The sequence below is a fragment of the Choloepus didactylus genome, chromosome 6 (assembly GCF_015220235.1).
Source record: "Choloepus didactylus isolate mChoDid1 chromosome 6, mChoDid1.pri, whole genome shotgun sequence".
NCBI lineage: Eukaryota > Metazoa > Chordata > Mammalia > Pilosa > Megalonychidae > Choloepus > Choloepus didactylus.
The window spans coordinates 125459610-125531698 of record NC_051312.1 but is presented as its reverse complement, the minus strand read 5'-3'; the positions used below and the strand labels follow the sequence as shown (position 1 = coordinate 125531698).

Below are 72089 nucleotides of genomic sequence, written 5' to 3'. Positions count from 1 at the left end.
GGAAGTGTGTTGTTTGATAGCCATATGTCTGATGTTTGTCCAGCTCTCTTTCTATTATTGATTTCTAGTTGAATTTCACTGTGATATGAGAAAATACTTTGTATGATCTATATTCTTTTAAATTTATTAATTTGTGTTTTATGGCCCATAATGTGGTCTATCTTGGTAAATGTTCCAAGTGAGTTTAAGAAAAATGTGTATTCTGCTCTTGTTGGAAGAATTCTATAAACATTAATTAGATCAAGTTGACTGACAGTGCTTATCAGGTCAATTACATTCTTACTGATTTTCTGACTGCTTGATTTATCAATTACTGAAAGGTGGAACTGAAGTTTCAAACTATAAAACTGAATTTGTCAATTTCTCCTTTTATTCTATCATTTTTTGCCCCATGCCTTCTGAGCATACACACTTGAGGTTGTTATTTCTCATTGGAGTGTTGACCCTTTATCATTATGTAATGTCCTCTTTATCCTTGACAATTTTCATTGTTGTAAAGTCTTCTTTGTATGAATTAATATATCTACTTTAGCTTTATTTTGACTAGTGTTCGCATGGTATATCTTTCTCTATCTCTTATTTTTAACCTGTCTTTATAATTAAAGTGGAATTATTGTGGACAACATGTAGTTGGTTTTGTTATTTTATCAACTCTGATAATCTATCTTTAATTGGTTTATTTAGACAATTCACATTTAAAGTGATCTTTGATATAGCTGGGTTAATATCTACCACATTTGTGACTGTTTTCTATTTGTTGCCCATGTTTCTTGCTTCTTCACCCCTAACTTTTCCAGTCTTCTCTGGCTTAAATTGAGCATTGATATGATTTTGGTTTATCTCCTCTCAGCATATCTATTATATTTCTCTTTTTAAAAATTTAGTGATTGTCCTAGAGTTTACAATATGCATTTTTAACTAATCTGGGTCCACCTTCAAATAACAGTATACTGTTTTCTGTGTAGTGCAGGTACCTTATAAAAGAATATTCAAAAACCGTCCATCCTATCCCTTATGACATTGCTGAAATTCATCTTACTTATCAGTATGCTATAATCACCCAATGAATTGTTATTATTATTACTTTAAATACACTGTTATCTTTGAGATCAAATAAGAACAAGAAAAATAAAGTATTTTATTTTACCTTCCTTTATTCCTCCTATAGCACCCTTCCTTTATATTTATGTAAATCCAAGTTTCTGATCCATATGATTTTCCAAACCTCTGAAGAATTTCTTTTAACACTTCCTGCAGGGAAAGTATCTGCAAGAAACTTGTTTGTTTATAGCAGCTTTATTCATAATAGCATATGCCTTGTAATTGATAACTATGTTGGAAGAAACACTTTGAGATTATGCTAATATCCAGTATCTTCTCAAACTTTTGCCCACTGGTTATAGCATCATTGGTGGATGATACATGCAAAAATTATTATTACAGTATTTGTCTAATGGTTATTTTATATTTCCCTACTTTTATCTACTTTTATCATACAGAATTCTTCTGAAAAGAAGAGTTGATCCTTTTACCCTTCTCACTTATTTCTTTAGTTGATTATTTATTTGTATCACTGTAGACTCATTGACATTTTTCTTTATTTTGTTGCTTAAATTGTCCAGCAATTTTGCCTTGTAAGTCTTATACCTTGTTGTACTTCATTTCCATTAAAGCTTACTTTTATTTTTATTTCCTTGTTGTGTTGTACCATATTGAATGCCTTCTCATTTCCACATGGACATGTTTTTCATCTGTTTTCCTTGTGGTTACCATGAGGTTAAAATTTAATATCCTAAATATATAACAATCGCATTTGGTCTGATACCAACTTAACTTTAAGAGCATGCACATATACTTTTCCTATACCCCTCAATCACCCTACCATTTTTTGTACTTTTTACCATGTACATCTTTGTACATTGTATGTCCAAAACAAACACTTATCATTACTTCTTATGCATTTGCATTTTAGCACCTGTCACCTGTAGGAAGTTAGAAGTGGAGTTACATACCAAATAATACAATACAATAATACTGGCATTTATAATTACCCAAGTGATTACTTTTACCACAGGTTTTATCTCTTTATGCTGCTTTGAATCACTCTCTGGTGGCATTCACTTTCAGTCTAATGAACTCCCTTTAGCAATGCTTGTAGGGCAGATCTAGTGATGATGAACTCCCTCAGCTTTTGTTTATCCGGGATTGTCTTAACCTCTCCCTCATTTTTTTTTTTTTGATCTGCTTTTTTTTAAAATTCAGTTTTATTGAGATATATTCAGACACCATATAGTTATCCATGGTGTATAATCAACTGTTCATAGCACCATCATATAGCCGTGCATTCATCACCCCAATCCACCTTTGAACATTTTCCTTATACCAGAAAGAATCAGAATAAGAATAAAAAATAAAAATAAAAAAGAACACCCAAATCATCCCCCCCATCCCTCCCTATTTTTCATTTAGTTTTTGTCCCCATTTATCCACTCATCCATCCATACACTCGACAAAGGGAGTGAGATCCACAAGGCCCCCACAATCACACTGTCACCCCTTGTAATCTACATTGTTACACAATCGTCTTCAAGAATCACAGCTACTGGGCTGGAGTTTGATAGTTTCAGGTTTTACTTCTAGCTACTCCAATACATCAAAACCTAAAAAGTGTTATCTATATAGTGCATAAGAATGTCCACCAGAGTGACCTCTCGACTCCATTTGAAATCTCTCAGCCACTGACGCTTCACTTCACTTCATTTCATACCCCCCTCCTGGTCAAGAAGATGTTCTCAATCCCATGATGCCGGGTCCAGATTCATCCCCAGGAGTCATAACCTGTGTTGCCAGGGAGATTTACACCCCCGTCTCCCTCATTTTTAAGCTTATCTTGCTGGATATAAAATTCTTGGCTGGCAGGTGTTTTCCTTCAGCTCTTTAAGTATTGCAACCCACTGCCTTCTTACTTTCATGGTTTCTGATGAGAAATTGGTACTCAATCTAATTGGGATTCCCCTGTACATAACATGTTGCTTTTCTCTTACAGCTTTCAGAACTCTCTTCTTGTCCTTTGCTTTCAATAGTGTGATCAATATATGATGAGGTGTACTTTTTTCATGTTTATCCTATTTGGTGTTCTCTTGGCTTCTTGGATATGCATATTCATGTCTTTTGCTATGTTTAGGAAGTTCTCTGTCATTATTTCTTTGACTATTCCTTCTCCCCTTTCTCACTTTCTTCTCCTTCTGGTATTCCCATAATGCATATATTGGTGCACTTGATGGTGTCCCATAGCTGTCTTAGGCTATTTTCACTTTTAATATTTCTTTCTGTTCCTCAGCTGACTCATTTCATGTGTCTTGTCTTCAAGTACACTGATTCTTTCTTCTGCCAGCTCCATTCTGCTCTTGAAACACTCCTGGGTATTTTTCATTTCATTTATTGTGGTCTTCAACTCCAGTATTCTGATTGGTTCCTTTTTAATATTTTTATGTCTTTACTTAGACTCTAATATTGCTCATTCATTGTTTTCCTGATATCCTGCAGTTCTTTCTCTGTGCTTTCCTTCAACTCCTTGAGCATTTTGAGGATCATTTTTTAAAAGGTTTGGCTGGTATGTACACATATTCATCTTCTTCATTGGTGTTTTATGTATTTTTATCCTATTCCTTTGAAAGGGCCATCATTTCCTTTTTCATTGTCTGTCTTGTACTCTTTTGTTGTACATTGTACATTTTAATATTTTAAAATGTTAACTCTGGGACTTATTCCCTGAGATGGCTGTTTCTTGGTTGGTGATAAGGCAGATTTTCTTGAGCTTCAGCCCTTTTATCAGGAAGGTCTTTCCAAAATGAATGCAGCATGCAGAGTTTTTTGCTGTGTTTCTGGGCTTTTGTCTTGTCCTAGGCTTTTGCTTATTAGTTGTTTTGGAGTTCCCCTGTTTACAGGACTTTGGTTGTGCCTGTGCCCTTTGTTTTCCAGGAGACAGACCTTCCTCTCCGTGGTGTTTGAAACCAGCAGGTCTTTGTCCCAGACTGTCTGCTTGTAGAATTTTTCACTCCTTTCATTGTTGCAAGCTCCTTTTGCCTGGAGGGCAAATTCTGGAAAGAGTGTCATTGTGGAAAGCACTTTCCCAAATCAGTCTTTCTTAGCCAAAATAGGGTCAGGCAACCATGAAAGGGGCACAGACCAACTCCAAAGTGCCCTGGGTAGGGGATCAGGAAGGGCCCTAAAAGCTCCTCTGGAAGCTCCCCAGTGCTTAGCTTTCTTGGTCTGCCCAGCAAATGCAGCCCTTCAGCTAACTCTCCCTTGATGCCCTGAGGTAAAGCTTTGTATTTAAATCTCCACCACCCTGCCTATTCAGAGAGAGTCGGAACAATGGCTGCCAACACTTTTGTCAGAGCTAGATTGAAACAATAGCTGCCCTCAGAGCCAGGTCCCCAGCAATTCAAATATCCTAATCAAAATGCCATGATCAGTGATTGCCATTCCCACTCCTTTTCTTGGGGAAGAGGATTTTTATGTTTCTTTCTGTAACGAGCAAGCTAGCCTACGATTGGATCCCAAGGTGGCCTGCTGTGAGAGTGAGAGATGGATGTTGGAGAGAGCAATTTACTCTCCTTTACCAAAGTTTATCAGCCTCTTCCTCCTGCTCTGCCTGGATGTTGTACAGTGTCCTTCTGGCCACTGGAGTTTCAAAATAGTTGTTTCAGACAGTTCCTGGATGCTAAATAGTTGTTTTGGTGGAAGGACTGTGTCCTGGAGCTCCCTACTCCACTATCTTCCCTAGCAGTCTCTTGACTCCCTATACATCTTTAAGTCTTTCCTTATGTTCTGACATCACAAGATGTTTTAAGTTCATCTTATATTTTTCCTGTCCCAGACATGAACAGCTAATTTGCAAAAAAAGATTTTTAAATGGCCCTCAAACTCACTCATAATTATAATATGTAAGTTATAACACACTTAGACGACATTTTCAACTTCTTTGAGTCAACAAAATTAAAAATTATGACAACACATTCTGCTGGCAATACTGTGGAGAAACAGGTACTCATACATTGCTGTTGAGAATACAAATTGGATCAACGTTTCTATAGAGAAATCTGACAATACCTACCAAAACTACTTATGCACTTCTACTCTAAAGATACACCTCAAACAATGCAAGCTTATCATTGCAACATTATTTGGAAACAACCTAAATGGCCAGGCATAGAAGAGTAGCTGAATAACATGATAGATACCCAATGGAGAATGAGGGAACTGTCAAAAAGAATGAGGTAGACCTCTATGAATAGATTTGGAGTAATTTCTAGGACACATAATTAAGTGAAAAATGTAAAGCGCAAAAGAGTATGTTTATTATGCTACTTTTCAATAAGAAATAAGGATATATAAGAAAATAGACATTCATCCAGTCATTTGTGCATAAGAAATACAGTAAGGATAAACCAGATACTAAAGAGAATGGAAACACATAGGAATAGATGAGAAAGGAATGGAAAGGAGTGGGGAATGAGAATGGGTAAATGGGGAGGGGGTGATAAGTCTTGAGCTGTAACTTTTTGTATAGCTTTCACTTTTAGAACCATAGTAACATTTCTTATAACCCCAGAAAATAAATAATTAAAATTAACCAGGCTGTAGGGGGAACCCAAAATGTTGGGATAATAACCAATTAACCCAACTGTATTACAAATTGCAATACTGTATTACAAGTGAATAATATAACCACACTGAAGGGTATAGGGGAGAAAAGAACTAACCTAAGTAATTTTGGAAAACAATATTTTGATTGGATATTGTAAAGGTAAAGAAAAAAGAAATATACAGAGATACTGTAGTTTAGCACATTGTAAATGTCTGCTTCCTCATTGTCTCCCTCATAAACTATAAGCTGCTTGAGTTCAGAGGCTGTCTTCATCTTCCTATCTCCAAGCCTTTGCACAGACCATAGCACATCACTGACTCTCAATAGATGTTAGATGAATGCATAATTTAATTATTATCCACAATTTATCTGAATCTTACTCTATTCATTAAAAAGTTTACTCTAACACTTACATGGAGTATATGCTTTAGGTGGAGCACGAATGGAAGTCTTATTTAATCATCTGAAAAAATAAAAATGATAGCCAATTTAACAATCCATATAATACCCAGCAATTACTCCTCATCCATCGCTTAGGCAACCAACTGTGAATGGAGCATTGATCAATTACTGCTATTGAAAAAACAACTCCAAATTGCGGGAAGACATATCGCCAAGGCAGAGATAGGTGTGGAGATATCGGTTAGCATTGGCATCTAGAAGTACATTTTTACATATACATATTAATATATAAAGACATAAATTCATTACCGTTATTGGGAACATATTTTGTTCCACATTCTTCCTTCCTTCAACAAAACAATTATTGATGGTCTATAGGTGTGGCAGTTTGGATATATTATGTCCCCTAAGAAAAAGCCATGATCTTTTAATCCAATCTTGTGCGATATTGGGGTTAGGCTGTTTCCATGGAGATGTGACCCACCCAAATGTGAACAACACCTTTGGTTAGAGTGTGACTGCTGATTGAATGTTTCCGTAGAGGTGTGGCCCCACCCATTTAGATTGGGTCTTTATTAGTTCACTGGAGTCTTATAAAGGAGCTTACAAACAGAAGGACCTCAGAGATGCAGCAGGTGGCCCTTGAAAACTGACACTGACATTTTGGAGAACGCCATTTTGAAATGCAGCCTGGGAGCAAGCAGACACCTGCCATGTGCCTTCCCAGTTAACAGAGGTTTTCCGGGTGCCAATGGCCTTTCTCCAGTGAAGGTGCCTTATTGTTGATGCCTTACCTTGGACATTTTATGGCCTTAAGACTATAACTTTGTAACCACATAAACCCCCTTTATAAAAGCTAATCCATTTCTGGTGTTTTGCAAAACAGCAGCATTAGCAAACTGGAACAATAGGGTACCAGGTACTGTGCTAAATGATACTGACAGATGATGAACATAGAACAGCCATTGTGAAACTTTAGCATTCCTAGAATTCCTTTCATCAATACCTTATGTCCCCACTCTTTTGACACCAAGAACAATGCTTTCTTATCTGGAATCCTTGCCTGATTCTCCTAAAAGAAAGGCTGAGTTTCCCTGGAACTGCATAACTCTTATAGCAACAATCATGGGTGTTCTAGTTTGTTAATGCTGCTGGAATGCAAAACACCAGAAATGGATTGGCTTTTATGAAAAGGGGTTTATTTGGTTATACAGTTATAGTCTTAAGGCCATAAAGTGTCCAAGGTAATGCATCAACAATAGGGTGGGTACCTTCACTGAAGGATGGCCAATGGTGTCCGGAAAACCTCTGTTAGCTGGGAAGGCACGTGGCTTGTGTCTGCTCCAAGTTCTGGTTTCAAAATGGCTTTTTCCCAGGATGTTCCTATCTAGGCCTCAGTTCCTCTTCAAAATGTCACTCTCAGTTGCTCTTGGGGTATTTGTCCTCCCTTAGCTTCTACCCATTGAGAGTCTGCTTTCAACAGCCATCTTCAAACCGTCTCTCATCTGCAGCTCCTCTTTCAGCTCCTGTGCATTCTTCAAAATGTCCCTCTTGGCTGTAGCAAGCTCACTCCTTCTGTCTGAGCTTATATAGTGCTCCAGTAAACTAATCAAGGCCCACGCTGAATGGATGGAGCCACACCTCCATGGAAACTATCCAATTAGAGTCATCACCCACATTTGGGTGGGTCACATCTCCATGGAAACACTCAAAGAATTACAATCTAAACAACACTGATACATCTGCCCACACAAGATTGCATCAAAGATAATGGCATTTTGGGGGACATAATACATCCATACTGGCACAATGGGTGTTAATAATTATCAAATCATCTCTCTACTCCACTTGACTATGAGCTTCCAGAGGACAGAAGTGTCTTTCAGTTTTCTTCTCCCACTGTTCACACAGTGCTCGGTGAAAGGAAGACACTGAATAAATATTTCTTGAATAAATAAATGAGCAAATGATTACCTGGTATTAAGTAGGTACCACTAAAAAGCACACATATCACCATCAAAGTCTATGAAATAGTGTCCCACTACTTTGAAGATGATTTTAAAAGAGACACATTTCATCTCAAAGGGAAAACGATGCCATTTTAACCCTTTGAAGCTGAAGCTTTAACACGTTGTTGATTTTTTAAAACATTTTTCCTCAGATTTTTTCCTGGCTTTTCTGCTGTTAACTTCCATATTTGGTGGTCTTCAAGCTACTAAAGCCTGATATCCCATTATTATCCCATTGATAACTGTACCATTGGTTTATACATCATTTTAATTGCCCTCTTCAAGGTAAATTAATGTCCCTCAGGAAAGAGCAAAAAAATAACATGTTTACCAAACATATGATAGAATCTGTTTCTATAGGAGGTCTATAGTACAAATGGATTAGGAGTAAACAATTCATTCCAGAAATTTAAATACTAAATACTTGGGGAGAAAAAAAATACAATTTAAACTCCACAATTGAATCTTGACTTTTCAACATTTAGATAGGTTAGATATCAATGCCAGGCAGACTAGATGACAATTTTCCAACTAGAATTATTTGCAAGATTAAAAAAACATGAAGAATGGGTAATATCTTTGGAAAACTGGTTTCAAAATGTTAAATAAATTGTGTTTGAAGAAGGTACTGTGTGCTTTTAGATTAATATCACTTAATAGAATATGGCCACTTGTGACAAGGATCTCTAGGGATTAGAGAAACCTTTAACTATAGGGCCTTGTTTAAATCTGAGTCCAGTTAGGGATATCTAAATTCTTCAGAAGCCTATTTAGCTGAATAGCCCTAGAGAAGAACAAGGAAAGTAACAATTGAGTTAGAAAACACATTTAGATTTTCAGTTAATCTTAGTAGATTAAAGATATGTATTTATCTCCACTTTCCTCCCCAAACTACACTAAAGTGACTATAAAGGAATTTAAAAAAATTCAAAACCCAAAATCTTAAAGCAAATAGCAAAAGATGTCAGATGAGAGAAGACACCTTTTCAGAAAGACTGTCCCTGACCACCTTGTATTAAACAGCAGTGCTAATCCCCACTCCTTAGTTACGTTACCCTATTTCTCTTCATAAAATTTAATATATTATAAAATCATATTATATATTTGTGTCTTTATTATCCATGTTCCTTTACTATAATTTAACTTCAGGAGGGCATGGGGTTTTATTGGATTTTTCCCCATTCTATATTCCTAGCAATTAAAATAGTGCTTGACATAGAGTAGACATGCAATAACAATTTGTTGAAAAAATAAATGAAAAATGTCAACACATATTTGGAAGAAGGAAAGTAGATAGAAGAATGGAAGCTAATTTACCAAAATGGTGAAACTAAAACCTAAGTGCATGCAGTGAAAGATTCTGATAAAATGCATGTGTATTCCTACTGAAGAATCCCAGGCAATCAAGATATGGGTATTTCGGAGGGAAGAGATGAGGGATTAGAAAATAATATTTGAGAATTTGAATAAGGACAAATTAGACATGTAGATCCTCCTTCTCGTCTCAATTATGTTAATAGTTATATTAAATATTCATGGAATAAAGGCACAGTTTGACAGAATGGATTTTCAGAAAGCAAGATACAACTATATGCTATCTACAAGAGACACGCTTTTAATATAAAGACATAGATAGGCTGAAAACAAATGGATGGAAAAATAGATCCCACGCCAGGCATAAGCCTAAGAGGACTGGTATAGCTATATTAAAATCAGACAAAATAAATTTCAAGACAGAGTGTTACCAGAGATAAAGAGACATTTCATAATGAAACAAAGAATACATAACAATTATAAATTTGTATGAGACTAATAAAAGAGCATTAATATGTAAGAAGCAATAATTCAGAGAATCAAAGAAAAATAAAAATTTAAGATTTATCTCTTTATCTTTAGGTTTTAGAAAGATTCACTATGATGTGTTAAGATTTAGTTTTCTTATTTTTCTTGCTTAGGATTAACTGAGTTTCTTGAATCTACAAATTTATGTGTTTCATGACACTGGAGATATTTGCAACCACTATTACTTAAAATAATTTTCTGCCTCATTATCTCTTCCTTTTCCTTTAGAGACTCTGATTATACATATGTTTGACTTTTCTGTATTATCCTGGCTCTGTTTAAATTTAAAAAACTGTTTTCAATCTTTTCTCCTCTGTTCTTCAAACTGGATAATTTTTACTGATTTGTCTTCAAGTTTATTGACTTTTTCTTCTGTCTTCTCCATTCTGTTGTTAAGCCTATCCAGTAAATATTTTATTTCAGATATTCTTCATTTTTGTTCTAAAATTTCTATTTAGCTCTTTTTTAAAGTGTCTATTTCTTTTTCATTTATTATGAGCATGTTTTTCTTTACTTCATTGAGTATAGTTATGATAGCTGTTTTCAAGTCCTTATCTGCTGTTTCTAAGTCATCTTGGGTACGGCCTATGTTGATTGCATTTTTTCTTGGGAAAAAAGTCACATTTTCCTAGTCCTTAAAATGTCAAGTAATTTTGGATTGTATGCTGGCCATAATGAATGCTATATTGTAAAAACTCTGGATTCTACAATATTCCTGTGAACAGTGTTGCTATTTTTGTTTTAGCAGGTGATTAACCTGGTTGGACTCAAACTGAAAACTGTCTCTTGTAGTGGGAGTTTAAATTCCAGTTAAGTCCTTTTATCCTTAGTTGGTGCTTTGAGTTTACTCTGTGCATAAGTGGTTCAGAGGTCACAATTCTGGTATTTGAGAAGAATTTGTATAAATAATTCGAGGCTTCATCTTTCTCATACTCTCCTCACCAGGGCTCTTCTCTCACTTTTCCAGTGGCTCATGACTGCCCTAAATGCTGTTTTCTGGTTCTTCAGGCCAGAAAAATTGTGATTTTTCTATCAGAATCTAGCTTTATCAGTTCTGGCTGCAGGCTTCCCTCTGCTAAAAGATGTTAAAACAGAAAAATCACCTGTAATGCCCTTCTTCCAAGTTTTGCCTCCACCCCAGAATTTGCCTGCCTTAATCCATTCAGAGCCATTGGTTAGTTAGTTTTGTCCAGAGTTTATATAGCTGTTAACTAAAGATCAGTCTTTTAAGTGGTTAATAAGCCATGTTGGAAACAGAATTTTGCCTCCATCATTTTAAATTAATTATGTTAAATGCTCAGAGCAATCCTATTACTAGGTATACACTAGGAGGAACTGAAGGCTAGGACATGCACAGATATTTGTACACCAGTGTTTAAGTGGTATTATTCACCATTGCCAAGAGATGGAAACAGCCCAAAGGTCAATCAATGGACAAGCAAATAAACATATTGTAGTATATACATATGATGGAATATTACACAGCTGTTAAGACAGAATGAAGTCATGACAGATGCAACAACATGGATGAAGCTTTAGGACATTATATTGAGTGAAATTATCCAGAAACAAAAGGACAAATACTGTATGGTCTCACTAATATGAACTAACTATAATGAGGAAACTCTGAGAGTTAAAGTTAAGAACACAGGTAATCAGGAGGTAGAAAGGGGGTAGAAATTGGGCATTTGATGCTGAAGGAGTAGAGTGTTCAACAGGATTGATTGTAAAGATCCAGAAATGGATAGCACAATACTGTATGATGATAGTACAATACTGTAAGTATGCTGAACAAAGATAACTGTGAGTACCGTTGAAAGAGGAAGGTTAGGGCATATACAACACCAGAAGGAAAGATAGAGGATAAAAACTGGGACTGTATAACTTAGCGAAACCTAGAGTTGACAATGATGGTGATTAAATGTACAAATATAAGAAAGTATTCACATGAGGGAGAACAAGTGAATATCAACATTGCAAGGTGTTGAAAATGGGATGGTATATGGAGAAAACACAATCAATGCACACTGGGGTCTATAGTTAACAGTAACATTGTAATATGCTTCCATTAATTGTAACAAAGGCAATATATCAAAGCTAAATGTCAATAAGAGGGAGATAAAAGGAAGGAGTATGTGGTTCTTGTTGTTTTTCCTTCTTTTAAAATTTCTATTCTTTTATTTTTTTTTTCCTCTTCAGCTTTCTTTGCAGAAGAAATGGAAATGTTCTCATATAGATTATGGTGGTAAATGCATAACTACATGATTATACCAGGAGCTATTGTTTGTTCACTTACGATGGATTGTATGATGTGTGAATAAAAGTGTGGAAGAAATAAACAGAAAGATACAAGTGCTGGAGAACATGTGGAGAGAGAGATATACCTATTCACTGTTGGTAGGAAAGTAGAATGGTGCAGCCCCTCAGAGAGGAGTGTGGTGGTTCCACAGGAGACTAAGTATAGGGTTGCTATATGATTCTGCAATCCCATTATTTGGTATATAATTGGAAGAACTGAAAGCAGGGATATGAATAGGCCTGTGCACACTGGTGTTTATGGCATCAGTATTCAAGATTTGCAATTGATGGAGGTGGCCTAATGGTACATTGATGGGTGAATGGAAGGGCAAACTGTGGTGTATAATACAGTGGAATACTCAGTGGCTGCAAGAAGAAATGAAGTTGTGAGGCATGCAACTAGGTAGATGAACCTTGAGGACATCATGTTGAGTTAAATAAGCCAGAAAGGAAAGGACACATAAGGCATCACTAATACAAACTAACTATAATGAGCAAATGCTGAGAATTGAATTCAAGAGCATAGGTTATCAGGGGACAGAATGTGGGCAGAGATTGGGCAATCGATGATGCAGGAGTACAGAATGTTCAAAAGGCTTATTGTAAAGATTCCTAGATTGTAAGCTCTTACAGCAGTCACATCTATTCTGAGTTTTAACTGTTATTTAAAAAATGTTTATTTGGTACAAAATTCATATTCTCTGTAGCACACTGTCTAATTTAACCTGTATGGTCAGTTTATTTAAATAATTACATAGACTCTAGAATAGGTAATGAGATCTTGTTATTATGTACAGGTTAATGTAATATGCTGATATATCCCAGAGTATTTGGGGCAGAAAATTAAAAATATATATACAAAGGCCCCTTGAGGGACTAGGGAAAATGTGGAAATATTAAACTTCTCCACCTGGGGAATTCCTGATATTCTTGCAAGCATTAGGGGTTCCCAATTTCATAAGTCATGCCCTGGATCTCGGGGCTTGCCCTTATGAAACTTATTCCTGCAAAGGAGATGCTATACTTACTTATAATTATGCCTAAGAGTCATCCCAGAGAATCTCTTTTGTTGCTCAGATGTGGCCTCTCTCTCTCAGCCAACTCTGCAAATTAACTCACTACTCTCTCCCCTACATGGGCCATGACTCCCAGGGGTGTAAGTCTCCCTGGCAATGTGAGCCATGACTCCTATGGATGAGTCTGGCCCTGGCATTGTGGGACTGAGAAAGCCTTCTTGACAAAAAGGGGAAAATAAATTAAAATAAAGTTTTAGTGGCTAAGAGATTTCAAATAGAGTCAAGAGGTAATTATGGAAGCTATTCTTGTGCATTGTATAGATATTTCTTTTTAGTTTCTAGTGTATTGGAATAGCTAGAAGGAAATACCTACTTGAATCTGTTGAACTGTAATCCAGTAGACTTGATACTTGATGATTGTATAATTCTATAGCTTTTATTGTATGACTGTGTGATTGTGAAAATTTTGTGACTGACGACCCCTTTATCCAGTGTATAGGCAGATGAGTAATAAAATAAAGACAAAAAAATATATAAATAATAAGGGGGGGTGGTAAGGGGTATGGGATATTTTGGGTGTTCTTTCATATTTTTGGTTTTTTCTTTATTTTGGAATAATGAAATGTTCTAAAATTGACTGGTGATGAATGCACAACTATATGATGATACTGTGAGCCATTGATTATATACTTTGGATGGATTATATGGAATGTGAATATATCTCAATAAAATTGCATTAAAAAAAAAAAAAAAAGTCCAGGCAGTTTCAGCAGGAAGGATGACTTCATACTGGAATCAAGACAAGCTTCATTCTTTAGCAGAGCTACTGGAGATGGCAGGATTTATAAGATAGGGCTTTGTTTATTAAGATTAAGACTCAGGTTCAGGAAAACAAGGCAGAAGCTCAGCCAGATCAGAAAAAGGGCATTAAGTACAGGCCAGATAAAAGGCAAATATGAATAGATACTGAGTCACAGTATGTTGATGACAGCTTCTGTCTTGGGTGGCAGTGGAAACCCAGAATCTTAGGTAGAGAAACGTGTTCTGAAAGACATCAAATAACCACAATTCTGGAAGCAGAGGGGTTAGATGCAGGAGCTAACTCCTTCCATTGTTATAAAACAGGTTCACACAGGTATTTATTAAATATCCTATAACCCTATAGCATCATCTCCTTAAAGAAGAGAATGTATCATGCTTTGTATAAGGCAATATAGAGCATACTTTGTATTCTTTAGAGCAGTACTTATCAAACCATAATGTACAATCACTTGGGGATCTTCTTAAAGGGCAAATTTTGATTCAGTGCATCTGGTGTGGGACCTGAAATTCCACATGTCTAACAAGCTCCTTCATGATACTGATGCTGCTGGTCTGTGGACCACTCTTTGAATAGCAAGGCCATATACAATCTCAGTAATAGAATTAAAGCCCTCAATTTGATCTGCTTCTTGACCTCAAAACAATATAGTTTCTCAATATTCTAATATGCCACCCTTATAAGATTCCAAAGAGGCTCCTGCATGGCACAACACCAGCATAACAATCTGAGATGTTATGCCTGGCTAGTCATATCCTCAGCCCACATTCAGCACTGTGCTTCTCCCTCCTCACCATCCTTGTATTCTCCTCCTATGCTTAGTCATTCCTTCCCCATTCCCTGGATTGTACTTTTTGCAAGTTAGGGATTGTATCTCTTCCACCTAGCTCAAGGCCCTTTATACACAGGAGGTGGAAAACGAATGTTTGCGCTATAAACAAATGTAGATATTTATATACATTTATATATTTTTATGTAATTCTGTAATAATATCCAAGAGAAGATGAACTAAATATCCAAGAGAAGATAAACTAAGGCTTTTCAATAATTTTACAAAAATTTCCCCACCACACACCCAAAGAAAATTTTTGGCATCCCCCTCCCTACATACACACAGTATATTTCACTACCTTCAATATACCAAAAACCACCACACCCTATTAGTGACTGCAAAGTGCACCATGTATATGTCAGATATGATGCTACTAAAGAGTCACAGAAAAGCCCTGAAAGTTAACTTTTATATGAAAAGCATTAAACTAAATAAATATTATTTTAATTTTAATTTATTCATTTTAATGGACTTTGAGTTATCTTCTCTGCTGTGGCAACATAATTCTGTTTCTCTGGGAATTTAATTGGGATAAAAGTTGGATAATAACTTTTACCCAGGAAAGGAGCGCTTTAGATGGGCTAGACTCTGTGAGGAGGTCACCTTATTTAATTTTTCTACAGGCCTTTCTTTCCTAAGTCAAGTCCCTTTGGGAGCCTAAAAAAAATTTCTTCTCATAGCTCTAGAGGAACTATTTGGATGACAAAGATAGAGGGAAATTAGTCACTGAAGAACTAAGGGACAATGCCCAATGGGAAGGTGGAGCCCACTGCTCTGGCTTCCACAAGAATTCTCACAGACAATTATCCTGGGCTATACCACACAATAATCAAACTGAGAGGAGCTAGAAGAGACTATCAAAGGTAAATATACTAATAATAACAATAAAAATAATTCAATAACTTACCTCAGGACAGTATTTCATAAAGTCCTTTAGTAAGTGTGTTTTCTCACTTAATTTAAACAATGACCCTTTGAGGGACTCAGGGCAGGTATTTTGAACCATTTTTATAAATATGGAAACTGAGTTTCGTGCTCAGGATTACACAACTGGTAAGTGGTAAAGCCAAGCCTCACATTCAGGATTCCTGATCCTTAATCAAGTATTCACCATTACACCTTTTTCTCACTCTGTGTTAGCCATCAGTAAAGGGAGAGTAGCTATAGACATTAATAGGAATATTACCAGAAAATGATTTTTCAGAACAAGCATGGAGTGGGTTAAGTTTTTAGTTCCTGGACCCAAAACATGTTGCTATGCAACATAGACAGTCTTTCTAAGAACAGGCTGGTGAGCTTCTCATAAAGCCACAAACTGCTTTCCCACCCCAAGTCTTTCTAGAAGCAGGTATGCTGCCCAAATGAGACCTGAGACAAATTCAGAATCCTCAAGCTTGGCAGGAACGTATGGGAGGTGCAAGAAGGGAAGAAGCTTATACAAGTCTTCCTTGGTAATAGCTTGTGACCTCTATGTCCAGCAAGAAATCACATCCTTGGAGGTTTGGGTGTGGGGAACAAACTATTGATGCACTTTGTTTTACCAGTTGATCAAGAGGCCAGATAAGCATTAGTGGATTTTTTTTTTTTTTTTTTTTTTTTTTGCAATTACCATAGCAGAAATGACCACAGAACTCTATTAACAATATACAATACACTTTATGGAAATAGAGGAGTGTAGTAGTTGCTGTAGAGGCCCCATTTAGAGCTATGTTATTAAGCAATACACCTACCCCCCAGCTGCTGGGAGCGTTGGCTGCTAGCATTTCACAGCTGTACCGTTCTGCTGAGAATTGACTCCAACAAATGAGAGCCACTACCTCCTCTGGAAATACGGGGAAGTCTGTGCCATCTCTCTAGAGGTGGATCACATACTACAGGAAGTGACTGAAAAGGGCTGAAAAAAAAAAAGGCTGCCCCTAGCCTCAAGCTGAGTCTAGATTCAGCTGAATCTACCTCTTTGCTTGGCTACTTTCTCCATCCTACTTCCTTCATTCCCTTACAGGTTTCACCTTAGTGCTCTCCTGCACTAATTATTTGCACAAGAATCCCCATGTCTAAGGCAACTAAGACAAGGAGCCATGTGTTAATCCAAAGGGATCATATTTAATCCCCCAAATCTCCATTTATTAGGTAGCAGGAAAATAGGATGTGCAGATTTGTGTTTTTATCCAAATATATTTTTCTTTCTTAAAAATACAGCATAATGCCCTATTTTATGCCTTGGAGCATATTATGGCATAGCATACCTTAGGGCATAATAGTAATGAGAGCCAAAAATTTATCAGAAATGTATAATGTGCTAGTCTCTAAGGAGGGCTTTAATATTATGGCATTTAATTTTCCAACAACCCTCTAAGGTAGGTTCAATTATTATCATTCCCATTTTATAGATAAAGGAACTATGACCTAAAGAGGTTAAGTACTCTTTCCCAAGTTTACATAGATAGCAGAATCAGAACTAGGATTTGAACTTAGTTCTACATGACCCAAGAGACCAGCTCTTCACTACCACATTTTACTGCCTCTCTATACCAGGCCAGATTTATGCAAAATGATTGATGAAGCAACCAAACATTTGGAAAGTTCTTCACAAACTGTCTATATGACTATTCACTTACATAAATCATGAAATTCTACATTAATCTTATTAATTGTAATGTTGCAAGCCCTTCGTACCCAGAGGAACCTGGGTGGGGATCAGGTTTGGCTGGGGCAATTCTCATGGGACTATGGTAGGACTTAAGGGCTGGGTATCTCTTATTTTAGGTCTCAGGAGGCAGATAAAGGTTTATATACTGGAGAAGGCTTGTATCTGAAACTAGGATAGTGTTGTAGGTTGGGTTCCCCCAGAAGCAGACTCTGAGACAAGGATTTAAGTATGAGTAGTTTATTTGAGGCATGATTCCAGAAAGCATCTGTAGAAGAGTGGAAAAGGTGAGTCAAGGAGGAGACTCTAGGAGACTGTATAGAACATCTTTCAGAATTGGTTCATTCCAGGGGCAAGAAAGCTGAGGAATTTTTCCACCAATTTCCATCTGTCTCTTCCTGAGGATGTTAAGTCCCTGGTCCTTCTGGTTACCCTGGGAGAAGGCTCTATCTCTGTAGCCTGAGAAAGCACTCAAGCAGGGAGTTGTGGTGCTTACAATAAGAAGTCATCTACGTGTATGAGATTGGTAAATGTCAACTGGATATGGAGGAGGCAATGATGGCATCCACCATAGATAAAAAGATTGAAACTGGGTCATGTTTAGAAGGTAAGGTTACAAGGGAAAGCAGGAGACATAGTATACTGCTAACATGGGGCACATTGTGAAAAGAAGAAAGAGCACAGTGAGAAGTGGCCAAGTAAGTTAATTGGGAGTTGGCCAGAAGCAATTCTGAAGAGGACTGCTGGTGGCTGCTGAGAAATATGTATCCAGCTTGTGTGGATGTATTGGACCCATTTAATGGGAACAGATGTGGTAGACTGTTAGGATGGTGAATAGCAGTATATTTACCATTCCTAAGCCCCGCTTTGTAAAATGGCAATAATTCCTATCTATCTCCAGAACAGGAGGCTAAATATGTTCAGTCCCTTTAGAAGAAAATAGCCCCATTTCTGTGCAAAGATATTCCTAACCAGAAAAGCAAAAATCTCACATAATCAGATATGTGTAACTATGCATGCCATGCATGAAAATTTAATTCTGGTTTCAAGTCTAAGGAAAATGTCTTGCATTCTGAAGCCCCCTAGGGAAATGTGCTGCTGTTTCATTTGCTTGTCTCACCCCTAAGCTTGGGTAGAAGTCCATTACCAAGGAGGAGTCCCTGCTTGAACTAATCTCTCTTGTAAAAATGTAAAAACACCTCTTAACTGAATGCCCAGATACATTAGGTTCCAAATCTAAAGAAGGCCCATTAGCTTTTGTTGGATTTACTAAAAGAGGAAGGAGCAACAGAAATCAACAATATGCAAACATGCCCAGTGAACTATGGAAGGTGTTTTGGCTTCTCATTCAGGGAGAAAATGAGTGAAAGTATAATTGATGATCACATGCTAGAGTTTTAATCAGAAGCCTCAGATTAAGCCAGTGTGATACCTCCAAACCATGAGACAGAAAAACTGAGAGCCCATTTATTCTGGAGCAGATTATCTCAGAACTACAAGATAAGAAAATCTGAAGGCCAACCCTCCAAATATATCTTCCTTCTGAGAATAAACTCCATCAAATATGGTTAATCAGGTTTGCTACCTGGTTCTGATCTGCTCACGCCTAGCTGCCTTGACTTTATTAAAGTCCTGAGGATAAATAAGTAACCTGGGCTATGTTCATGGATAACTAAAATTATAGACACTGCTTTTATTTTAATGCAAGTGGTCATCAATGCCATATGGGTGACAGGCACTGACACACTGTGACAGGGGGAGGAAATCTAGTCAACAGGGCCAGAATTAGCCTCTCCTTTCTTGGCTCTTACCTGGTGATGCCTTCCTCATTGGAACACCATGAGCTACCATCTCTCCTCTCCTTTCTATAAGAGAATCTCAGGAAAAAACTGATCCACACTGAGGCACAAAATATTGGTATCACCTATGATCTCTCTCATGGATGTCTGACAGGGGCCTAAAACATAAGCCCTTACGTTAAGAGTTTAGTTCATACACTGGATAGAGGATGGGAGAAATGGTGTCTTCTTGATTTTACTGAATTCCTGCCATTCAACTGGCAATAATAACTTTTGTGTAAACAATTGTAACTGATAAAATATTTTCAAAGCACCTTCCAATGTAGGCCAACCCCTCTTCTACACTCTATCCTCCATGTTAAAACTTAGCAGTGAGGTTGAAGTCTGGGAAGAGAATATGGTACTCACAAAGCAGAAAGCCCAATGTCTACCCTTCCTGTCTGGTTGCACCAGAAGAAGTCCTTAACAGATCATATAGTAAAGTCTATCCCTTTCAGTCTGGGGTAATGGTGAGAGAAGAGAATCAGAGATAATTGGAGAGGGTATTCCAAAGCTCTTGTTCCCTGATCCCGATTCAAGGGCAAACTTCAAAAGACAGGGGCCCAAAGATAAGCATTCTGATACGTTAAGGGAGCCTGAAGGCTTTGAGGCTAGTAGGGGCTTTGGCAAGTCTTCCTGGCTTTACTGGTGGGGGTATGGTAGTAGAAGGAATATTACTAGGGGGTGTACTATACTCTCCTATCTCCAATAGGAAGAAGAAGACAGCAATAGGACAATAGGGGTGGCAATAGTCATCTAGCAGTCTGTTTATTTCCAATTGCCTGAATAGAATGTACTAAGGGACCTAGAAATTCACATTTGTCCCAGTTGATGGGGTCCAGGGATGCTTAGAACACAGTAAAACAGTCAAATCCTGCAGTTGGAACAAAACAAACTCTGTACACTGATATTTGGAGACTATAGAAAACTGTCCAAGATCACAGAGTCCAGTGGTAGATACTAAATGGGACGCACTGAATCATAGCCTCACCAGTTCAGGAAGCAAACCAGGTGGTCACTCAGCACCCAGAACTAGCAAGGATGCATTTAACACTGCATGGGTCTGAGGAAGCTTTTTCCTCTGCCACCATGAGGTAACATAAATCACACCCAGATACCACCTTGGAATGGAGTAGAGGAAGACAAAAACATTTGAGAGTTTGAGAATTTTCTTAAAATGACTACCTCGCAAGTAGAGTCCTATGAAGAAGATAAGATAAATTATAGCAAAAAGAGAAGCCACATTTGCTTTGCACATCTGTATGGGAAGGGTGAGTGTGCTGCCTCAGTGCACTTTAGGGGTTTCCTAGAATTTTTGAGACTCTATATAGAAAATTTTTGTATTCTGCAGTGATTACAAACCCCTAGGCTAAAATTAAAGAGCCAAATCATTTTAAGTCAAGGCCATGACATTTAGAGAGAGAGGATGTTCAGACGTAAGTAGGGGATGGTCAGGATAAAGTTAAAAAGGGGAGTTAAGGCAAGTTCTCATTAGAGCCCATTCCTGGTCTGTAAAGTTTTGAAAAGTAGAACTACTTTTCAAAGAAGAAATCCCAATACCATGAGCAGCAATTCAAGCCTGGGACATACATGGAGATAGCATTTTTGAAAGAAGCAATTGGACTTTAGCAATAGTCAGAAAGGGAATACACAGCTAGTATAACATAAATTAAGTCCACCCAGGGAAATCCAAGGAGTCAGAGAGTGGAGCCATGCCAGTCTTGTGAAAGCTAATTCAGTCAAAACCCATACCTGTCTTGAGCCAGACAGCAGAAGTTAGAGAATATATATCTCCTAGGAGCAAAGAAGAACATGGTTAGAGATTTGGTTGTGGCTCCAACACTTACTTCCTGCTGCCTTTAGGTAGAGATAACTACTCATCTCCACTCCAGCATTCCACATCCACTGGAAGTTTATCTCAGCTCAAGGGATGAATTTCCTATGCACAATCTGCTACTCCTAGAGAGCAAGGATAGGGTAGAGTGGTGGGCCTTGTGTTGGGAAGAGGCTATGCCTTCTTTTAGACCAAATAGTGATTACAGTGATAGAGGTAAAACACTCAATCAGTATTCAGGTTTTCTAGCCAAATTTGGAGCAAATGAGTGGGAATTGATACAGAAAAAACTGCAGGATAATGAACAAGTTCTTACCTTAAGGAAGGACCTTAATCATGAGCAAACGTCTTTTGCAGGAATATAAAAGTTTTACTATGGAAGCACTATGTTTCAAATATCTCCCAATTTAGGATCCATCATCAATAAACTTATCTCTGTCTCCTATACCCTGTTCAACTACCATTAAGAGTGAGTCATAAGGCTGAAGTCCAGAAGGAGACTAAGGTCAATGAGGAAGTGGGAAGGTAACTCTATGGCTCAGGCAGACTAGGAGGAGTTTCAGGCAGGGAAAGGGTGGCACTGAGAGAACTATTTGCCTCTTGCAGTCTGGAACCATTGTGAGAAGAAATAAGACAAAAGAAAAGAAAGGCAGCTGTAAGAGCTTCCTTGCTCCTATTCTCCACATACAGAGGGGTCTGGTGCTTGATAAACATCTAAATAGCTTTGCAGAAGCCTAGAGATCAGGGCTAAATGGCAAGCCTCCCAAAATGTATGAGTGTAGGGGTGTAAGACCTCAGAAGAAATCCTTACTTATGGCACAATATAACATTAAGCAAAAAGTGGAACTGAGGTTCCAGTGGGAGATGGTTGTATTAATGATCCTGGGACAGAACCCAAGCCTTTTTATGGCAGGTCCATGGTAAGCAGGGTATCCAGAAGTTTCTGTATCTTCAAGAAAGGGACAAAGTTGTGAGAGAACTAGTGGGCCTTGGGAGGCAGAAGTCAGGATGTATAAACTCCTAGTGTGAGCAAAGGCCCAGGGTCTAAGACTTCAGTGGTAAACGCTAGGACAAAAGCTAATTAGGACAACAGCAGCTCAGACTAGGAAGCAGTCCCAACCAGTTGCCTTTAAGAAGGGATCATCTAGGATCCATAGGAAATGATGTGAATCTGAGGCTCCCCTTCTCCCATGAATGCCAGAAAATCATGTAAGCTACATCCCTTTCACATATAGACAGTTATCTTAGAGAAGTGCAGGCAGGAAAGAGGAAATCTGAGAAAATAAGCATATAACCTAAAGAGCCTGAGCATCTGTCTAATGACTTCTAAGTTATTGTATTGGACTAAGTTTATTGGGTTGGACTAAAATGTATATACTTCCCACTATTAGGTGCCAGTTGCTTTGTGAGAAAGATCAGATGAGTTAAAGAGAAATTTTTTTAAATCCTGTAATTTCCTTGAGCATCTGAGGGTAACAGAATGAGTAATTTTGTATGCCTGCTATATTACAAATTAATTTAATAAGGAAATAGGGTCCAAAAGGCCAATTAACAAGAAAATTCTTTTATTGATAGAAAAGAAAAACAAATTTTCCATGAACTCTAATAACTTTTATTTTGTCTGTAGGATATACTCAAGTTCAAAAATCAGTTTCTCTGTTACTGATGTTGCTGTTGTCATTGTTAATCTTTCTATAGAAACAACCGATGAAATCACAAGTGTCAGGGAAATATCCCTGACTCTAACAGGTGGGATCACCTTGATAAGCCATTGTCCCACAATTAAAGTCAATTACATTCTTATTCTCAGCTAAGCATTCTTACATGGCACCATATGTATTATTAGGTTGGTGACATTAATAAGTTTTGATGTCAAGCCATAGAAGCTGTTTCTCAAATGTGAGGACATAAATCAAAACCTAAATCAGAACCAGGTTTACATTCAATCCAACAATGTAATATCCCTCCTACAGACAGAGCAATTCATTCTAAAGTGAACAGAAATGTCTATGAGTCACAATCACTGTTTCCAAAGGAGGGTTCCCCAAGTAAGTGGCTTTTCAGATTTAGACTCAAAGTCCAGATTTACATGGGAATGAACCTGAGGAGACTGCCCAGATTAGATTAAAATTTCTTGTTCTAATTTAATCTATAACTTCCAAGTAGTATCAGCTAGCAATCGCTCAATTGTCACCCACAAAAAAGGACTTAGAGCATATGTCTGTACACTGGAAAACCTGGATTTTAACCACTATCTAATTAATTCAACTGATATAGATAGAAACAGTGGAAAAGTCAGGTGCCAAAGTTTTGTTAAACCCTAGTTTATCCATATTTTCTAAAAACTACTCATCCAGCTAAACAGATTATGGTCATATTTCCACTTTACTTTTAGCTGTGAAGATATAAATTATGTCTCCATACAACAAATAGGTTGAAAATGAAAAATCTAGCCACAATCCAAGTTTGTAGTCTAGATGGCTCTAAACTTCTGGGTATTTTTGCTTTCCTTCTAGACATTTGGATCACAGAGAGATGATCATAACATCATTATCATTGCTATGTTTGAGTCACTAACCTAGGAAAGGAAGAGTATCTAATACCAATTCCCTAAGCCAACCAGGACTCTCTCCTTTTAAATAAAGAGAAAGTCATTCAGATTTGACCCCAGAGAATAAGTACATGCATATACCTGACTTCTCAGTATCCTCTCTGGAGGATATTTGGTTTCCATCTCATTCTTGCAATGGCAGAAAAGAGAATATAAAAAGTCCATTGTAAATTTGTACAAAATGTGTGCATATATAAATACATATCTATGGGTGTATATAAATTCTAAAGAAGATTTTATCCATCTACATCTCTAGGATTCAGAGTCCCATACAGCTGACACAATGGCATTCTCTCTCTCTCCAATTTTCTTATTTTGAAGAACAACAAGAATCAAGCATGCCATCTTATTAATACTGAGCAAGTGCAGAAGTTGAGCTGTAGCTACAGGAGTGTGAAGCAATTAGTTTGACGGGACATCAGTGAGTAAAATCCTTAAAATAAATTTAGCTATTTCCAGATTGCCTTTTGTTTCTTATAAATGAAAACCAAAATGCCCTGTTGGTAGCATCCCAAACTCCTGAGACCATCCACTTGGCTCTTAAGAAGCAGGGCTTTAAACAGGGTTTGTGCAAATTACTTGGATATGTGCTTATTGCAGTAATTTGGTGTGGGGACTGGCATTACCTTGAATTTCTGTCATTCCCTTTCTATCTCATAAAAAATACCAAATGATACAACCAGAAGCTTAATATTCTGAGTAAATTAAACTCAGCATGAAATTTTACTCATGAACTACATCATCTTTACACAGAGCCCTATTAAAAATATCAAACAACTGTCAATTAATGGAGAGAGGCATACAAATTTTAAGGTGCACAATACAAGCATATTACAGATGTGTGCCCATGTTTAGAGGTACCAAGATCTTGTTTTACAATATGCATACATGCTTTTATTTCTCCTGCTCTCTCTATTCCTTTAGGAAAAATGACACAGGACAATTTCATAATTACCCCCTTCCCTGGAGTTTACAGGCTGCTCCTTGGAAGGGAATTATTATTGCATGCCTTGAATGAACTATGATTCATAAGGCAAGAACATATGAGTAGCTTCAGCACCAAAGAAATGGAGTCATCATCCAGCACTGCTCACAACAGAACATCTTATTGCTTTAATAAAGTGGGAAATTATTCACTGTAAAAAGTGCACCAAATAAATGGAAGAAAGTAATATTCATGGTCTTAGTGGAGCTCACTGGAAATGTGGAAGCTCCCTTCTGGGTCCCTGATTCTAAATTTCAAGTCCAAAAGTCATTGTGTAATAAGATAGTAAAGAGCTACAGCTGGATGAGGATAAGCTACAGAAATTAATGGACTTCTTTTTTCACAGTGCCTTAGTCATTCTGATGTACAATGTAGAGCTCCAATGCACTAAAGGATTCCCTAGTGGCCTGAGGGAGTTAATGCACTCTTTTACTTATTACTAGGAAGTGACTAAGGCACTAGAGAGAATCTGGTTTACTGTTTAATATATTATACCCAAAGATTATACCTGGTCTTCCTAGTATTACAACATGGCATGCTTAAATGATGATCCTCTGTGCTTCAGGAAAGTATCTGGGTGAAAATCAAATGGGTGATTAAAATTAATCTTATTAAATTATTTTTATAAAAGATTCAGACTGACCTTGGGCAATTTAGTAGATAACCTAAAACCTCAGATGTAATATTTGCTCTGGATAAGAGCACATATTCCTGGAACCAAGACAGAGAGTCTAGAACAATTAGTTCCTTGGGAGAGGGATGCACCTAGGGGCACTGTTGCACTACACCCTGCAGGTTAGTGAGAAGTCTTTTGGTTGAGCTTTTTGTAGACAATTCCCATCCATACATTTTCCAGACTTTTATATATCTATCTAAGAATAGGTTTCCAAGAAGGGCTTCCACTTCATATAATTAAGATTAGAATATGCTTCTGGCCCCTTGAATCATCAATGCAAGAGAAACAAAGTGGTAAATATCTATAGGTGGTCTTCATTTCTAACACAGATGTTCTTGTCTGGTATGGGGAAAAAGAACAAAATATTTATGCTCTTCTCCTTTTTTTTTCCTCAATCTTTTAAAATGTATTGAGTGAAGTTAGCTAAGCCAGACTCAGAAAGAGAAAGAGAGCCCCTCCTTTGATGCATCACAGAGGCAGACACCTATTTCAAAGTAAACAAGCTGCAAACATTTTCTCCTACAAGTAGTTACTGGATTTAACTTCTCTTGAAATTTGCATGTCCTGTCATCCAAATTGCCCAGCATCCCCACCAGTCTCACCCCCAAACACAGTACAAGCAGGCACACACATCACTGCCTCCAGGTGGTAACTGCATGCAGGGAGGACTACAGGCACTGTTTATATATTAACCATACTTTAATAGATGGCATTCCTGCACACCCATTATTTGTCTGTTTTCTGTTGTGGTGGGTTCTGTTATTTGCAAGAGAAAGAAAGAAAACATATGTCACCTTTTCATAACAGTCTACTACATACTATAGTACAAAAGAACACTTCTGGAAACAGCAGAAGCCAGGTCTGCACCACTAAATTCCTCAACCAGAGGTAACCATTATAACAACAGCTGGAAATTAAGAACAAGGATATACAGTTTGAAGGACGTGGTACAGAACTGTAGTTTGATTCAGTATTTGGTACCAATAGAGTAAGTATGTAACAAAGGTACACATCTTCTAAAAGTAAAACAGAAACATTCTGGTTGGTTAGATACTGTACTTTCAGTACTGCACATCACCTAATATATATATTTATATATATATTTGTTTTTTACAAAAAAGATAACTTACGAGATGTCTAATAATAAGAAAATCAATGGTACACGCAAACCCAATTGTAGAAAAAGAAGAAAGAAACCAACCAAAAGCTAGAATAGTCACTTTCCAAACAGCCCCTCCTTCACCTACACAACCAGAGGGAATAACCAGTATGGTGAAGTCAGTTCAGCACCAGACTTGGCTGACAACTCCCAGGCCCTCTGTGAATCCTGAAAATGTTAAAGGTCTACAGGTAGGGGTGGGGCAAAAAGCAAAAGCAGATTAGTTTTATTTTAAATTCCTGTAATGATTTTAATGTAATTATTCTCGACCAGCGAGGGATATTTCCAAAAGTAAATTAAAATGCCCTGTCCTGACAAAGAAAATAGTTAACGAAAAGAAGGAGCGGCTGACTAGAGAGGGGAACCTGTCATAAATGTTGCCTCCTTTTCTGGGTCCCTTCACTGATTGAAATATCTATCCTTAAGCTAGTCTATTTATATTTGTTTCACTCTTTATATTTATAGAGCTGTCTCTGTGGCCTCTTGTAGTCCTGTTTGTTAAATGCAGACATTTTCTTTAGAATATACTACTGCCTGAGTCCGGCTAGAGATGGGAATGGGAAGGAGAAGGAGCTGAAGGAAGAGTGAAAGCCTAGGGGGGAAGGGGGCTAAGGGTAAAAAGATAATGGAACCTTAACTTGACAGCTATGTACAACACCACCAAGCCCTTCCACTGCCTTTGTTCCTGGGTGGTGAATGCCTTCTAAGTATCTGGTAGCTTGTGTGGTTTCTCCTCTTTATTGGGTTGTGGGAAGGGATCCTGGGGTGGGGAGGAAAGACACATCTTTCATTGACAATGAGAAATTATGTGATTTGTCATGCGGTTGGATTGTGTTAGTATTATAATAATTACTGTAAATATTAGTAAAGTATTATTATCAGCATTATTTCTTCTTCCGAGACATTCCTCCCCAATATTTACAAATACCGCACAGTGCCTCGGCGGAGGAGAAACAGTTTTAAGGGCGGTCAGAGATTAAAAGAAGGAAGAAGAATAGGGGCAAAGGAAAGTAGAAGAGGAAGGCAAAAGAAGAAGGGGGGAAAAAAGCAAAAGACGGCAAAGGAATTGGAAAGGAGAAAAGGGATCAGAGAGAGATTGGACAATCAGGACAGTACCACTGTTTGCAAAAGGCCCTCGCCAGCTGCGTCCAAACAGGAGGAGGCTGCATGCGCTCCTTGCGGACTAGGGGCGGGAGGTGGAGGCGGAGGAGAACAGGGGCCTGGGCACGGGAGGCCGGGGGACGAAGAGGAGAAGGAGGCATTGGAGGGGGCGCAGAAGGCAGAGTCCCGGGGCTGCCTTTCTAACCGGGTTTCTTTTCCGTAGGTTGGGGCCTGGCCGCCCGCCCGGGGCAGCCCCCGGCCGCCGTGGCTGCCGCTGCAGTGATCCCGCTCGTATTCCTCCTGAGCCCTCTGCATCTTCCTCTTCTTCATCCTACGCTTGTGGATGTGGAAGGTGGAGAGGGACAGCACGATGAGGCAGAAGATGAGGGTGACCAGGACAATCAGCACCAGCGTGGAGGAGAAAGACTGGAAGATCTGCTGTCCCACCTGCGTGATGCAGGTGCCGCCACCGCCGCCTGCGCCCGGGCTACGGACACTCGGGTTGCCGCTGCCGCTGGCGTTGGGGGAAGCAAAGGTCCGGTTGAGGAGACACGGCGGCAGCGCCAGCCTCAGCTCCTTGGGCGCCCTGGCACTCATCGGCGCTGGGCTGGGAGGGGCCGGGACCACCAGGCTTCCCCTCTGAGGCACACCGTTCCCACCAGCCAAGAAGAGGAGGGACCCCACAGCACCCAAAACTACTCCCTGGGCCTTGCCGGGGCGTGTGTGCGAGCGCAGAACTAAAGGAACAACTGCGGACGAGCAAGCCGGCCAGGGAGCGAGCGACGCCTGGGAGATCCTCTCCGGCCCCGCCTGGAACGCGTCTCCGCGCGCCTTTTCCTTCACCGAGGCACCAGGCTGTAAAGAGAGCAGGCTTAGTTAGGATCCCAGCCGCTGCTCAGAGTAGTGTTGGGGACGGGAATGATCAGCCGCCACTGCCAAACGTTCTTCCCGGCACACTGCCTCAGCTGGGCGCTGCCCCAGTCGTCTCCGCGGCCCGCGGACTCCAGCCCGCCTGCCCCCGGCCGCGCACCAAAGCCTCCAGCTACTTGCTCGCACCACTCGCAGGAAAGGGGTCTGTGCTGGCACAGAAGAGGTGCGGATTACTCAGCAAATAAGGTAGTCTCCCTGAGCCCTCAGCAACTTTCTAATTGCAACAGACGCTGCTACCGCTTTGGATCCCAGTCCCTACCTCCCGGAGCGTCGGCTCTCCTCCTTCTGGCGCCTTCTCGGCGCACATCTCCGCCTGGATCCTACCCTCTCCACCACCCACCCCTGCTGCTGAGCGTGCTCCGGGTACGCAGTTTTCCCTTCCCGTACCCCCCCCCCCCCACTCCCACCCCGACGGCGTTAAATCCTTTAGTTCCCATTCCCAGGGGGTACCGCCTGACACAGTGTTTCACTCCGTCTCTATCCGCGACAGCAGTGGACGCGCAAAATCGCTTCCCTTCCTTTTTCTAGTCTTTTACCCTGGCAACCACCACCAACATCCCTCCTCCCCCAAAAGGCAGATGAAGCACCTATCTCAGCTGAATCACATCCCCCAAATGCCCCCCTCTTCCCTATCTTCTCTCCCCTCCCCCCCACACACACACACTTGTCGGTATCTTGCTTCTTTCTAGGGGAGCTGTAAATGGAAAGGGGAGGGTTCCCGTCTGCAAAGTTTGGGGAACGGACCTTCTCTCCGGCCTTCTCTCCCAGCCCGAGGGCCGGAGGCTTTTTCCGGGAACCAGAGCCGGCAAACCCGCAACGCGCAGTAGAGCCTTCTTGCTGCTCCCAAGAGGCAGCTGCAAACTGTTGCACTGCGGAGCAGCGAGGCGGCACGCAAGCCCGGGTCAGGGCCCCGGTCCGGGCGCCGGCAGAAGCTATCTGGCCAAGGGTGCCTGCCCAGGCCGCCAGGGCTGTCCTACCCCTCGCGCCCGGCCGCCGGGCCGCCGGGAGCCTTTAGCCACAAGCGTTTCTTACCTGGGGCGGCCAGCTGGCTGCAGGCAGAGAGCCCCCGCCGCGCGGCTGCAGTGGCGGCTGCAGAAGGCGCGGAGTGAAGGGCCCAGAGACCGACCGCGTTGCCGCCGCCGCCGCCGCTTCAGAGAGCTCAGCTCGCAGCCTATTGCCAGAGAGGCCGGTGACGTCAGGCAGCCACCACCAGGGCTCCAAGCCACCCCTTAGGCCCCCACCCTATTCTAACACCCCAACACCTTGCTCCTGGAAGAACGAGGCCCCTGCCACCCTTGTCCCCAGTTCCCTGCCTGTCCAAGGCTACAGTGCGCACCCCCAACTCCACCCGGTGAGCAACCCACCTTCCCATGCCTAGGAAAGGTTGAAGCTTCAGTTCTCCAGCTGCCGATTCCTCACTCTCAACATTTCCCCACATGGTCCCAGGAAAGCATTTTTACACTCCTCTAGAGGCACAGATCAGACTTTTTCCCTTGACTGATGATCCCCTTCCTGAATCCTTCTGTGCTGCCCCTGGTACTGAATAAAAACTGGGAGTGAGAGAGAGATGATTTGGGGGTATTTCTGAATACAAGTGTGGCAGAACCTGAAATCCAAACCTAAACGTGCATTTAGCATCAATTAATCCAAAGTAACCGTTTTCCTCTCCATCAGAATCTCCAGCTGATCCTTCGCTTCCTTTGATTTACAATCCTCCTTTCCTCCCTCATACACTCTTCATCTACAGGCCCAAGACCCACTCAGTATATTAAACACTCCTTCTCTTCTGACAATCTATGCACCCATGAACACACAAAGCACACACAAGACATACAAGGCAGAAAGATCAAAATCACTTAGGGAAGTCCAGAAATGAACAGCCCTATGAAAACTTCTGTGCATTGTACCTCTCACAAAGCACTCCTTCGTTGGTCTTAAAGCTTGTTGAAGTCCTTAGTGCCTCTGTTGTACCATTAATAATAGCCTTTCTGCTCAATGGAAAGAATTTTCCAAAGGTTTCTCATCAGCCTGTCTAAATATGGAGATACTAGTGAACTATTGGTTTAGGATCCTTGGAAAAATCTTAATTGTGCCTTTGGTTATAGTAGCCAACCTTGAAATGGAGTATGCTTATCTTTCTGTTGAGGAAGCCAGATTGGAACAGCACCGAGAGACACACAGGCGTTTTATAAAATGTGCACTTCCCTCTTCTCTCCTTGTCCTGTTTTGTTCTTACCTTTAAATCTTGCACAGGGTCTGCACAACTCTTACTTGCCAAATTGAATGATGCGTTAAACATTACTGCTTTTTTCCTGCTATGCAACAGAATCGAGAGCTAGTTGGAATGACTGATGTCCACCTACCTGTTTTTATTTGCTGTACTTGTAAAGAAAGAGGGTTTAGCATGGGAAGGAAGAAGATTGTCTATAATCTGTGTGCTACTTCTTTTGACCCAATGTTCCTCTCTGGTCCTATTCCAGCTTTTCCTCCTTTCCCTCTCGTTATCCATGACTTATATGTGGAGGAAGAAATGCATCACATCTCTCCCAAAATTCTATTTTCATTTTTTGAATAAAAGTCATCAATGCTTTCTATATAATTGACCCAACAAAAAAAAAAATCCCTATTTAAACTAATACTTAAGTATATGATGAATAATGCATGATTGCTTCAGGGCAGGGATTCATACCCTCAACTGCTAAAGTCACAGATGGCCAGAGACCCCAATGATGGCTTAGGTTTCCAGCGGGAAATGGGGATCACCTGAAGCCCTGCCAAAGCCTTCTGCCACATTTGGGCATTCTGGCTTTGATGGTCTCAGAGGATGGAATGCTGAACCTTGTTTTCACTATCATCACTGACACTTCACTATTGACATTTGACAGGCAATATCCCATTTTGCACACTCTCTTTGCTCCTGAAAAGTTGAACCTAATCAACATTTTGTAAAGCAAATCCAATTTTGAATACTCCAAAAAGAGATCCGGCTATTTAAAGAGACTCTTGAGCAAAAACTGTCTTGTAAAGCAAAGAATCTTTACATAATTAACTCTCGCTGGTCTATCAATTTTCTAGATTTGGAGAAATGAGATCATGGATTTTCCTAGTGAGGAACATACCTTTACAATAGGTTGCAATGGAAGTATAATATATGTGTAATGGGATTTCTCTTGCACACTAAGCTTCTAGGACATGTGATGAGGCTGATATTGTTCTTATTCTTTCATTATAAGTAATTACTATCTATTACACCAAGAAAAGTCCTGCATCATTTTAAACAACCTCTGAAAAGACAAGGTCTTGCCCTGGAGAACTTAATTCTTCAGCAGATGAATTTGTTTCACAAGACAATGGAATTTAACTGGAAATTATTTAGATAGACTAAACACAGTTTTTAGGTCAAAAGTCCAGCATATTTTTCTTCCCTCTTGCAAGAAGAATGGGCTGTGGGTTCATAATTTGTTCTTAACCAGAGGTAAAACGTGCTAAATACATAGACTTGAATTTCATTAGGTGAAAACGAGAAGCCCCCATCGTTCAGGCCCTCCCTCCCTCCTGCAGCAATGGAGGCAAATGATGGCAAATATGCACACCTATTGGGTTTGCATATCCCACCAACCGCTATATGGCTTGGGCACATCTGGCACAGTGGCCAGGCTTCTTTCAGACAACAGATTGCCACTTTTCTTTGCCACCAAACTTCTCAAACATACTCCCAATAGTGGAGGATAGCTTCTGACATACCCAGCATCGTTCTTTATGATGGGAAAGTCCCTCTAGGCTTGGACAGGTTCCAAACATTCAGCAACATATAATATTTATTCTCAAGTTATATGAGGATTCTCCATCCAGCTTAGAGAAAAGTATACGTGGGCACCTGATTCAGCAATCCAAAGAAGCACTGAATCAAGAATAACAATAAAATAATAATAATAATAGTAATAATAATAATTACTATTGTTATTACTTGCAAAACACCTACCCTATGCCAGGCTGTACTAAACTCTCTATTAGCATTAATCTTCATGACAACCCAACAAGGTCATTATTTCCAAAATCATTTATTTATTTATTCTTTCATTCACTTACTTGCTCAACAAAAATCTTTGCATACCTGCTATGTGTCAGGTGAGAAAACTAAAGTTAAGAGCAGAGTGATTAGAAAATACATCCAAGTTACCCAGTAGTAAGTATACTACTAGGATCAAACCTAGGCAAACAGATTCCAAAATGAATATTCTTTTCATGACTAGTGGTTCCTTTCTCTCTCATCTCAATCTCTCTCAGTCTCTCTCAATCTCAATCTCTCCCTCTCTCCCTTTCTCCATGGGTATATAAGTATGGATAGTTTTAAGGGAATTATTTTCGAAATCCTCCATCTCTATATGTACTTTTCCCCAAAATGTATCTGCCTGATGTCAAAACTTCTCCTTTGTCACCTCTCCTTGCCTTTCTCCTACTTTACAAAGAAAAAAAAAACTGTATGTCTCACCATTCCTAAAAAGCATTAGGGTACAAAACAAAGGAATTCCTTGAGGATGCATAACTCCTGAACAGGTTATAGCAAAGCAAAAAGATCATCTGTAAGAAATATTGAGGGGACAGTGCCATATTACATCCAGATAATAAGCTCATTTTAAGACTCTATGCCTTATCTATCATATATCGAATTATCTTAGAATTCAGAAGTGAGATGGTTATCACAAGGATACAAGTATTTCCATCTATTTAAGTGGAAAAATGAGTTCTGCCTTTTTCTCACAGAAAATAAGCTTGATTTGTCTACTTGGATTGACAAAATGAGCTGTTTTTTCCTGATAGATAGTATGGAGGACATATTATACAAATAAAATGAGTTAAATCTATCAATTCAAAGTTTTGAAAAAATATATATTTAAAGCACATATGATAGGTGATATGCCAGAAATTATATCCTTTGCAAATGTTAAACTTATGACCCCAGTTTTTTAGATGTCAGCTTGAAATATTCAAGAGGTCCACAATTTTCTAAAAGTCTTTTAGGGACTATGCAAGCAAGAACTATGAAGATTACTATTCCAAAGTATCTAGCACTGTGACACCATCTCTAAGGGCTCAAACATAAATTGTACCCATCAAGGGTGACATAGAGGGGATTTCTGGGGTGGGAGTTTGAACCAGGTGGCTCCTCTAATTTTAGGAAATGGCTGAGAGCCTAGACACTTCTTCATACCACCAGGGCACTGCTAGGTTCCAGGTGCACAAACATATGCTTCATCTCTATAAATTCCATTATAAAATGTTCTCCAATCAAGCCACAGCCCCAATTAAATCTGGTTGTTTGTGAAAAATATCAAGATTCCTCTTTCTCCTTATCCTTGACTGAGAAGCTCTCCTCAACAAATATTCATTGTGTGCCTACTATGAACCATAAATTGTGCTATGTGTTTGGTACATCAGTGACCAAGGATAAGTCTCTGCAATTAGAGAACTTGCATTCTAGTTAAATACATGATCATATTCTGATTGTCTGTCCAAAGCAAAGAATGATGTCATTTCACTATCTTCCTAATATGTCTTAATGAAAAATCACTCTTGTCAAAGAACAGAAGAATGTAAACAAACTAAATAGATTGATGGATATGAAGTTAGAGAAGTAGGTGGGTAAAGGTAGATGGACTAGCAAATGATTGGCTGATGTTGTCAGAGTTGATAAGATCTTTGTGACCAAAATTTCCTAGAAAATGAGAGTTCTGGATCATGATCATAAACCCAATGGCATATGCTTCTTTCAAGTGCTGCAGGCTGTGAATCGACCTTTCTTGAGAAAAATAAACTGAAAATACTTCCACTCTGCATAAAAGATATGCCTAGATAAAGATTTCTCAATCCTAGCACTATTGGTATTTGGGGCCAGATAATTCTTTGTTGCCAAAGGCTATCCTTTGCATTTTAGCTATTGTGGTAAGCAGAATTCTAAAGATAGTACTCCAAGATTAAATTTCTGAGTTATTTATTCAAACATTAACCTAAGCATTGCCATAAAGGGATTTTATAGGTATAAATGAAGTCACAAGTCAGTTGACCTTAAAATATGGAGATTATCCAGATAGGTCCGACCCAATAAAGTGAGTCCTTTAAAAACAGAGAGTTTTCTCTGGCTGGCAGTAGAAGATAAAGTCAAAGATTCAAAGCACAATGGGATTCAATGCACTACTGCTGGCTTTAAAGACAGAGAAAGCCCCATGCAAAGTAATGTGAGTAGCCTGGCTGCCAGCCAGCAAGGAAAAGGGGACCTCAGTCTTATAGCCAAGAGAAACTAAATTCTATCAAAAACCTGAATGAGTTAAGAAGATTCTTCCCCAGAGCCTTTAGATAAGAGCTCAGGCTGGCCAACACCTTGATGTTGGCCTTGTGAGACTCTAACAGAGAGTCCGGTCAAGCCCCTCCAGACTTCTGACCTACAGAACTACGAGATAATAAACTTAAGTTGCTAAATTTGTGTTAACTTATTATGCAGCAATAGGAAACTAATACAGATAGTTAGTAGCATCCCTGGTCTCTACTCACTGTATGCTAGTAGCATGCTCCTCCCAGACTTGACAAGCAAAAATGTCTCTAGGCATTGCCAAATTTATCCTTGGGGGCAAAATCACACCTTGTTGAGAACCACTGGACTAGACATAAAATTTGCCTCTGAACAGTTTGGAAACAACGGTCTAAAGGGAGAGACCGGCAACTTATTGAGTCCTACCAATATTTTGTGACAACTTCAATTACTGTTTTCTCTGTGGTGTTGAATTTAACCAAGAGATATCTTGACGTGGAAGGAGAGCCTCAAACATTCTCTAAGCAATCAATATGTAACAAAAGTGAAAAACGGGTCAATCAAGAGGGTTTGGGGGAAAACAAATAGTACCACCAAAACTGTTTCCTTCCTTGGTAAATGAAGGTCCATAAAAAGAAAGGGGAAGTAATATTGCTGGATTTGAGTATAGCTTTTGATTCTGTTTTTTATGATTCAAAATTTCACAACAAGAAAGACCTGGTTTTGGCCCCAGATCTGTTGAAGAACACACAGTGTTCGGAAGATTATGAAGAAATACAGTGATAGTAAGGTGACATTCCATATGGTTGGAGGTCATCTCACTTCCTCCTATTTCTCTCTTCCTGATGAAGCAAACTTTATTTATTTTGAGACCCAAGAGAGAAAATCAGATAGACCCATAGTTTTCAGCCTTTTTTTTTTTTTTTTTTTTTGATTAGACTATTTTTTTCATTCTCTAGATATCATTTGTTTAGTTTACCTGGCTACTCAAGCAAATACCATGAAATGGATCAGGTTAAACAATGGGAATTCACTTGCCCATGGTTTTGAGTTTAGGAAAAAAGTACAAATCAAGATGTTATCAAGGCAATGCTTTCTCCCTGAAGACTGGTTTTCTGGGGCAGGCTGCTAATCATTCTTGGCCTTTGGCTCCCATGTCACATGGTGTCTGGTTTGAATCTATTATGTCCCCCTTAAAGCCATGTTCTTTAATGCAATCTTGTGGAGGCAGACTTACTAGTCTTTTGATTAGGGTGGAACCTTTTGGTTGAGTGTTTCCATGGAGATGTGACTCACCCAACTGTGGATGAGACCTTTGATTAAATTATTTAATGGAGCTGTGACCCTGCCCATTCTGTGTGGGTCTTCGTTAGATTACCAGAGTCCTTTAAGAGAGCTCACGGAAACAAGGAGCTCAGAGAAGCTAGGAAAGACATTTTGGAGAGAAGCCAAGAGCCAACACAGAAACAGATGCTTGGGGATGCTTGGAGATGCAGACAGAAGAACATGTGGAGATGCTAAGCTAAGAGATGAAGCCCAGATTGCCCCTAAGAAGCTAAGAGAGGACTTCCAGATGCTTAGAGAAAAACACCCCAGGAAAACCAAACAGAGAGCTTAGAGAAGCTAAGAGAGACAGAATCGCATAGATATTTTGGAGAAAGCCATTTTGAAATGCAACACAAGAGCAAAAGACCAGCAGACGCCAGCCATGTGCCTTTTTCAGCTGACAGAGGTGTTCCGGATGTCACTGGCCTTCCTTCAGTGAAGGTATCCTCTTGTTGATGCCCTGGTTCAGACACTTTTATGGCCTTAGAACTGTAAATATGTAACCTAATTAACCCCCTTTATAAAAGCTAATCCATTTCTGGTATTTTGCATAACAGCAGCTTTAGCAAACCAGAACACATGGCAATGCACATGGCAGCTTCTCTTGGCCTCTCCATTCTCTTCTGGGTTCTGTTCAATTTCAGCTTCTTGCTTCTATGGCTTTCTCAATCCCGGTCTGAATTTCATTCTTCTTATAAAGTACTCCAGTATTAGGATTAAGACCCATCCTGATTGAGGTGGACCACATCTTAACTGAAGTAACCTCATCAAAAGTTCCTACTTACAATGGGTCCACACCCACAGGAATGGATTAAACTTAAGACAATGTTTTCTGGGGTTCATACAGCTTCAAACAACGACATCATTTTATGTTTGAAAAAGAAAACAAATGTATCAGTGTGCATATGGCTTTTAAGTGACCTAGGAAGTATCACTGCAAAATATTACTGATTAGGAAAAAAATACATGAGATAGTTTAAATTTCTTCCTGTTCTCTATATTGTTACCTATTCTCTATGTCAACTGCTATCAACTATGCCTTTTACTGTAACAGAACATGCAGGGAGTCAAGCCAAAGTGTTTCTGAGGATGATACAAGCAACAATAAGGTGGCAGAATTGTCTGTTTCACTGTTCCTTTAGATGTTGTACAGAAATATTCTCTTAACTGCTAGATGAAAAATTGAAAGTTCTCTTATCTTTTTTGTTCACTGTTAGTTAAAAGACAGCCTTATGTCTTTTTAAATTATAAACACAATGCCAATTCAGTAAAATATCTAAAATTCAAAAGTGTATTAATCATATATTTTCTCTTCTCCCTCAGCTTGGGCTTGTTTTAGACTGAAAGACTACAGCATGGAAAGGAATAATGCTTGGCTTATTTTCTATTTTTCTCTCTTGTATTTTCCCTGCTTTTCCCCTACTATCCATCTCCAGATTGCTAGAGAGTTTCATATCTCTCTGGAGTCAAAGCCAATGAGAGGAATAATGAAGGGATAGGAAATTTTATTTAGACTGGTTCCATCCCAAAATGGCTTTAAGCTTCTAGGGCCTGAGAGATGTTTAGGTTGAATGTTAGGATGGGAACTTCCTCTATGACCTGGGCACATTCATCTCTTTGGTGACTTATCACTTGTGGCTTTTTCCTCATTCCCTAGGAATCTAATATTTCTTTCAGTTCCTTGCTGCTTAATTCTAAAAGAAAACTCTGGGAAAGATCACTGAACACCCACCTGAGAATTTTCCACCTGATGGGCATGGGAACTGGGTATTTGTACACCAACTCCATCTCATTTACTGCAAGTCATCATTTTCTAAGGTTTAATGAGCTATCCCAGCAGTATGTTAGAATCACCTCCAGGTATCTCTGCCAGAACATTAACCTGAGGTCATGAGAGAGTGCTCCAATTTCAAAAATTCTCTCTATCAGCCTTATATTCTTCAATCACTAGCCTAACACCTTCAAAGTCCACTTTTAGTTGTGTTTTCCCTGATTCTCCCAGGACATATTAGCCAGGTCTTATGGCTCTTTTGTTAATGACCTCTTCTTCTTGGAGCAGGAAAAGTACTTTCCCAGTAGTTCAAGCTGAGTTTTAACCCTAGTTATTGTCCTAAAATCCACGAGACAGGGGTTGGGGCAAACCTTGAAGAAGACAAGTGTCATCTTATGAGGCATCTGCCTCTTCATTTCTCTAGGCAACAGGAATATGTTCTACTATAGCAATGGGGAATAAACCACTTCTGCAAGCCCAGAAAGTTTAGAGTTTAGAGGTTCACATTTCTCAAGCACATCTCCTAAACATCTCCACGTCAGGTCTCAGGACCTGACTCCTTTCCTATCAGGGCCCTGGTTTTAGCATAGGAGACCTGCCAGGATTCAGAATGAAGATTCTGCAATTCTGCCTTGCTCACACTCAGATTATAGGCCAGATATTCAGCTAGATCTATCCTCTGGCTACAGGAAATATGATTTCTTTAAATGCTGTATCAGAGGTCTTCTGGGTTTCACACTAAGCCCTTATTGATAGTTAGCTGAATTGAGCATGTCATTTTTTTCTGTGCCACTATGACACATACACAAAAAATCAGTTCCACAGTCCTCTTAATTTCCATTGCCACCATATCAAAAAAATGCTGGAGATATTGCCTAAGCCCATATCCCATTCCAGTTCACCCCAGATGAGAGCATTAATTGATGCTCAGCAACTCAGAAATTATCACCACCTCTCTTACCACCAGTAATGGGATCCTTTTGTGATCTGGTTTTCATGTTCCATAATCCCATCCTAAGTGGGTGATTCCTTGGACCTCTCATAGTACCGACTAGCTTAGTTTGGGTTTCCCCAGAAGAAGACCCGGATGCCAGGACCCAATTGTAAGTAGTTTATTTGGGAGTTATAGAGAATACCAGTAGGGGAATAAAGAAATTAAATAGGGAAGAGAAGACAGCCTGTAGGAGGTGCACTACTAAACCAGCTATTACTCGAGTTGAATCCCACAGGGAAATTTTGGGAAATGGTGTAAAAACACATGCCTCTGAATTATTCCAGCTTAAAAGCAAGGGAGCTGTGGTATTTATCCAACATCTCAGAACAATATAATTTTAACTGCTCCAAAAGAAAACTAAACTCCCCAGCACTTCTGGCCTATCTCACCCACAGGCAGAGTGATCCCTGAAATTCTAGAAAAAGTCTTTAAGGGCAGAGATTCAGATACTCATAATTAAGAACACACTGAAATTTAAGGGTCTAGGAGACATGGATGTGTCATTAGCAACATCTGCTACAAGCTGCTCACATATGACCCACATTTGCTCTCTGGGAAACACTCATGTGCCTTTGTCCAGAATGAGATCTAGGAATGCAGACCAATGTGATTATGGTAACTTCCCCACACCCCTGATTCTGCCACCAAAGCAGTCTGCCAGACATTGGTTCTCTAGATTTCCTGCATGCAAGTCAGACCCAGGTCATCGGAGCCCCATTGTCTGCCCCAACAACGGCAGCCACATATATATCTAGTTCTACAAAGGACCACATAGAAGTCTGCCCCCATTAGGCTTGAGAAAAAGGAGGAGAGGTGAAAGGACTTTTAACCCAGCCAACTCCTAGGAAATGTTGTCACCAACTTCTCATTTCTCCCCATTATGACTTTTTTCACATCCTTAATATGGTTGAGAAACAAGGACCATGAAAGTGGTTACTAAATATTTATGTTGGAAATTATTATATGTATGAGGATGGTTTCACACTCACTTTGGTATTCGGTACCTTTCATTTCCACACCTCAGTAAAAATAGAGGCAGGAAGAATTCCAGTCTGATATCCTTTTACGGTAGCAACTGACACTAGTCTTAATGAATACTTCTGTAGGTGCAAAGTCTTCAGAGTTAACAGAACACACGGGAATTTTTCAAGGAAATGATTTCATGAAAGATGAGGGTGGGAGAAGATTAAAGAGGGCACCAATATTTATAGAATGCCAAGCACTTCACACATAGTTCCTTCTAATCTTTATAACAGCGCTATGATCTATATTTAGTTATCTGCATTTGGGTAAAGGTAATGGGCTCAGAGACTTGCCAAAAGGACACACCATATGCAACTAGCTGGGCCAGGAATTGAATATTTGTCTCTCTTGTTCCAAAGCCATGATCTGTTTACCAGGGACAGAAATCATAAACTCTACGGACTAGAGAGAGAAAATAAATGTATGATGGGAATTGAGAAGTATGAGAAAGTGAAAATGGCTAACTGAAAGAGCCAACTACAGTGTTGGCCAAGCAAAACATAACACCATGGCCTCGACCTGGATGGGGCCCACAGTTTCTGATTTAGGCCATTGCAGTGTGGTGGATTTGAAACCAGAAAAACTTAGGTATGGCCCCTACCTCAGCCACTACTAATTCTGAGACCTTGGACGAGTCATTTAATCCGTGAGTCTCAAGTTACACCTCTATAAAATAGGGAAAACAAACTTCTATTTTATAGTATAATGTGAAGATTTTAAAATATACGTGGACATTTCCTATCACACCAAAGATATTCGGCAAATGGAAATTTTTATATTCTCTAATGTATACTGGAATTTCTTTGTCACCCCTTTCCTTCTCTAAACCTCCCTCTCTACTCCTAATGATTTTATAGCATAGAAAGGAGAAATAAAGGAGGGGGAAACTTCAGAGAACATAGGGTCTCTTTATAGGCCTCATGGATTATTTGATATCAGAGCCGGTTGATACAAAAATCAGCATTTGCATGACTGATGCTGAATAGAATTATCAGAGGAATGCCATATAGAGGAGATGAAATGCCCACCACACGTGCAGGTCTGACAGGTAAGTAAGAAAAGAAAGCACAGGTGTTTTTTGTTTGTTTTTGTCTCCACTTTAATGCCAGTTGATCAACATTACTGGAAACACTTTCAAAATAAGTTTATGATCATTATTAATAGAAAGAAACCAAAAACAGGAAAAAGGACACATTTTAAATAACATATAGTTTAAATTATCATATTTTTATAACACAGGATACATTTTTTGCATGATTATGTTTATTTATAAAGATTTTCAAGTGTAATACTTTTATTCTTAGGAAATGAATCAGATAATCCAAATAAACTGACTTTTCTCCTGTCATGATGACAGAATAAAACAAACTACATGGATTCGGATGGCATCAGATCTCACAAAAGCATATCTTACTCTTAGATTTGAGCTTTCAGCAAGGACACTGGGTCATAAAACACTGTAATCCATTATTTAAATCAGGTATTATGTCAACAGGAGCTTATTTGTTTCTCAGAACATTAACGCAATTCAAAATTAACTCCACATCTGTCATACTTTGCTCACAATATCAAGGTGCCGTAAGTTCTTAACCAATATCTAGGAATGAATTTGCTAGAAGCAAAACTCAATGGTCATTATAAAGAGGCCTAATGCCTTTCCCAGACCCACAGTAAGTTGCCCAATTCAACAATGACAGGTCAGGAACACTTTTTACCTGCCATAAGACAGAGAAGGGGGAGGGAGGGGAGAGGAAGAGAGGGGAATAGCAATTTTTATGTCCAAATGGCCTGATGACCTGTAAATACTTCTATTGTAACACATCACATTTCTGAAATCATTAATCTGTATGTACAACTCCCTCACTGGTCAGAAAGTCTGGGAAGATAGGCATCTCTGTACTGTCTAGAGTAGATGCATCATAAATAAAAGCCCCCCATACACTTCCATTAATAGCTTCTAGCGCCCTTCCAAAAGTTTTACATACAAAGAATTGAACAGATGGATCTGAGTTTTGCTTCTCCCATGTCACCTGGTTCATCTTTCTGTGGAGGTATGATAACAAAATGATCAAAGCAGTAGCAGTAGACAAAGGAGGGCTCCCAGAGAGACTGGTGGGATAGTCTATCTGAAAGCCCTTTCTAACACATCCTTATCCTGAACTTCAGACTAGAGAAAGAGCTTAAGGCAAGGAAGGTATCAGTAGAAAAAGGAAAGGGAATAAATTTTCACAAAACTACTACTATAATGTGCAGGTTTGTAAACATGATCCCACTTAATCCTTGGAACTCCTATGGAATACAGAGAATTATCTCCATTTAATAGATGAGGAAAATGAGAGGGTAAATAATTTTTCCAAGAGTATACAATTAGTAAAAGATGAGACCAGGATTCAAACCCAATCCTGCCTGTCTCCAAAGCCTACTCTTTCCATTAATCCAATATGTCTTTTTGGAAGATATTGGTTAGAAAGCCATTGAACTTGTGCTTATATCCTCCATTGGCCAGGCTCCTGGCCCCAGCAATGGCTACATCTTCAGTTGGCTGGGTTCCTTGAACCCCAACAGCCAGCAGGTTCAGGAGTTAAAAAGGGCAGAGCTGGTGTGACCTGGGAAGTTCAGAAATTAGGATTCAAGAGGTTAACTTGCTGTTTGCTGAGACTATGGCTGCTATGCTTTCAATGATCCAGTGTTCACTAAGTGAGCTATAGTCAGTTTTATATAATGCAAGAGGGTCTTACTGTTGGTTTCTGTGCTGATACAATACAGATGCTCTTCCAGGCCTTATGCAATTTACATCTGCTAACTTAAAAGCAAATTGTCAAAAAAAATTACAAAAGAATTTACTTCCACCTCTTTTTTTTTCCCCCAGTCAGGGCTTTGGCTTTAGTTGAGATGTCAAGCAGGACCACGCTGAAGCCTGAGATTTTCTTCTTACATCCTCTCTAAAGATTTGGCAACAGAAGATGTCCTCAGAGGATTTTCACCCTGGAACTGGAAGTCTGACTCTTCCTGGCTTCTTTCATGTGAAGAACAAATACCTACAAATACCACCTAACAGGAAATGGATTGACAGGAATTCAAAGGTGACTCTTGGAAGTGGCCTGTTTAAAGCTTGTTCTTATACTATAGTTTCTCCCACAAGAAGCCTCTCTTAATGATCTCATTAAAGGACAGTAGTTCTTTTAAACATTTTTAACATTACTTTTCAGGGGACCACGTAACTCCAGAGGACAGAACTGGGACCAGGAGGCTGGAGATGGCCAGGAGGCAGAATTTTTTTTAATATAATTTTTTTATTAGAGAAGTTGTAGGTTTACAGAAAAACCACGCTGAAGATAGAGTTGCCATATACCCCCTTATTAGTAAAACCTTGCATTAGAGCAGAATCTTTCTTACAATTTATGAAAGAATATGATTATAATTGCACTATTAACTATAGTCCATAGTTTGCATTAGAGCTCACTGTTTGTGTTGTACAGTCCTATGGGTTTTTTTAAAATTTTATTCTAGTAATATATATACAACCTAAAATTTCCCCCTTTTAACCACATTCAAATATATAATTCAGTGCTGTTAATTAATTCACAAAGTTGTGCTGCCATCACCACTATCCATTACCAAAACGTTTCTATCACTCCAAACAGAAATTCTATACCAATTAGGCATTAAATATCATTCCATACCCCCACCCCTGCTCCTGGAAACCTGTATTCTGGTTTCTGACTCTACGAATTTGCTTATTCTAATTATTTCATGTCATGCAAAATTTGTCCTTTTGTGTCTGGTTCATTTGACTCAAAACGATGTCTTTAAGGTTCATCCATATAGTAGCATATATCAGAACTTCATTCCTTTTTATAGCTGAATAATTTCTGATTGTATCTATATACCACATTTGGTTTAACCATTCATAGGTTGATGGACACTCGGGTTGCTTCCATCTTTTGGCAATTGTGAATAAAGCCTTTCTGGACATTGATATGCAAATATCCCTTTGAGTCTTTGCTTTCAATTCTTTGAGGTATATATCTAAAAGTAGGATTGCTGGGTCCTACGGTAATTCTATTCCTAACATTCTGAGGAACAACCAAACTATCTTCCATAATGGCTACACCTTTGTACGTTTCTACCAACAAATAAACGAGTATTCCTCTTTCTCCACATTCTCTCTAATACTTGTAATTTTCTGTTATTTTAATAGTAGCCTTTCTAGTGGGTGTGAAATGGTATCTCATTGTGGTTTTTATTTGCATAGCTAATAACATTTAGCATCTTTTCAAGTGCTTTTTGGCCATTTGCATATCTTTGTTGGCGAAAACTCTATTCAAGGTTTTTGCCCATTTTAAAATTGAGTTGTTTATCCCTTTATTGTCAAATTGTAGGATTTCTTTATATATTCCGAATTTAAACCTTTATCAGATATTTGGTTTCCAAACATTTTCTCCCATTCTGTAGGCTCTTTTTTAACTTCATGATGAAGTTCTTTGATGCACAATAGCTGTTAATTGTGTTGAAGTCCCATTTCTCTATCTTTTTCTTCTGTTTCTTGTGCTTTTGGTATAAATTCTAAGAAACCATTGGCTAACACAAGGTCCTAAAGATGCTTCCCTATGTTTTCTTCTAGGAGTTGTATAGTTTTTTTTTTTTATATTTAGGTCTTTGATCCATTTTGAGTTAATTTTTATATATGATGTGAGGTAGGGATCCATCTTCATTCCTTTGCATATGGATATCCAGATTTTCCAGAAACATTTATTGAAGGAAGCAGATTTTTATTCAAAAGACCAAACTTTCAAATAATTTTTGTTGAAAAAGTCAGCAGTAGAATTGGGAGAGAGGTGAGACTGAACTACATCAATTCCTAAGGTCAAGGTTACAATTCCATAATTTTCAGTTTAACAAACACCTTACAGGACCCAAGGGAAGGGGATATGGGAGAGCTAAGTTTTGCTTTTTTTTTTTTTTTTTTCTTTTTTAGAGAAGTTGTGGGTTTACAGAACAATCATGCATAAAATATAAGATTCTCATATACCACCCACTACCAACACCTGCATTGGTGTGGAACATTTGTTACAATTGATAATAGAACATTTTTATAATTGTACTATTAATCATAGTTTAACTTAGGGTTCACTGTTTGTGTGGTGTACTTCCACAGACACTTTTTAAAAAAATTCCTATTCTATTATCATGTATTTAATCTAACATTTTCCCTTTTAATTACATTCAGATATGTATCACAGTGCTGTTAACTGCATTCACAATGTTGCACTACCATCACCACTATCAATTACCAAAAAGTTTCCATCATTCCAAACAAGAACCCTGTACATTTTAAGCCTTAACGTCCCATTCCCTATCCCCACCCCACCCCCTGGCAAACTATATTCTAGATTCTGACTCTGTGAGTGTGCTTTTTGTAATTGTTTCAAATCAATGAGATCACACAATATTTGTCCTTTTGTGTCTGGTTTATTTTACTCAATACAATGTGTTCAAGGTTCATCCATGTTGTCACATGTATCAGGACTTCATTTCTTTTCACAGCTGAATAATCCATTGTGTGTACATACCACATTTTAGTTATCCATTTATCAGTTGATGAACACTTGGATTACTTCCATCTTTTGGCAACTGTGAATAATGCTGCTATGAACTTTGATGAGAACTAAGTTATGATGAGGAGAGCTAAGTTTTGATAAGGCTGTACAGCCTGCAGGGCTGTGACATAGTAGTCGTCTTGGTACAGAATCCTGTAAAGTTTAGGATGACTCTGAGGGCCTGAAAGGCCTAGGAGGAACCTAAAGGGGAAAGGGGACTCAGAGCAGGTACCAGAGGGAGTGTCATACCTCTGACTTCTGTCTCGCTGAGAGCCAGAACCCAAATGTGCTTCAAGGAGTACAGCTAATGAGAGAAGGAACTGTTGGAGATCAATGACAACTTAATTACCATGAGCTTAGTCTTGATTCTCTGAGACAAGCTCAGAGATCTATACCACCACTATCACCTGCCAAATAAAGCAAATCTGTACATGTAGAGCCACAGAGGCAGAATCAACATAAGAGGGAGGGGGGCTCAGGAATTTGCAGGTAGCAGATGAAGTTATGGAGCATGCTAGGTCCAGGACGCATCTCCTAGGCACTGAGTTCCCACTACAGTCTTGCATGTCCTGCCTCATTTTAAAGTGGCAGGCCCACCAGCACTGAAGATAATGAACATTTGCTTCTCTGTTCTGCTAAGGATCAGTTCTACTGAGTAGCCACCTGCAAAAATGCACCTGAGCCTGATGAGGACTGGCTCTAAATCAAAGACCCAAAAATTAGCCTCCCATAACTATAGCATCTTTTGTACTCTTCTGACATCAATGTGGGGGAAGTGTGTGACCACTTCATAGAAGTTTTTCAATATCTGATATGCCAAGTTACTATCCCTGCCCCTTGGGTCTCTCTGCCTCCTTTATGATTTAATATGACACTCTGGCATTCATTCTGTCTGACCTTCAGATGCAGTGAGGTACTTTAGAAAGGGCATAGTCTTTAGGATCTGACAGACCTTGGTCTGAAATCTAGCTCTGCCACTTACCAACTGTGCAACCTAGAGTTCATTTCTTAAGCTCTCTGAATTTCACCCTTGATTTCTTCAAAATGGAAATTATAATAATGACCCGGAAGGGCTGGGAACTGCAGTCAAAGAGGAGTCAGGGAAGAGGGCTAAATGAGATCCAAGGGGGTAGTCAATAAGTGTTCCTTCTCTGCTTCTTCCTCCCTTCCTGTGCTGTACCATGCCCTTTTAAAAAGCTATATTCTCCCTCCAACAGGGTGTGATACTATAAAAATAGAATATATTTTCTATTATAGCTATGTGATCTATATAAAATAAAGCACCTTCTGCCAACTAAACAAATAGAGGAGAGCATGTAGTCATTCCTGTTCTACTTTAATCTGAGTGCCTGGAAGTCTTTGCAAGGTAAATATTATTTTCACTCTGACCTTAGCAGTGTTCTCAGTTTGTCCTTTTGAGGACATGCCAATCCCTCCCTCATAGATTGAAAGCCCTTTGTTAAGATTCATGAGCCAATATTTGATTACTCTGGATGGTTGGGGAGTGGGATGGTCTGGGTAACTGGCTGTTCTGCCTAATAAAGAATTAGCATATATGCCTGAATTACCCATTTTCAAAGAATAGACTCCATCAAAACACACGACCCCTACTGAACGCAATGAGATATTTGGTGATTTAGGGGCCTCTTTAGAGGCCGGTGGGTATATGGGGCTCACTGGGAGGACATCAATCACTTTGACAAGCACAAAAGAATGAGTAGAGCTGTTCTCATGTGCTTTGGAAAAAATTTTTATACCATCTTCGACTGTGACTTGTTATTTATTCTCACCAAGATTGAGAGAGAGAACATTGGTTCTAGACTTTACCCCATGAAATTTTTTAAAAAAGTATTTATATACATTGCTCAGTTGGGACAATTCAGTGAAAAACAACTGCTCATGCTGAATGGTTCATTGAGTCATGGGTCAGTACAGTTCAGGTCTTTGACACCTTTGGCTCCATGTAGGGGGAGACCCTGATAGTTATAACCTAAAGTGCTGCCTTTAGATCCAAATATAGTTTATTTTCTTTAGAAATAACTTTTCCTTACTTTGAAAATAAATGTATATTCATTGAAAAATATTTAGAAAATACAAAAAAGATAAAAGAACAGTATTTGTAATTTACCATTTGGAGATGACTGCCATTAGTACTTTGGGTTATGTTTTTCCTAAGAATAAATAAAGATATCATTTATAAAAATAGGTTCATAAAATAAAAATTGCAATGGTTCCTATTCTTTTGCCCTCTTAACAATATGCCATGATCATCTTTCCATGTTAATATCCTTACCCAACTCACTTTTTAATGACTGCAAAGGATTCCATGTATCATATACCAAAGTTTATTCTGAAATCTAGAAAGACTCTTAAAAAGCAATACTCTGATTTTAAAACACTTGATGGCTAAATCCTTGTTTACATCCAAGTTTATTTTCACAGGATTAATTCTTCAGAGTAGAATCAAAGGGGCACCTTCATGTTTTTAAACTCAAATATTGTTAAACTGTTATCCAAAGATATAAACCAAAGTATACATTCCACTGGCAGAATTCTTCTGTTTATGAGTTTGTTCCTGAAAAGACTATGAGATTCCTGATGTCAGAGATAATGTCTTATTCATATTTATGTTTAACATCTTCGTGTTTTTGCACATAAAGTCACTGAAATATTTATCGAGTGAATGAGTGATTTAATGAATCTTTCATTGTTCAAATGAATGTGAAATATAAGGCAAATTTGTATAATGTCTCTGGGGCTCAGTTTTCTCTTTGGAAAAATTAGGACTTTATATTATATGTTCTCTAACATTCTATGATTTCACATCTCTTTGTGAAAAGCAATGATCTAGATACTCTTGGGAGATATTAGGGAAGTATAGCACAATTCAGAGAGGACAATAGGACACACATATTGACATGTAAGCATACATCACATGTAAGACAACTCCAGTCGTATACAAATAGACACAGGTATGCTAAATATTCAGAGCAAGACTGGATGACACGATGGGAGAGTCCTCAAAGACAATTCTCAGCTAAACCCAAATCTGAAGAGATTTGGAAAAAAAGTCCCTTTATCACTCAGGATTTTGTGTTTTATTGGCATCTAAAAAGCAGAAAGTAAAATGACCTTGAAATTCAGTTTTCTCAGGTTATTTCATCTGGGATAAAGAGCAAGTTTATCCTACTAGAACTTAAGAATATTTTAATTGCTTTTAAATTACCAAGAATAGAATAGTATCTGTTGACTCTCTAGAGACAGTCAGAAATGTGGCTCCCGTCTTCTCTCAGTTTATTACCTTATTAATGTGTGATTATTTGTTGAGGATCTATTGAAATGATGCAATGTGGTGTATACTATAATAGCAGGTTTAACCAAGGTGCATTGGACAAGAGGAAGAACAATGTCCCAGTTTCTGGGAGGCAGGAGAAGTCTCACAGAAGACGACTCTTGAAGATGTTTCTGCAAATGATTCTTGAAGAATGAGCTCAAGCTTACACAGATTAATGCGCATAGGAGTGTGGAGGAGAAGGGGATTCAAACAGAGATAAAGCACAGAAAGGCACAGAAATGGGGCATAGAATGCTGGTTTACTCCCCCTCACCCCCACCCCACCTGTCTTAGTTTTCTGGGGCTGCCACAACAAAGTACCACAGACTGGATGGCTTCAAACAACATAAATTTATTGTCTCACAGTTCTGGAAGCTACAAATCTTAAATTAAGGTGCTTCCTCTGAAGTCTTTAGGGTTCTGGCAATGGCTTGCCAGCAATTCATGGTGTTCTGTGGCATAACTCAATCTCTACCTTGTCATGTGGCTGTCTTCTCTCCCTCTGTGTTCAATTCTCTCCTTCCTATAAGGGCAGCATCATATTGGATCAGGACCCACCCTAACTCAGTTTGGCCTCATTTTAGCTAATAATATCTTCAAAGATTTTATTTCCAAATAGGATCACATTCACAAGACCTGGTGCTAGGACTTGAACGTAATGGGGAACACAATTCATACCATAATGCTATCCCTGCAGCCCCCTTACATGAGATACCCAGTGAAGAAGTAGAAATCCTGAGTCAATCTCTTTGCTGCAGTTTCTGGAAGACATCTGTTGCTCCATAGTTATGGTCAGCCCTGTGACTACTGCTTCATCCTCAGTGCCTCCACTCTACCATTTTGGATGGACCCTAAATGATCCAGCTTCTATATCATTACAGGTCATTTAGTCCTAAAGTTGTAGCCACCTGACTCTTTTGGTTTAAGAACTTCCCTATGGGAGAGGTCAGGGCTCTGTTAGAACAATGTCAATCAGTGTCACCCTCAGACAACTCCCTCTGGGCTCTCATGCTATGTTTCTAGATGACGCACACATTTTCCTCACTCCTCTCAGCAGACATTTCCATGATATGTCCAGAGGCCAACCTTGCTTAGCCAGTAATTTTATCTCTATCCACACCCATCTTTAGGGCTTTTTTCTATCTCAAAAGAAGTGCCCTTTCTTCTGCCCAAAGCTATTGTTTTCACCTGTGCCCTACATGAGTGCTTCCCAAATTTGAGGAGCATAAAAATAACTTAAGGATCTTGCTAAAGATATAGATTCTCAAGACTCACCCAGGCCTATTGAATCTGAATATCCAAGGGTAAGACACTTCAGGAAGCTAAAGTTTAACAAACTCTGGTGATATACTTCTTTGTGGTAAAATATTTCATACAAAAGGAAAGGGGGGGGGACTACATACACTGTATACCATGAAACAGATGAGGCTGTAATCTGTGGAAGAGAATTTAGGACCCACAATTCTGGATTTCTGTATCTTTCTGTCTCTTCAAGAAACTTGTTTTAAGAACCAATCACCCTCTCAGTCCTTTGGCCTCAACAGCATCTTCTCTGTATGTCTCTTTCCCTCCAACTATCCAGTGGTTCAAGAATGTCATGTAAAAACACCATCTCTAGACTCTTCTTGCAACCTCTATTTAATTTGTTTTGCAGCTAACTTTCTTTTTCTACTGATAATGTTGAAGGAAACTAGTCTTACCTCACAGTCTCTTCTCTGCCTAATGCTTTCTAATTTCTACCCCCATCAAATTCACAGAAATTATTCTTACAAGTTCATCAATAGAAACTGGTGAGTCTTATTTTTTGACCTCATGCATAGAATTAATTTTTCACACTCCACAGTCTTGGCAAGCTGTCACCAATATTCTATGAAAGGCTGGTCATTTTTTGTTTTGTATTTTTTTGCATCCCTTTTTTGTATGCATTCCAATTCTACTCTTCCTACATGATAAAGCACCCAATTTACATTCCATGTGTTTTATATGTATATGTTAAAATATGACTACATAGCATTGCTATCTATATTTGTAACTTAGATAAATGTTATTGTGCTCTAAATAAAATTTTGTTTGTTTCTTTGCTCAGAATATTGTTGACATCTGTCCATACTGCTATGTATAAATCTGGTGTATTGCTCTTGACTTTCCAACACTATTCCATTCTGTACATATACTACAGTTTACTTATCCATACAGTAATGATGAACATCTTTATTACCCCTAATTCTCTGCCAAAACAGTACTATGATAAACATTCTTAAATATGTCCTTGTGCATCTATAAGAAAGTTTCTCTTGATCATTGGTTCTCAATCATGACTACTTATATTTGAATCACCCCAGGAAGATTTTTGTTTTAAATATAACACCTGGAGACCATAGTCCTACCTCCCAAAAAAGATTGACCTGGGGTGGTACTTATACATCAGTATTTTTGTAAATGTCCCAGATGATTCTGAACTACACAAATGGGTTAAGAATGACTGCTTTAGGGGTATGGTCTTAAACTGTGGTCTTCCAACCAGCTGTATAGGCACCATCTGGTACTTGTTAGAAATGCATCTCAGGCCCCACCATAGGCCTATTCAATCACAATGAGCATTTTAATAAGTGATTTATATGTACACACTAAACATTAAGAAGCATGGATCTAGATCATACACACAGGAAAGAAATTGTTAATTCTTAGGGTATATGCATACTTAATTTCACTAAATACGACCTGGCTGGCAGTATAAAAATGACTACCCCAATTCTTCTCACCAGTAGGGAATGAGAGTAACCGTTATCAAACATCCTCATGAACAATACTATCAAATGTTAACAGTTGCTACAATATGGCACTTTACCTTTGTTTTAACTTATACTTCTCTGATTGCCAGTGTGATAGAGTATCTCTTCATATACTAAGGAGTTAGATTTCCCCCTTTTTAATTGCCTCTTTCCACTTCTACCATATACCAAATTCTCTTACAAGTTGTACCTTTTCTAAGCTCTATTCTGTTCCACTGGTCCATATATATGTGTCTGCTCCAGCATTTTAATTACTATAGCTTTGTAATATTTCTTAATATCTGGTAAATTGAATCTATCCTTTTTGCTCTCTTTTTCAAAAAATTTTCTTCAATATACAAGGAAATTTACTTCTTCATATAAATTTTAGAATCAGTTTGTGATATTCCCCTCAATAAAAGCCTCTTAATTTTTCCCAAATGAAAAAATTCCCATAAGAGTTTTGTGAATAATTTATTAATTACTAGGTATTCTATTTTATAAGCCCCGACTCCCCCATTTTAAGTGGTATCTATTTTCTATTACATTTTCTAATTAATTATTGCTGGTGTAGAAAAAAAATGTTACTGTTAATCTTGAATCCAACAAGCTTGCTAAAGTCTCTTACTTGTCAAACAGTTTTCTAATTTTCTTAGTTTTTTTGGAATTATCTGCAAATAATGACACTTTTGCCTCTGCCGTTACAATTCTTGTGCTCCTTATTTCTTGTCTTATTGCATTGGTCACAGGAAACGCACATTAAATTTTCCATAATGTAAAATGTAAATTTTGAATGCTCTGTTAAATAAATCCAATATACACCTTTCAGTCGAACCCAATGGTTCTGCTCATTTTATTTGCCCCTTTTCAGCATTTTACATTGTTTACAAGTTATCCTTCTTGAAACTTCCACTTTATCTTTTATTTCATTCTCTACTGGTTTTATTCCTATTTCTTGTGCTGTTCCTTTTCAATGTCCTTCCTAGGTTTATTCATTCATTCAATTGATTTATTCAATAATCCAACAGATATTTATTGAGAGCCTACTCTGTGCTAGATTCCTTCTTTTGCCATATATCTGGTCTTTACACCCCTCCCTGGCACCCGACAGACTCTTCCTGGAAAATTTATTTTCATGGCTTCAACTACTGTACCAGGAATGCCCAATCTATTATTATAGAACCTGAACTCCAGACATATATCTCCATCTATCCTCTGAACATCTCTACCTGGATCCTACAGCCAACTTCAACTCATCTTGCCCATAGAAATGCTCCTTTCATGTTCTCACCATTTGGGTTAACGGCACTAACCATTATTTACAATTCAAGTCAAAAGACTGCCTCCTCTTCTGGAAAGGCTTCCTCAGTTTTTCCATTGGATTAAAGCACTTTCTTCTTTGGCTCCTTTGGTGTTTTGCTCACCTTCCTTTACGGCATTTATATTTTCTGTAGCAATATATTAATACGCCCATCCCTACCACTGGACTAGGAACTTCTGGAGGCAGGAACTGCTTCTTTCCATCTCTGAGTTCCAGAGGCTCACAGCTTCTGATGCTTGCTGAAAAAAAGTGAGCAATGTTGCCTGTTGATTGAGGCAACCCTCAATTTCCCTTCTGTGGGAAACTTATTATTATGCAATGTAATTAAATAAAAAGATTCATTTTGCAAAAAGAAAATAAGGAAGAAACAGCATTTGACCACATTAAGCCATCATTTCAAAAGGAGAGGAAGATGAAGAAGGAGAGTAAATGTATTTTATATGTTGCAGGTCTGAAATCCTGAGGTAAGATGAGCAGATTAAGCCTCCCATGCCCTTTGCTCCACATATGTCTCCTTCTATTGCCCTCATTCTACACTATTTCTTCACACTAAGACCCCAAAGAGTGAGTTATATTGTGGCTTTTTTTGTGTGTGTTTTAATTTAAATTTGTTTAAAATGGATTACCATTCTTTACTTAACATCAAGTTGGAGAAAAAGAGCATGCAATAAAAGTCTTGGATAAGGGCTGAAGTTGGAAAAAAGAACAAAGGAATTAAGTCATTGAAACACTGAGAGAAAATTGAGGAATGCTGTCTACTCTCTTGGGCATCTCAAGAGGTCTGATGACAGGGTCAAGGTGGCAGGGGCCTTGTTAAAATTGCAGGAGTCTGGAGAAGACATAAAGACATAAAACTCCAATTCTCTGCATTAAAAGGAATCTTATTCATCATTAATTACAACATTTCTTATTGAAACAGAAACACAATCCTGTCATTTGTGTAAGTGCCCCCTGCCTGGAGTCTCCTCCATAATCCTAGAAAAAAATAAAGAAGTGAAGCCAAGCAGAAGAAGGTTTTATTGTTCCTTGAAGAAATATTGAGGGTCTCCTATCAGGGAGGGAAGATGAGCAAGGGAGAAACTGAAGATAAAAGTGCATGCTCTGAAGCAGTGACATTTAGCAAAGTGATCAGGCAGTGACAGTAAACAAGTTCCCAGGCCATTTTCAAGTGATTTCTATAGGAACCTGTGCTGCTCAGGAAAGCCAGGTTTGAAGTAGGGAAAACAGACTATCTTAATTAAAACCTGAGGGTGCCTGTAATGGAAAGTTCAGGAAAGAATTGCTTGTTCTTTTCATTAGTATTCCCTTACTTTGTTTAAAAAACTTTTCCACCCTAAAGAGCATAATGAAGGAAAAATATTTGGTCAGCAGGTATGTGGAAGAAAAAGACATTGAAGGTATTTTCAAGGGTGAAATTGTCTGCCTCTAACACACTCATCTCCAGAAAGATTTGTCAGAGTGTGGGCTGTGCTTTGCACCGCAGTGACTTACACATAATTATTCTTTAGCCCCTGAGTTTATCAAATTTCTCTTCAGCTGTCCAAAATCATTGTCCAGAAGTTAAGTGGTGCCTTAGAGAAGTACCCAGAATGAGAGCTCCCCAGCTCTCACTAACTCAGCTTTTACTAACTCCTTGGTTGTTAAAAATCAGATAAGCACCCCCTTTCAGAATCATCACTGCCTTCTTGCATCCACTTCTCTCTGCCAGTGATTAGCTGTCTTTTCTGGTCCCCAGTGTGGCTTCCACTCAGGACTCTGAATATCTTCTTTCTTCGCATACACTGGCTTTTGGATTACTTAAGGGAGGAAGGGACTCTGCAATCTTCAACATATGTCTTTCAAAGTTGCCCTGAACATCCAAATCCAGTCGGCAGAAGTGTGGAATGTTTTTATGGGCCTGGTCTGAGTGGTATACATCACTTATAACTTTTTTCAAATGACCTGTCATATGCTAATACTTTGCTACAGGAGAGGGTGGGAAATGTAGTTTAGCTATGAGTTCAGGGTGGAGAGACGGATTTTGTGAACAACTAGCCAGATTGCCACATTATTCTCTCTAGTTCAATCTCTGATAGATTAAGCCTGATGCTGGATGATGAATTTCAATTCCTGGACTCATCTTTACAATCTAAGAGGTGGTCTTTCCAGGCTCCACAAGGCAAGAGGTGAAAGGAGTGGAGGAATAGGAGAATGGGGAGACTGAATGGGCTTATGATCCTCACATGACAATCTGTCCATGAGAAGTGTCCAAATACCTCAACCCCTTAGAATACAACATCAGAAAGATGGAGGATTCATTCCCTGAACAACACCCAAGGAAAGCTTCAGTAAGGAATGAGAAGTAGGATAGCTCAGGGCCTGTGTTTTCACAGGTATTGTCAACCCACATTTGTGTGCTTTTTAATCCTAGGTTCTGGAGCAGTTTGAAAACAAGATTGTTGTCAGTAATTTCTGTCAAGGAATTCTGAGACATTTATCTTGATCTGTCAGCAATGAGATAGCAGAAGATCTCCTTACATTTATTTAATCGACCACATGGATTTTTACAGATATTCTTAACGTGAATCACCCAAATCATTCATCACTATTAGATAACTCCTATGAAATTCAGCATGATTCTTAAGTTAAGAGTGAGATTTCGACAAAATCCATTCTTCACTTAGGGAATCCCCCTTTCCCAAGTTAGACTGCAGGATTTATCAGTAGTGGTACTACTGACATTTTGGGACAAATAAAGCTTTGTTGAGGGGAGAGGGATGTCTTGTGCATTGTAGGATATCTAGCAGCACCCCAGACCTCTACCCACTAAATACCAGTAGTACCCCGCCCCCCAAGTCATGACAATGAAAAATATCTGCAGAAAGTGCCAAAAGTCCCCTGGGCAGCAAAACTGTCCCAGTTGAGAATCACTGAGTTGGAGGGAAGTCCAGCTTGGTCTGCTCTAGAATAAGAATTTACAAAGGTGTATTTTCTTATATTACAAAAATAACAACTTATTTACAGACTCCAGGAGAGAATATTTGCTCCCTATAAATACATGTGGACTGATTTATTAACTGGTTGATTGATCATTTGTTTAAAGTTTGATAAAATTAAAGGACATAAATATGTAGACAAGCTGGTTATGGGAAGAGGGGCAGCACAACGTAGGAAACAGGGCCTCATAAGAAGTCAGGAATAAGAGCATAACATGCGACAGCACCTCATATTCACGCAGGCAGGATGTTTTACACAAAAATATGCATTATTTCATTTGATCCTTGTAGCAACACTTCCAAGTGCATTTTAATACTCTATAAATATTCATTGATTTTAAAGTTATTTACGGAAGATAATTTCCCAATTTTTCAGATAAAGGAACTGAGGCTCAGAATGGTTAAATAAATTGTTCAAGGTTACAGATGCAGAAAGTGGCAGAACTGTGATTCAAACTCAGGTCTCTCTTACCCTCAAACCCATGTTCTGTTTATAATACCTGTCAGCTGTGAATTCCTCTGTAACCGCAACTGCTTTCTTAATGTGATCAGAAGTCATCCTGGGAGGTGTTTTACATGTTCATCAGCAATGCATTTGCAAGAAAAAGTCCCCTTGCTTTAAGCCTCTCAAGAATTCTCTCAAGACTTGGAATCTGTGTCATTGAGTAGTAAGAAAGAAAGAGAAAGAAAGAAAACTATTGTTTCCAAGAGTAAGTGCAGGATATGACCAAATATATTGCAATTACATATATAAAGATGAAAATAGAAAACCAATTTTTGGTCCTTGAATAGACTCAAACTGTTCCTAGGGAAATTTCTGAGTAAGGTCCAGTCTTTCAGTATTTCTTTTTTCAAAATGGATCCAGTAATAAACAATCCACGTAAAGATACCATCTCCTGTTCATCTTGATTAACCATAGAGCAGCTACACAGTCCTCAAAATGGCTGTGAATTTGGAAATATTCACTGACCACCCACACCAAACTGATGGCACCCCTTGGAACTCCTCTTATACCTTTCAGAACTATTGCTGCCTATCTCTTGGTATTAGGTGAGGTTGAAAATATGCAGTGAGACCAAAAGATAAACAATATTAATTCAGGTCCAGCTATCTGTCAGATTTTGGGACAGGTACTGTGGGGCTGATGAGCAAACTACAGTCCCACCCTGTAGGCAGAAGGTTATCATTCATATTTACATGGGAAGAGGGTATTGTGACATAAGAAGAATGCTGTGAGAATTTGCATTATTGGTCAGCAATATTCAACCTCTTTCCCACACCTCCCATTGTGGGTGGAGTAGACATCCCTGCCCAGGGAGCGGGGTGGGTGGGGAGAGATTTTAATAGCAGCATAGATTTTGAATCCAGGTGAAAGGAATGGCATGAACAAAGATATGTAGGTACAAATAGGGCAGTGTTTTAAGTGTCCAGCAAACAGATTATTTTGGCTAAAGAAGAAGATTTATGAATTTTATTTGTTTTGGTATAAATTACAAAGGTAACTGGTGAAGAACTTGCAGAGACTTTGAATGCACTGAGGAAATTTGACTTATAACCTAGGAATGAATGATGGTTAAGAAATTCTGCTGCTGCTTTTGTAATAAAAGAGTGGATGGCCAACTTCAGGTAAAACGTCTTTGCACATGTTTTAGAAACAGGAGTTGAAGGCAATTGTTAGGGAGAGAGATTTCACAAAGGAGAGGAAATAAATTCATTTACACACAATGAAATGGGTTTGGGTGTGTTATCTGTTTATCTAAAGAAGGAGGCTCAGTGTAGCTCTAATGAAGATAATTTCAAGGTTCAAAAGATGGACATTTGAGTCAAGATATAGATCAATAGAAGAGGCCGAATTAAACATCAGTCTGTAAATTGCCAAGACACAGAATGTTCTGAATCACCTCCCTGTTAGTGATAAAAAGGGGAGCAGAAAGGGGTGGTGGAATGAGATACCTTGAGGCGAGATTTTCCTTTGAGGTTTTTAGAGCTACAGGAATGGCTGTGTACAAAATTATGTGTCCCCTAACTGAGATAAATCATCTAGAACAGGTCCCATGGCTAAAATCTCAATCTCTCTTGCAATAAACTCCCTAATCCTATTGCAAAAGGGACCAGTAAAGTTCAAGGGAGAAGGATAGGGCCAGCTTGTGGCAGGATTTCATTACAGACATGGATTGAAGTTCACAATTGCAAACGACAATCTCAATCTGCCAGTCAGAAGCAGGTAAAAGGGGGCATTTTTAACATAGTTCTTTCCTGGGGAAATTGCCAGGAACAAAAGAACATATCCAGATGGCCGGCACCAAAGGGATTATGAGATGGGCCTAAGGAAGTCAGGCAAAAGAACATAAAATAAATTCCACATTTATTTTATTGCCATTCTTATTGCCTTTTTTTCCTGTATGGTTGCTATGGGAACTGTGTTTCAGACGCTCTCTAAGGTGGTGTCTACAAGTGCAAAATGATCAAGCATTTGGTCTGAAATGACCAGTCAATTAAATCCAACTTGATTAATTGATTTATTTCCAACCCATGCATCCCCTCACTCCCAGACAAATTGAGCAGCTGCTCCACTGGGTTCAATGGCATCTTGCAGAAATAAAATTGGTTTACTTGTATATATTTGTGTTCTAACTTCATGACAAGACTATCTATGCCTTGGAATTGCCTTCCTCTACTAGGACCCTGTTGGTTCAAACAGCACTAGAAGGGCATAGAGAAAGGCTGGAAGACAGAAAGAGACTACAAGTCATTTATTGGTGTTAGGGATCTAGGCACACACACAAATTGAGGAGCAGGAAGAAGCAGGACATCTGAAACCAGGTAGCTAAGCAAAAAAGAACCAGGAGAGAACATATGCCCAGGGCAAGTACAAGCTGAGACACAGATGGAGGAGACCTGGGCACTGAGACAGATCTACTAAAGGCAGAGGATTCTTATCAAGTCGACTACCTGGGTAAATACCACACTGAGGGCTTAGCCTAAATCTGCTGCTGCCATCCCTCTGGAATAGAGTCAATCTTCTCTTAGCCAGGCTGTACATCAGTAGTTTGCATCCTCTACCTGCCCCTGGCTTGATACTAGGTCACGGTCATAGATGGGTGATCCAGTCACCATAGCTAATTCCCATCAGGTTCCCCCAAGCTCATGCCCCTAACTCTTCATCAAACACCTACTCCCTTCTACCCGACACTCCCACTTGTCAACCGAACATACAGGACAGGTAAGGCTTTTAAGTTCCTTAGTGCATAGGTTTCACCCTGCCTCCTCCAAGATAAGAGCCCTGGGCTAACCAGGAAGCAGAATACTACCTCTAATCTGTATTTGTGCTTTATGATCTCCTTTTTCTTTATTTCCCTCTTTCCGTCTTTCTTTCATCAGAGGAGAAAATAATAAAAAGGAATGACTATACATAAGGCATTAGAGAAAGCCAGATTTATAAAACTAATATTCATCTAGGGTTCTCTTGGTGGAAAATACTGGAGAGGTGTTAAGTATGAGTCCTTCACAAGCAGAGCTGGCCTTTTAAGAAAGGAAGCAGGATTGGTGCTCTTTCTTTCTTACATAGTGTCCTGCACCATAGTTGCCAGGACCCTCTCTCACTCCCCATCTCTGTGCCACCCAAGATAGCCCCAATTGTGTGACCTGTCACCCAGGCAGCTTCATGTGTCAGACCCCAGAAAAAAGAGTCTAACATATAGAAGGAATGTCTGATCCAGGGGCCCCACTGCTTATCTCATAGATACCAGGTGCATCATAAACTAAGGGTTGAAAGCTGTTTTAGAAATCCCAGTCATAGTGGCACCTAGACCACAGGGGGTGGACAAGGCAAGATCAGATATGCCCATAAGATGAACGACCACAAACAAGCCAAAAGGCCTACTTCCTCCACATAGATAATACAGTGCACACCGAAGAAGAGTAGTGTGTTAGAACCTAGTAACCAGTCAGCTCAGAAACTGATAAGCACTCACCCAATCGAGGCACAGAACACACTCAGCAGGACCCTTCCCCCCCAACACCCAACGTGGGTTTTTCCTTTAAAAAATGCTGCTCTCAGAAAGAGGGCCAGGGCCGTTTTTCCTTCCTTTCTTTTCTGCTGGCTCCCACCTGCTTTCTTCTGCTTTCTTCCTCTAATAAACCTCAAACTCTCTACTTAAACCATGACTCGCTGCATTGTGTGGATTCCTAAATGACCTAACATCATGCTGCCACTGCCTCATTTCCCTTATCAAAATGTGCTGCTCCTGAGCCCCATTCCCTGAGAGAGATCACCCTTCTTCAGGGAAATGGGTGACTACTATATAATCCTTCCCAGATAAAAGGGACTTACCTAATTAAAATTTAGGGCTCCTTTAGGAAAGACGGCAGTCATAAAAGTTTTGGCCAGGTGAGGAGGCCAGGTATTTGGGGTCAGAAGAGATTTTCCATGTACTTCAAATCACTCCAAGAAGGTATCTGTTTTTTCTAATTCCATATAATGTCTGCTTGCTTAGATGGAATGGTAGATGGATCACTTACTCCTATAAAAGGCATGTTCCTAATTTTAATTTGCGTCTCTGTGGACTCTTTGAAGATGTACTGTATTATCAGTTAAAGTGTGGACTCACAGATCCTATTTATGTGTGACCAAAATGAATTAGGGTGGGCCTTAATCTGTATTTACACAGCTCTTAAAAAGAGAAATTGGAGGCAGCCACAGGAAGAAGCCAGAAGTCAGCAGAAACCAGAAGATCAGAGAGAAGGAGATGAAGATTGCCATGTGACAGAGGCAAACATACAAGCCAAGGAATCCCAAGGATTGTGGTAAGCCAACATCAGAATGTTACAGGCTTCAGGGAAAATGCTTGACCTTGTCAATGCCGTGATTTGGGTTTCCTGGCCTCTAAGACTATGATCCAATAAATTCTTGTTGTTTAAGCCAACAAAGTCTGGTATTTGTCACAGCAGCCCTGGCAAATGAAGATAGATGGCAATACATGTTCTAGGACATGTGTACAAGAATTTAAAGAATGAGAAAGTAGAATTTCACTAGTGATGTCAAGAATTACAATATATCCAACTGTACATTTCGCATCCCCTTTTCCATTGTGTTCCACACCCACACCCACCCCAAGGCCAAAAATAAAAAACAAAGTAATTCCATGAATGGCCCTTTAATTTGAATAGCGGAAAACATCTCAGAAAAAGAAATCAGAGGTTTTCTGTTGAAACAGAAATGCCCAATGATGAGTCAGATAAATTGGAGAATTATTTCTATCTTTCAAAAAAATATGCTTGTTACCCTCTAAGAAGCTAAAACTCAGCACCCTGTTCTAATAAAAATCAGAATAACTATAACTATGGAAAAACTTCACTGATGATGACAAATAATAACTCATGTGCTGATGTAGTTTATAAAATGCTTTCACATATATTTTCTCATTCCTACTCTAACCCATAAGGTATATTTTATTTCTCTATTTTATAGCTAAGACTCAAAAACATTAAATACTGAGTTGGGGCAAGATGGCAGCATACTGAAGTGTGGAGTTTAGTTAGTCCTCTAGAACAACTAGTAAATAGCCAGGAACAACTAGTAAATTGTCTGGAACAACTCTTGGGGGACATCCATGACAGGACACACAACGTACACCAGCCTGGAATGGGTGGAATGGCTGAGATCTCAACATAGAACTGCAAGTAAAGCTTCCCGAACTGTAACGCTAGTGCCCCTCTCCCACTGGCGCAGCAAGCTTAGCTGAAAACTTCACTGTAGGAAAAAGAAGCAGGCTACCTGGAGTGAGGGACAATAACTCAACCAAGCTCCAATTGTGGTGTTAATTAAAAAAAATTGGACTATTGAATACAAGCTACAAGCACAGATAAACCTAGAGCAAGCAGGAAAGTACCCTGAGGTTGCTCCCAGCAGAGAGGAGGTGAGGCTGATGGAAAATAAATAAATAAATAAATACAAACAAACAGAGGGTTTTGGAGATGGCTGAGCTCAGAATACTGGAAAATGGTTGTGTCCCAAGAAAAGGGACATAGAGAACTGGGTAACAACACCAGTCAACCAGCAGAACTGGGGGGCTGGGGACTGGCTCTAAAAAGGGACTTTTGCTCTATTTCCTTTTTTTTCTCCCATTCCAAGTAGCTCATTAGAAAAAGCCTCAGACATTTTTGGTTGTCAGCACTGACCCAGGCAAGGGTGGAGTTAAGAGAGTCAGAGAGACAAAGGAGGGATTTAAGCGTACGAGAACTCCCTGCTCAAATGGCTGCCCTCTCTCAGGAAATTCAGGCCCGGTTGGGGGTGGGGGTGGGAAACCAGAAACAACTTAAGCTTGCCTTGTGACATCCTTGGCCCCTGGCCAGGACAGGGTATGCTGAGAATTAAAGGGACCACACCTTTTACATCAGTGGGCAGCTGCAGGCTGAGGGACATCACCTGCAGGGAGGATAGGAAAAGCAAAGAATGTAGAGGCATGACAGCAGGGTGTGACAATCTGCTAGGTCTCACCCTCAGGGAAACCTGAAACTGAACAAAGTCTCCTCCTGAGACCAGGCCCATCTGGTGTGGGAAAATCTGATTGGGGTAATCAAGGAAACAAGATGTTTAGACAACAAAAAATTACAAATCACACTAGGAAAAACAAAGATATGGCCTAATCAAAGGAACAAACTTACATTTCAACTGTGATACAGGAATTGAATCAACTAATTATTAATCAAACAAATCTCCTAAATCAATTCAAAAATCAAATCAATGAGTTGAGGGAAGATATGGCAAAAAAGATGAAGGATGTAAAGAAACATTGGGCAAACATGAGGAAGAACTAGAAAGTCTAAAAAAAAACCTGGCAGGAGGGGCAAGATGGCGGCATAGAGAAGAGTGGAAGCTAAGTAGTCCCCCTGGAACAACTACAAAAAACCAGAAACAACTAGTAAATAATCCAGAATAAATGCAGGGGGACAAACGAGACCAACCACTCATCATACACCAACCTGAATTGGGAGGAATGCCCAAGAACACAGCATAAAATCTGTAAGTAAAACCTGCGGAACCAAGTCATGGGACCCCCTCCCCCATAGCCCAAGCTGCAAAGCCTGGTGGTGCCACAGAGAAGCTGTCTCCCAGCAAGCGAATATACCTCAGCTGAGCTCCAGCTGGGGTTTTAAGTAGCGAGTGTGAACTGCTCACTACAGGTACACATCCCCAAAAAACAGACAGAGACTTTGGGTGACGACTGACCTGGGAGAGACGGAGGGCCACCTTGGACTGGGTCTGAAGGGGACTATCTGTTTCTTTTTTGGCTCAGTGGAGAAAGCCCCAATCATTTTCAGTTTCCAGGGCTGTGACTCTGGGAAGGGTGGAGACACCACAAGCAGAGAGAGAGACCACTGAAATGCTAATGACCTCCACCTGGGAGCTCTGTCTTCTCTAGGAGGAAAGGGGTGGGGCCCTTTCCATTCAGAACCAGACCCCAGAGCCTGGGGGAACAAGGCCATACCTCCTCACACCAGTCAATAATTATAGGCTAACAGGCATCACCTGCTGGGCAGAAAAGCACAGTGACCCGAGGCATCAAAGGGTAAAGCAATTTTCTAAGACACACCCTCAGGGAAACCAGATACTGAATATTTCTTCCCTCTGGGACCTGAGCCTGTTCTGGTCTGGGAAAACCTGATTTGGATAACCAAGGAAACCATGCCTAGACAACAGAAAATTACAACCTACACTAAGAAAAACAAAGTTATGGCCCAGTCGAAGAAACAAACGTACACTTCAACTGAGATACAGGAATTTAAACAACTAATGCTAAATCAAATCAAAAAGTTTAGAGAAGATATTGCAAAAGAGATAGAGGCTGTAAAGGAAACACTGGGCATGTATACAGCAGAAATCAAAAGTTCAAAAAAACAACTAGTAGAATCTATGGAAATGAAAGGCACAACACAAGAGATGAAAGACACAATGGAAACATACAACAGCAGATCTCAAGAGGCAGAAGAAAACACTCAGGAACTGGAGAACAAAACACCTGAAAGCCTACACGCAAAGGAGCAGATGGAGAAAAGAATGAAAAAATATGAGCAACATCTCCGGGAACTCAAGGATGAAACAAAGTACAATAATGTATGTATCATTGGTGTCCCAGAAGGAGAAGAGAAGGGAAAGGAGCAGAAGCAATAATAGAGGAAATAATTAATGAAAATTTTCCATCTCTTATGAAAAACATAAAATTACAGATCCAAGAAGCGCAGTGTACTCCAAACAGAAGAGATATGAATAGACCTATGCCAAGATACTTAATAATCAGATTATCAAATGTCAAAGACAAAGCGAGAATACTGAAAGCAGCAAGAGAAAAGCGATCCATCACATACAAAGGAAGCTTAATAAGACTATGTGTGGATCTCTCAGCAGAAACCATGGAGGCAAGAAGGAAGTGGTGTGATATATTTAAGATACTGAAAGAGAAAAACCGCCAACCAAAAATCCTGTATCCAGCAAAGCTGTCCTTCAAATATGAGGGAGAGCTCAAAATATTTTTGACAAACAGACAATGAGAGACTTTGTGAACAAGACACCTGTCCTACAGGAAATACTAAAGGGAGCACTACACGGTGATAGAAGACAGGAGTGCGTGGTTTGGAACACAATTTTGGGAGATGGTAGCACAACAATGTAAGTACACTGAACAAAGGTAACTATGAATACGGTTGAGAGAGGAAGGTGGGGAGCATGTAAGACACCACAAGAAAGGAGGAAAGATAAAGACTGGGACTGTGTAACTTGGTGAAATCTAGAGTATTCAACAATTGTGATAAAATGTACAAATATGTTCTTTTATGAGGGAGAACAGGCAAATGTCAATCTTGCAAGGTGTTAAAAATGGGGAGGCACTGGGGGAGGGATGCAATCAGCATAAACTAGAGACTGTAACTAATAGAATCATTGTATTATGCTTCCTTTAATGTAACAAAGGTGATATACCAAGGTGAATGCAGATAAGAGGGGGGGATGGGGAGGCATGTTAGACACTTGACATTGGTGGTATTGTCTGATTCTTTATTCTACTTTGATTTAAGGTTATTTTTCCTTTTGCTGCTTCCTAGCTGTCTTTTTTTTCCTCTTTCTTTTGCCTCCCTACCTTCTTTGACTCTCCCTCCTGCCTTGTGGAAGAAATGTAGATGCTCTTATATAGATAATGGTGAAGGTGGTGAACACATAAATGTATGGCCATGCAGAAAACCATCGATTATTTACTTGGGATGGAATGTATGGTGAGTGAACAAAACCATATTAAAAAAAAAATGGGTTGATGACAAAACCTCGAGGGCAATATGCTGAGTGAAATAAGCCAGACACATTACGACAATTATTGCAGGGTCTCACTGATAGGAACTAATTATAATATGTAAACTTATAGACATGAAATATAAGGTACCAAGATATAGGGCAAGGCTTAAGAATGGGGAGTGGTTGCTTAGTATGAGCAGAATGTTCAGTTAGGATGAACTTAAATGTTTGGAAATGAACAGGGGTGTTGGTAGCAAGATGTGAGAATAACTAACAGCGCCGAATGGTGTGTGAATGAGGTGGAAAGGGGAAGCTCAGAGTCATATATGTTACCAGAAGGAAAGTTGAAGGTCAAAAGATGGGAATGTATAAAACTGAATCCGATGGTGGGCAATGTCCATGATCAACTGTACAAATGCTAGAAATCGCTTCCATGAACCAGAACAAATGTATGACAATACAATTAGAAGTTAATAATAGAGGGGCATATAGGGAAGAACTATATACCTATTACAAACTATATACTACAGTTAGTAGTATTTCAACATTTTTTCATAAACAGTAACAATGTACTATATCAATACTACGAGTCAACAATTGAGGGGGGTTGGTTAGGGATAGGGGAGGATTAGAGTTTCCTTTTCTTTTCTTTTCTTTTTTTTTTTTTCACCTTTCACTTTATTTCTTGTCTGGAGTAATGAACAGTTTCTAAAAATTAAACAAAAATTAAGTGTGATGGATGCACAGCTGTATGAGGGTACCCAGGGGCAAGTGATTGTACACTTTGGATCTTTGGATAATTGTATGGTATCTGAACAATCTCAATAAAAATGAAAAAAAAAAAAGCGCATCACACCCATAATTTCATGCTGAAAAATGTCTAGTATCTAAAATATTAAAGTATGAAAATATCATGGTAAAAATGAAACAATTGTTACATTTAAAAGTATACTCACATTAAAATATATCCACTTTGCCTTTTTTTCTCTGTAAAATGGAAAGAATCCACTAAAATGCTAATATGTAATATGAGTTCATACTTTTTTTTTAACAAAGCTCCTTGGTTTTTGTTTGTTTGTTTGTTCTTGGTGGCAAATACTTAATACATTTCAATATAGATCTCAGACTTAACAACTGTTGGAATTTTGGTTTTGATTATGTCAATAAGAATAAAAATATTTAAACTTCAGCAATGTAAAAATAAATACTAACCCAAATCAATAAAAGGGGTAAGGGAAAAGTGGATCAAAAAAAAAAAAAAAAAAACCTGGCAGAACTTACGGCAATGAAAGGCACAATAGAAGAGATGAAAAGCACAATGGATACATACAACAGCAGATTTGAAGAGGCAGAAGAAAGGATTCATGAATTGGAGGACAGGACTGCTAAAATCCTACATACAAAAGAACAGGTAGGAAAAAGAATGGAAAAATATGAGCAGGAACTCAGGAAACTGAATGACAACATGGAGCACATGCATATAGATGTCGTGGGTGTCCTAGAAGGAAAAGAGAAGGGAAACAGGGCAGAAAGAATAGTGGAAGAAATAATCACTGAAAATTTCCCATCTGTTATGAAAGACATAACATTACAGATCCAAGAAGCGCAGTGTACCCCAAACACAATACATCCAAGTAGACTGACTCCAAGACATTTAAATAATCAGATTATCAAATATCAAAAACAAAGAGAAAAATCTGAAAGCAGCAAGAGAAAAGTGATCCATCACATATAAAGGAAGCTTGATAGGACTCTGTGTGGCTTTCTCAATAGAAACCATGGAAGCAAGAAGGGAGTGGGGTGATATATTTAAGATATTGAAAGAGAAAAACTGCCAACCAAGAATACTATATCCAGCAAAACTGTCCTTCAAATATGAGGGAGAGCTTAAAATATTCTCTGACAAACAGACAATGACAGAGTTTGTGAACTAGATACCTGCTCTACAGGAAACACTAAAGGGAGCACTACAGACAGAAAAGACAAGACAGGAGTGAGAGGTTTGGAATACAGTTTTCAGAGATGGTAGCACAGCAATGTAAGTACACTGAACAAAGATGACTGTGAATATGGTTGAAAGAGGAAGGCTGGGACCATGTGGGACACCAGAAGGAAAGAGGAAAGATAAAGACTGGGACTGTATAACTCACTGAAACCTAGGGTGCTGAACAATTGTGATAAAAGGTACAAATATGTTTTTACACGAGGTAGAACAAATGAATGCCAACATTACAAGGTGTTAGAAATAGGGTGGGATTGGAGGAAAAATACAATCAATGCAAACTAGAGACTATAATTAACAGAAACATTGTATTATGCTTCCTTTAATATAACAAAGGCAATATGCCAAAGCGAAATGCATATGGTGGGTGGACATAGGGAAGGGTATGGGACTCTTGGCATTGGTGATGTTGTCTGACTCTTTATTCTACTTTAGTTTAATGCTATCTTTCCTTTTGGTGCTTCCTAGCTCTTATTTTCCCTCTCTCTCTCTCTCTCTCTCTCTCTCTCTCTCTCTCTCTCTCTCTCTCTCTCTCTGTCTCTCTCTCTCCTTTTTCTTTTGTCTCTCTACCTTCTTTGACTCTTCCTCCTCCTTTGTGGAAGAAATGGAGATGTCCTTATACAGATAGTGGTGATGGTGCTGAATACATAAATATGTGACTATACAGGGAACAACTGATTGTTTACTTAGGACGGAATGTATGGTGTGTGAACAAAACTGTCTTTAAAAAAAATGGGTTGATGAAGAAATCTTGACAGCACTATATTGAGTGAAATAAGACAGACTCATAAGGATAAATATTGCAGGGTCTCACTGATATCAACTAATTATAATATGTAAACTCATAGACATGAAATATAAGTTACCAGGATACAGAATGAGACCAAAGAATGGGGAGCAGTTGCTTATTATGAGCAGAATGGACAACTATGTTGAACTTAAGTATTTGGAAATGGACAGAGGTGATGGTAGCACATTGTGAGAGTAACTAACAGTGCTGAATGGTGTGTGAATGTGGTGGAAAGGGTAGGCTGAGAGTCACATATGACACCAGAAAGAAAGTTGGAGCTTTAAAGATAGGAATGTATAAAACAGTGAATCTTGTGGTGGACAATTTCCATGATTAGCTGTAAAAATATTAGAAATCTCTCTCATGAACTAGAACAAATGTATGACACTATAACTAGAAGTTAATAATAGACGGGTATAGAGGAAAAAAATACACCTATTGTAAACTATGTATTACAGTTAGTAGTATTTTAACAATCTTTCATCAACAAATGTACTATACCAATACTATGAATCAATAATGGAGGGGGGGTGCTTAGGAGTATGGGAGGATTTGAGTTTCCTTTTTTTTTTTTGTCTTTATTTCTTTTCTGGAGTAATGAAAATGTTCTAAAAATTGAAAAAAAAATTAATTGTGGTGATGGATGCAGAGCTGTATGATGGTACTATGGGCAATTGATTGTACACTTTGGATCTTTGGATAATTGTATGGTATGTGAACAATCTCAATTAAAAAAAAAAAGGACCCAGGGGAAGACAAATAAAGAGAGGGATACAAGTACTGGAGAAAATGTGGAGAGTGGTATGTACCTATTCCCTGTTGATACAGAAGTAGTATGGCACAGCCTAGCTGGAGGGGAGTGTGGTGGTTCCACAGGAAGCTAACATTGTGGTTGCCATATGGTCCTGAAACCCTGTTATTGGGTATATACTTGGAAGAACTGAGAGCAGGAACAGGAGTGGACATTGCACACTGATGTCAATGGCAGCCATATTCACAATTTGCAATGGATGGAGGTGGCCTAAGGGTATATCAACCAATAAACAGTATGGTGAACTGTGGTGTATACATACAATGGAATACCAAGCAGCGGCAAGAAGAAATGAAGTAATGAGATATGCACTGAGGTAAATGGACCTTGAAGACAGTATGTCAAGTGAAATAAGTCAGCATCGAAAAGACAAACAAAATGCCTCACTAATACGGACTAACTATAGTATGCAAACTCTGAAAATTGAATCTGAGAGCATAGGTTATCAGGGGAAGGCTTATGGTACAGGTTCCTATATGGTAAGCTCTTACAGCAGTCACATCAATTCATGAATTGTAATGGTTATCTCTAAATTCTGAAATGCTGAGCTGGTAAGTCCCTAACTTTTGGTATCTGTGTGATAATCAAGACTCAGAGTCACAGTACGGCAGCTATGAATGTCAGCATTACCCTATACAGCAAATGTTTAAAAAGCTGGAAAAGAGATCAGACTTCAATTAGAGATATGAATGCAATGGATTTGATTAGAACTAAGGTAAACCAGACTAAAGAGAAAAGGATGATATTGACTGTATTTTACAACCTCAACTTCTGTGTGAGACCAAAGGAATAGATGTTTATTTGGTACAACATCTGTAGCACTCTATATAATTTAACTTGTAGGGTTAGTTTATTCAAATACCATAATTACATGGAATCTCGAATAGGAGGTGAGATCTAGTTGGTTTGTACAATTTAGCGTGAAGCCCCGATACAATCCAGAGTAATTCAGGCAGAGAATAAAAGGTATTTACAAAGCCCCCTTGAGGACTTGGGGATAAATGTGGAAACCTTAAACCTTCCCACCTGGGGAATTCCTGATATTGCTGCAAGCATTGGGGACTACCACTGCAGTAGGCCAAGTCCTTGAACTTGGGGCTTGCACTTATGAAGCTTGTTACTGCAAAGGAGAGGCTAAGCCTATTTATAATGGTGCCTAAGAGTCACCCCCAGAGAACCTCTTTTGTTGTTCAGATGTGGCCTGTCTCTCTCTAAGCCCACTCAGCTCGTAAACTCACTGCCCACCTCCCTACGTGGGATATGACTCCCAGGGGTGTAAATCTCCCTGGCAACATGGGACATGACTACTGGGGATGAGCCTGGACTGGCATCATGGGATTGAGAAAATTTTGCTGACCAAAAGGGGGAAGCGAAATTAAACAAAATAAAGTTTCAGTGGCTGAGAGATCTCAAATGGAGCCGAGAGCTCATTCTGGAGGTTATTCTTACGCATTATATAGATATCCCTTTTTAGTTTTTAGTGTACTAGAATAGCTAGAAAGGAATACCTGAAACTGTTGAACTGTAATCCAGTATCCTTGATTCTTGAAGATGCTGTATAACTAAATAGCTTATACAGTGTGACTGCATGATTGTAAAAACCTTTGCTGACACTCCCTTTATCCAGTGTATGGACACATGAGTAGTAAAAAGGGGACAAAAAGTAAATTCATAAAAGGGAGGAAAAGGAGTATGAGATGTTTTGGGTGTTCTTTTTTACTTTTATTTGTATTTTTATTCTTATTCTTATTTTTTGGAGTAATGAAAATGGTCAAAAATTGATTGTGGTGATGAATATACAACTATGTGATGATACTGTGAACAAGTGATTGTACACTTTGGATGACTGTATGGTATGTGAATATATCTCAACAGAATTGCATAAAAAACATTAAATACTTAACTTGGGTTTTCTGATTCCAAATTTCATTCTCTTTTTGCTACATGTTCATAGAATTCCTGAATCTCTACATCTATTTTTTCCTGTTGTTTCATTGGGACTTTTGGCAGGAATCATTTTTTTTCTTTCATTTTCTACTACATATCTTCCTGATAAAGCTGTCAACTAGAAGTGATACTTAGCTTCTAAATATTAAATGCACTCATGTCTACTAAGGTTTCTTTTGTCAATAAACTATCCCTGACCCCTTCTTCCCTAGAAAAATTACTTTAAAATTCTCCCTTTCTCCCTACATACAAGATAAGGCCTAAGATTTGCGATCAGACATCCAGGGTAGTATTAAAAAGTTGGAATCACTGATCACTAATTATGACATTATCAAGTCGTTAATTCAAATATGAACAGAATTTAGAGCTTTAACCAGTTTGAACTAGTTGTCAAGTTGTTTGTGTGTATGTGTGTGATATATCTGTGTGTCTATGTGTCAGTGTGCATGCACACACGTGTGCACTGGGCAGGATGGCAAGGGGTGGGTGTCTGGGGAGAAGGCATTTGGGAAGAACATCAGCCTGTCTACTTGTTAGATATGTAAGAATATTCCGTTTCCTAAGCTTGACTGCTTTATTTCACATTAACATTATCCAATAATGATGGTGATTTTAGGAATTTAATTTGGCAGATGACTGATACATAATTTGGTTCAATCACTTAAGCTATTTTTACACAAAAACAATTGGTAACAGTTGGAGATGTTCTAATTTAAAAACCAATGTCTGCCCAAGAAGAATGCTTTTCTCCATGGATTTTCATAATGATTTTATTATGACTAGAATAGGACACATCCTAAACACCTAAATGAATGGTAGATTGCAACAGTGCCAATGGGGCTGAATATGTTTTATAAATTGCATACTCCTCCACAGAACAGGGGGATATGTGCTTTATTGGTACGGGCAAAGCACAGCTTCCAATGTCTGAGCTGAATGCTGAAAATCAGGTCTTCAGGGACTAGAAAGACAAAAACTTTTAAGTCCCATTTAGGATACATCTCATGAGATTCAAGAGCTAGGATTTCTGGAACTATTGCTCCACCACTGGCAAGAAATATCTTTGCTTTCCTCCAGAAAAATTCAGAAAAATAAATGATTCCATGAACAGTGATATATACTCTACGCTGAGACAGCATTAATGCCAGGGACTTTTAATGCACTAAGGTGATTTACTGGGT

General features: G+C 39.0%; 1 protein-coding gene across 3 annotated transcripts; it reads right to left on the bottom strand.

Annotated features, from left to right (window-relative positions):
- Window positions 1-22739: 22739 nt before the first annotated feature.
- Window positions 22740-29846, bottom strand: C6H11orf87 (chromosome 6 C11orf87 homolog). 3 transcript variants are annotated; one of them, XM_037841367.1, is made up of 2 exons: window positions 29686-29846; window positions 22740-28578 (listed from the first exon to the last, which is right to left on the bottom strand). In XM_037841367.1, exon 2 carries the CDS (start codon window positions 28318-28320, stop codon window positions 27727-27729), a length of 594 nt encoding a protein of 197 aa, XP_037697295.1. In that variant the 5' UTR covers window positions 28321-28578; window positions 29686-29846; the 3' UTR covers window positions 22740-27726. The 3 variants fall into 3 exon arrangements, with proteins under 3 accessions (XP_037697295.1, XP_037697296.1, XP_037697294.1); XM_037841368.1 differs by lacking the exon at window positions 29686-29846 and adding an exon at window positions 29398-29484; XM_037841366.1 differs by lacking the exon at window positions 29686-29846 and adding an exon at window positions 28913-28978.
- Between the last annotated feature and the right edge of the window lie 42243 nt (window positions 29847-72089).

What these genes read in the sequence shown, in the direction of transcription:
- C6H11orf87 (XM_037841366.1), bottom strand. Translation starts at nt 28,960, where the DNA reads ATGTGCGCCGAGAAGGCGCCAGAAGGAGGAGAGCCGACGCTCCGGGAG. An exon ending in GAGAGCCGACGCTCCGGGAG is followed by an intron (nt 28,579 to 28,912) that starts GTAGGGACTGGG and finishes CTCTCTTTACAG; the next exon opens with CCTGGTGCCTCGGTGAAGGA.